Source organism: Oncorhynchus keta, chromosome 25 (assembly GCF_023373465.1).
Source record: "Oncorhynchus keta strain PuntledgeMale-10-30-2019 chromosome 25, Oket_V2, whole genome shotgun sequence".
In the NCBI taxonomy this organism is placed as follows: domain Eukaryota; kingdom Metazoa; phylum Chordata; class Actinopteri; order Salmoniformes; family Salmonidae; genus Oncorhynchus; species Oncorhynchus keta.
Genome location: NC_068445.1, coordinates 11,074,102 through 11,144,781, shown reverse-complemented (window position 1 = coordinate 11,144,781; position 70,680 = coordinate 11,074,102). Strand labels below are relative to the sequence as shown.

Sequence of the window (70,680 nt, the reverse complement as noted above, 5' to 3'; positions counted from 1 at the left end):
GTATGCGGTGACAACATATGTACAGTACAGAAGCCGCTGCAGTGTTACAATTCTAACAAGTTTGGACACGTGGCAAGTGTTTGTCGAAGTAATAAATACTGTATGTAGCAGTTGAAGAGTCCGATGAAGCATGTTGTTATTGTGATGGGAATCACGTTCCCGGTGTGCCCTGTAAGGATGAATGAGATTGCAGTAACTAGGATCAGGGCTATCCAGCAGGTCGCCTATGTGGAGGCGGTGAAAATAGCTGAAGGAGTGAGTAGAGATGAGATGGTAGTGGATGGCCCACAGTCTGCAGTGAATGCCATGCAGGAGACGGATCCCGACACACTAACAGTGAAGAAGGTGGACTTAGTTGCGTTTTATAGCGCAAGTGATAAATTGCACTAGTCAAATGAATACACAAATCTAAGTTAGATATCATTGTGAAGGCGGCAAATATATTTCTGGATCTCCAGGACTATACAGCCGAAATGTTACAGGTCGTACTGAATGAAGAGGTTCAATGAGCCTGTGTAGGGATCTGAAATCCGACCGAAGGAGTAGTATATTTTATTTTATACAGGATAGTAGCGTGAATTTGGTTAGTGTTTTGGGTAATTAGTTATGAATTTGTTTTTGGGGTATTTTTTTACTGCCCCTTACAGTAGGTGGCGGCAATACTCGTTATGAATGTAGTCTGCCAATAAACATCAACGAAGAAGAAAAACCATGTCAGGTGATCATAGAGAAGTGGAAAGTTTGGTTTAGCGTTGGGAGCTAAACTAAAAATAGCTAGCTAGTTAACGTTACCTCTAACGATATATTCTCACAATGTTGTAATGGACGAAACTTGATTTCGCTTTTCCCCAGGTATCTAACGTTGATTAAATGTAGTGTCATGTCTAATGCATTTGTCTTTCCCAGACTGCCATATTCCTAGCGTTCTGTCATAGGTTAGAATATTAGCTAGCAGAGCTAGCGGCTACAACGTTTCACCAGTGCGTTTCTGCTAGCTATCTAGCGATTGTTATATGTGAATTTCAATGCTATATAGCTAACGTTAGCAGCTTACTATGCGCCCTTACTATGCGACCTATCTTTTCTAGCAGCACATGTTTACGATGATGTAGCTAACTAGCTAGCATTATCGCAAACGTGCTAGCTACTTAGCTTTACATGTCATCACAGTAGTTAGCAATTTTAGCATCCAGTTAACATTACTGCAAACTGAGCTGTTAAATATACAGGTAACTACGGTTTATTATTTTGTCTGTGGAGTTTTCTCTTCCAGTAATTTAGCTAGCTAATATGAGCCAACCATATGTGCAGCTAACTTAGTCGGGCTAATCAATTCGCGTCATTGCTTGTGTAAGATAAGTAACATAGCAAGTGTCAAGCTAGCTAGTGTAACAATAATATAATAATATATATGCCATTTAGCTGACGCTTTTATCCAAAGCGACTTACAGTCATACATATAATTAGAAATATTGTCAATCCATTCTCATTAATAGTACAGTAGCTATAATTGTTTTCTAGATGACCTTCTATGCCATGGTACTGACTGACATATGACAGAAGGTGCAGCCTTGCATGAGGATGACTGAGAATGGGGAGGACAGCAGCCCCTCTCAGCCTGATGGAGTGTTACCTCGTGAAGCTCCTGGTGGGAAGGATCCAGGAGTTAGCAGTGACAAGAGGCCAGTGAACCCCTCTACAGAGGACAACAAACCCACCAAGCTCATCGACACCCTGCAATTCCCTCAGGATGTACAAGACCAAAGCAGCAAGACCAGTCTCTACCAGCCGCGACCGCCCCTGCTGCCCAAGCCCCCTGCACTGTCGAAAGGAGGGAAGAGCGGTTCGATGGAGGAGGTGAGAAGCAGAAGACTTAAGCACAGCCAGGAGAGTCTGACTGACCCAGCTGAGACTGGTTCCTCCACAGACTCTCTTAAGGAGGACTCGACAGTTACAGGTGTGTTCACCTTGAGCGGTGCTGCCACCTTAAGGAACGGACAGGGCTCCATCGTTGGACCCCTCTTAACTCCTACAGGGTCCCCTGTCTTCAGAGCCAGGGGCCAGAGCCTCTCCGAGTATGAGAGGAGGCCCCACGACCACCACGGTGACCCAGCGGAGCAGCGGGGGAGGCCCTTTAAGGTACGCCTCTCTCCCTTACAGCCATCGGGTCCACTTCCTGCTCTGGAGCAGACCTCGGCGTCGGAGTCCTTAAGGACGGCTAATCGGATTGACAGGGATTGCGTGGATTATGGCATTGTGCCGGGGAGAGCTGGGCCTGAGAGGCTGCACCTGCACAGGAACCTGAGCGACAGCCGGCTTCTGGATAACATGGTGTTGGACAACACCTCTGTCAACTCCATGAAGTCCACCTTCAGCGTGTTGAACCCCATCAGACCCAGGGACGTCAGGAACAGGTAGGACTACACGCCTCTCACTCATGATATCCTCTCCAGATAACTGACCAGATACGTCCTGCAGAAGCCTTCTCTACCTGTATTGGATACCATACCGGTATCAGAGTGCTATAAGTCTTGATAGCTTTCTAAAGGCATTGAAACTGTAATGGATGATCTAAATACAGTGTATAAAGTATCCGTTGACTGTTTGATGCAGCTCCAAAATGAAGATGGTCTTAAGTGATGCTCCATCTCATTGATAAAATCATGTACTTCCTGCGATGTGGAACATGACATCTCATGGTAAGACTTGAGGTGGGCCTTGAGTTAAATATATTCTGCATGATCTACAGATGGGCATTTGAGCTATTGTAACTTATTGTGAGCAGTCACGTTCACCATCAGTGAATTGTAACCAAGAAGACTGTGCTGTAATTATTACCGTGCCACATCTGCCGCTAGGGCATTAGCATTGGTGTGTGCTCTAGCAACACTGGCTGCTTTAATGAAGGCCTCAGAGGCTTATGGTATGTAAGTGCTCACTCTGACAGAGGTAATTGTCAGGTGGGAGTGTGTGAATCAGCATAGCTTTTGCCACCATTTGGGGTGCAACGATGGGTCTCAATACACATGTTGTGCCTCAGCAAGGAGCTGTTCAAGGAATCGGGGGATTTATCTGAAATGTTTCAGACAACTATCAGCTATGGAAGAAGCCTATGTTTTGAAATGTGCCTCAGCGCCAATAATATCCAGCGTTCTTTGAATTGTGTGTGTATTCTACTTAATTTGTATAATGGAGCCTACCAGACATTTGAAATGGGTTTGGTTCAAAGTAGCGAAGAATACAAACTGTTTGTTAGAGCAAGCAGGGAAAACCGTGCTGCTATACCTCCGGTTATGAAGTGTTCATTTCCTCATTGTGTTCCAGGAGTTTTCTGGAGGGCAGCGTGCTGGGCAGTGGTGCCCTTCTGGGCGCTGAGGAGCTGGACCGCTATTTCCCAGAGAGGAGAGTTGGCATCTACATAGCCACATGGAACATGCATGGAGAGAAGGTGGGACCACTCCTACTGTTCAACATTAGGCCTAGAGCCTGAATATCTGTATGCAAGTTCTACACTCACTCTCTTTGATAAACATTTTTTTTAAATGACCGCTTCCGTATCATTTTCAGGGACTTCCAAACAACCTAGATGATCTGTTGCTCCCGACAGACTCTGAATTTGCACAAGACTTTTACATCATCGGAGTCCAGGAGGGATGTCCAGACCGGTATAGGACTGTGTATGAGAGCAGTTTGCATTATATCAATCGTGTCTTCAGCACTCTATGCTGATATTTTGTGTGTGTGTGTGTCACAGGAGGGAATGGGAGATCCGTCTTCAGGAGACTCTGGGGCCGTACTACGTCATGCTCTACGCAGCCTCCCACGGGGTTCTCTACCTCACTGTGTTCGTCAGGAGGGACCTCATTTGGTTCTGCTCAGGTCCGTCCCAAATGGCACTACTACAAGTTGTCTGTTTTTTTTTCAGAGGAGAGTGAATCAGTTCTTTCCCATCAACAAATCTCAGAAGGTTGTCTCTAATTAAAATGTTGTAAGAGAGGTAACATTGTAAGGTGATCTCTCTGGCTACCCACTGCACGTTTTATGTGTACAGTACGTGATCTGATTTGGCCCCTGTAACCATCGCATCTCCTCCTAACAGAAGTGGAGCATGCCACGGTCACAACACGCATCATGTCTCAGATTAAAACCAAAGGAGCCGTGGGGATCGGCTTCACCTTCTTTGGCACTTCCTTCCTCTTCATCACCTCCCATTTTACCTGTGAGTGACACCTCTGTTGTTCAGGAGGTGATGCTATTGCGTGTGAATGTAAACAGGAAGTGGAAAGCCTTTTGGATACAGTCTCACTGCTAACTAGGCGATTTAATAAATGTCCTTATGTTCCAGCTGGAGATTCCAGAGTGTACGAGAGGATTCTGGACTACAACAAGATCGTTGAAGCACTTGCTCTGCCTAAAGTTCTTCCAGACACCAACCCTTACCGCTCCACATCCTGTAAGTACTCTTAAAGACCAGAGCTGTTTATTGCAGTACTACTACTATATTGAAGTACTGCTGTCACATCTGGAAGAGCATCCTAATTATGTGAGGAGAAATGCTGTAGTTTCCCTCATGCAACAAGTGCTCAATAAGTACATTGTTAATGTTACTGATAATGACTATGTCTTTCAGCGGATGTGACAACACGGTTTGATGAGGTTTTTTGGTTTGGGGACTTTAACTTCCGCCTGAGTAAAGACCGTGTGGAGGTAGAGGCCCTTCTAAACCAGAACCAGGGTGTGGACATGGGTCCTCTTCTCCACCATGACCAACTCTCCAAGGAAATGAAGGATGGTACGTCTACATGGAACGACACCATTCTAACACTAGAGGTTTATGCAAATATTACATGTATTAGATTGTGGATGATATCTTAATGTATTGTTACCACGCTCACTGTGACAGATACTTGGCAATAGAGTACAAATGTGTTATGCTCTGTTCCAGGTTCCATCTTTAAAGGCTTCCAGGAAGCACTGATTCAGTTCCTCCCCACCTACAAATTTGACGTTGGCTGTGACGTGTATGACACCACCTCTAAGCAGAGAACTCCCTCATACACAGTACGTGTCACCGTCAGCGATACCCTGTGTCATTCATACAAGCAGGCCTCTTTGCTTTATTTTATTGGCTTGTTTTAAACACACACACACACAAAAATGAATGTTTTATTTGACTGTTCCTCTGTGTGCTCTAGGACAGAATACTGTTCAGGAACAGGCAGGTGGGTGACATCAAAGTGATAAAGTACACCAGCTGTTCAATGATCAAGACGTCAGACCACCGGCCTGTCATCGGCATGTTCCAGGTCAAACTCCGTCCTGGAAGAGACAAGTGAGTCCCACCCCTGCCTCTCTTAGCTGTTTACAGCAGCTTTCAGCTCCAACACTATTAACCTTTCTCGTAGTAATAGGTGTCCAAAAGTGCGGTCAACGAAAATCTCAAGATTCAGAACAGTTGGTTAACCCTCTTTATGTGTTGTTCACTGTCTGGTGTGTTTCTCAGTATTCCTCTGGGAGCGGGCCAGTTTGACAGGAGTCTGTACCTGGAGGGCATCAGGAGGAGGATCACCAGAGAGCTGAAGAAAAGGGAAGCCACAAAGGACCAGGGCAGCAGCACCATCTGCTCCATCTCCTGAACCTGGACCAGAATCAATCTGACCCAGCCATGAGGGACCAAAGGGAACCAGTCTTGTGTTTCCACTTCCAGCCCAGTCTGTGGGAGAATCTGTTGGTTTTGTCCGAGGCCTTGCATCCTCGCCTGCTTTTGAAAATAGGTCAAAGGTAATCGAGGAGAGGAAACATAGAAACAAATGTGCTTTTATGAAATGACTTTCGTTCTCCACTTGTGTGTCATCAGGCAAATTATGTTGATGGTAGAATCCCCAAATAAATGTGTAAATAGATACACATTTAGCTAGTTGTGCGAGACATTTTCAAGATAAAAGTAGCGTATAGTTTTTAAATGTGTGCATACTTTTCTCCTTTGAGAAAACAACAGCTGATTCAAAAGGGGTGTGGTGGATATTAAAACACTAGCCCAGGATACTATTGTGTAACCTCTGCTGAAGTAAGTAATGAGCAGACTCCTCCGTTCGCCTACTAACGAATTGACACTCTCCTCGACCACTTATCGCTTTCCGGGTCAGGGAGGAGAGGACGGACTTTTTCCCAATTGAGAATCTCCCTGTGAGTCATGGAAGTCACGTAGGCTTATCCATGAGCACCCCCTACAGAGGGCTGTTGGAACTGTCACTCATGTGGTTTGGGGGGGGGGTCTCTGACGGGCTGTTCTCGAAGGCAGGGACCTTGAGTTCAGACAGACTCCAGTCTGCAGACTCGGCAGTAAACTGGTCTATTTATAACAGACCTTCTATAAACAAGACTGAACTGGGGAACCTGACATTGAAGATTGAAAGGTAATCAGTCACCCGTGTGTGCTGGTTGGCTGATGTTGCTCTGAGCATACTGTACTTAATACGTTCTTTTTTTATTTTTTATTTTGTACATTTATTTAACAAGCCATGTTGATATGGTCCATATGTAATGTCACTTTTTACTTGGTGTACCTGTATTCAAAGGCCTTGTCAATGCATTTTCATCAAACAGCTCTTAAGCAGTATAAAGCACTTTCTTTGATATACCAAACTTTTGGGGTGTTCTTGGATTTCCTCCAGTAAAGAAACAACTGACCCATGATTTCACAGAAATGGACTTATCCCTATCAAATTTAAGGGGAATTTCAGTTATTTTGATGTTGCTTGATGAACATACATTTCCTGCAAGTATGGTGCTTATTGAATTAAGGCATGGTGGCTTTTCTGGCATTGTATAAAAAACATGTGTGATTGATATTTGTGAAATCTTGCTTATTAACATATTGTTTAATATCTCGCATAATGGATACAGAACCATCCTTTACAATGGTGATGTGGATCGTGTTGGAGCGGTTGAACTCTGGTTCATTGCCTTAATGTCATCTGTCGTGACTAAATTAAATGCACTCATGTAACTTAATCAAAAAAATATATACTTTCCATGTACTGTATTGTGCTAACGAGGGGAAGAGGATTCATTGCATGGAGATCAATGGTTCTGGTGTAATGGTGAATCATGAGTTGTCATTCACTTTAACGCTCAGGGCAAGTGCCTGTGATCTTGTTTGTGATTTTTCTCAGGACTCCATATCTGTGGGTCTTTTATAACATGATTTGTGATGTAACATCACAAGCTGTTTGGAATGTTATTTCTGTTTTATTTTTGAGATTGTGAAACAAATGTTTTCTTCTGTCATCTGAAGTGGACATTAAATATCCCTCAAAGAAGGGCAGTATAATTGCTTTATAAATGCTAATTCATGGCAATAATTCTTAATTTACCAGAAACAAATCTCCAATTGGGCTGAATACAGATACACATATAGGTCATCACATTCATTATTTTCACTTTCAAGGACGCACAGAAACCTTGGTTTGAAATTAAATGTAAGATTGTGGCAGTATTCTGAAACAAAGTGAAAAAGCTAAATACATGATTACAATGTAGAGAAGACACACCACTATATAGCGATATAGTTTTGGAAATGAGAAATAAATGTAAAGATTTCTCTGGCACCTGAAAGGATATCAGCTCTCACACACACAGTACGATATACATTGAGTGTACAACACATTAGGAACACCTTCCTCTTTCCATGACATACTGCCCAGGTGAAAGCTACTATCACCTGTTAAATCTGCTTCAATCAGTCTGGAGATGAAGGGGACAGGTTGAAGTATTTTTAAGCCTTGAGGCAATTGAGACATGGATTGAGTATGTGTGCCATTCAGAGGGCAAGACAAAATATTTAAGTGCCTTTGAACGGGATATGGTAGTAGGTGCCAGGTGTACCGGTTTGAGTGTGTCAAAAACTGGCATGCTGCTGGGTTTTCCAAGCTCAACAGTTTCCCGTGTATCAAGAATGGTTCACCACGTAAAAGACATCCAGCCAAGTTGACAATTGTGCAAAGCATTGGAGTCAACATGGGGCCAGCATCCCTGTGGAACACTTTCAACACCTTGTAGGGGGGTGAAACTCAATTAGGATGGTGTTCTTAATATTTTAATATTTTGTATGTCAAAACAGTGATATAGTGGGTTGAATGAAAGAATATAGCTTAGAATATTGACAATACTATAACTACACAGCATCATACAGTAGGTCTAATTTCAGTCTGGATAAGTGGAAGTCAATGTGTACATCAATGTGTACCTATCTTCAAGAAACAGCCTCAATGTTGGTGACACTAATCCAAACATCTCATTATCTCTACTGTACACAGGTGACCAACTCAGCCATATGTGTAAGGGACATTTTGACAGAAGTGCTTGCAGTTAGTCAGATACGTCTCTCTTAGTATTGTCACCACCTGCTGAAGATGACAAGGCCTTGGGTGAGACTCCAGCCTCCGAAATGTCATTAAAAAGTGTCTGTCAAATTTAAGGAAGTATCTGTGTTAAATGTGCAAACATCAGTGTAGTAGGACATTGCTAGGACATTCACACATACAATGTAGTCCAGGGCCCAGTTTTCCAAAAGTATCTTAAGGCTAAGTTCCTCTTTAGAGCCTTTGTAGGAGCATTGATAAATCTCTGAGCAGTTTCCCAAAACCCTTGTTACTAAAGTTGTATTTGAAAACGCACATTATTTACCGACTGCCTCGGACCACTCGTAGAACTACTAAGTGCGTCGTTAGATGCTTTTTCTTTGCCCTCCACGTCACTTCATGAACAGAATCAAGATGTTCATTAGTCTGTGACCACCGATGACCTCAGCAGCGCAGCCTTTCTATTGATCCTATCACTATATCGACATGCTCCAACGATGGACTTCGCAAACGTTCTCTCGGTGTGGTGTTTTGGGAAACGCATGTTACATCTTTGGCTGTTACAGGAACGCCGCATCGTTAACAACACTCATACGCTGAAGGTCCATCGCTGTCGGCAACCGGGGCCAGGCCTGTTTGCTATCCAACAGAAGGCCGGGAAACAGAATCACAACCCTTTATTTTCCTTTTTACCATGAAGGTCATTTGTAGGTCTCCCTCTACAGATCCAGCAATGTAACTCTTGAGCCATATTCATTCACACATACTTGGAATTAAACCCAAAAGCATGCAAACCATCCCAGCCAACGTGGGTCAGGTGGGATAGTGAACAGGAAATTAAAACTTCCCTCTGGCAAGAAAGTGTAGACGCTCCAGGTAAGCAAAAAAAAAAAGTAACATTTTGTTTTTAAAAAATCACCTCACTCAAAAATGTTCTTTTACAGTTGGAGATCCAAACATTAATCCTGTCCCAGTGCTTAGCACAGCTCCATTAAGAGAACATTATTGTACCATACCGGTCAAAAGTTTTAGAACACCTCATTCAAGGGTTTTTCTTTTCACTATTTTCTACAATGTAGAATTATAGTGAAGACATCAAAACGATGAAATAACACATATGGAATCACGTAGTAACCCAAAAAATATAGCCACCCTTTGCCTTGACAGCTTTGCATACTCTCAACCAACTTCATGAAGTAGTCACCTGAAATGCATTTCAATTAACAGGTGTGCCTTAAAAAGTACATTTGTGGAATCTTTTCCTTCTTAATGCATTTTAGCTAATCAGTTGTGTTGTGACAAGGTAGGGGGGTATACAGAAGACAGCCCTATTTGGTAAAAGACCAAGTCCATATTATGGCACAAACAGTTCAATTAAGCAAAGAGAAACAACAGTCCATTACTTTAAGACATGAAGGTCAGTCAACGCGGAACATTTGAAGAACTTCAAAAAGTTTATTCAAGTGCAGTCGCAAAAACCTTCAAGCTTCAAGCGTTATGATGAAACTGGCTCTCATGAGGACCGCCACAGGAAAGGAAGACCCAGAGTTACCTCTGCTGCAGAGGTTAAGTTCATTAGTTACCAGCCTCAGAAATTGCAGCCCAAATAAATGCTTCAGAGTTCAAGTAACAGACATCAACTGTTCAGAGAAGACTGCGTGAATCAGGCCCTCATGGTCAAATTGCTTCAAATAAACCACTACTAAAAGGACACCAATAAGAAGAGACTTGCTTGGGCCAAGAAACTCGAGCAATGGACATTAGACCGGTGTAAATTTGTCCTTTGGTCTGGAGTCCAAATTGTAGATTTCTGGTTCCTACTGCCGTGTCTTTGTGACACACCGTGTGGGTGAACGAATGATCTCTGCATGTGTGGTTCCCACCGTGAAGCATGGAGGAGGAGGTGTGATTGTGTGGGGCTGCTTTGCTGGTGACACGGTCTATGATTTATTTAGAATTCAAGGCACACTTAACCAGCACGGCTACCACAGTATTTTGCAGCAATACGCCATCCCATCTGATCTGGGCTTACTGGGCCTATCATTTGTTTTTAAACAGGACAATGACCCAACACACCTTCAGGCTGTGTAAGGGCTATTTTACCAAGGAGAGTGATGAGTGCTGCACCTGGCCTCCACAATCCCCCGACCTCAACCAAATTGAGATGGTTTGGGATGAGTCAGACCGCAGAGTGAAGGAAAAGCAGCCAACAAGTGCTCAGCATATGTGGGAACTCCTTCCAGACTGTTGGAAAAGCATTCCAGGTGAAGCTGGTTGAGAGAATGCCAAGAGTGTGCAAAGACGTCTTCCAGGCAGAGGGTGGCTATTTTTTCTCACACTTTTTGGGTTATTACATGATTCCATATGTTTTATTTCATAGTTTGTCTTCACTATTATTCTGCAATGTTAAAAAATTTTAAATAAAGAAAAACCCTTGAATGAGTAGGTGTTCTAAAACTTTTCACCGGTAGTGTAGGTCAGTGTCCAGTATATATATACATTTATGTCAGGGTAAACACAGGGAGGTCTATCGGAAGAGGCGGTACATGCGAGGCAGGCGTCCGTCCTTGCTGGACAGGGCAGCTTGGATGTGCTCATAGGAGGGCATCTCAGTCAAGTCTCCTAGCGCTGCTACTGCTGGCTTGCTGCGCAGCATCTTCGTTGTGACCCTCTTGATATCACTTGCTGTAATGTTACCTGGAAAGAGAAGTGAGTGAAAAGTCAGCATAAAGAACTACGGATCTATAATAATAATAATATAATAATATATGCCATTTAGCAGACGCTTTTATCCAAAGCGACTTACAGTCATGTGTGCATACATTCTACGTATGGGTGGTCCCGGGGATCGAACCCACTACCCTGGCGTTACAAGCGCCATGCTCTACCAACTGAGCTACAGGACCACTGCCATGACAGTTATGATTTGTCATTTCCCTGCAGGTTGTCGGACACCAATGTTTCATTCTGGGTTTGAGGATATCAATATCCACTATTATGACCCAGGGCACTACTACTCACTGATGAGGTCACACAGCTCGTGTGGCAGCTTCCTCTTCCCTGTGGCTAGAACCTGTCGGCCGACATCTTCAAAGATAACCGGCCGCGACTCCAGGTTCATCATCAGCATGGACTTGAGCTGCGTCTTCGCTCTCGCCAACTCCATCTGAGCACAGGAAGAGAGATGCAACGTTTGGAAGTTCAAAGAGAGAGTTCCAAGTTCAGAAATCTTTGTCATTTTAAAATGGCTTTTGTGACAAGCCTTACCTCTCCTGCTGTCCCAGCCATCTGAATAAACTCTCTGGTTATAATCTCCACCATTTCCCGAACCTTGACAAAGCAAGATGTTATCAACAACTTTGGAATGGCAGCACTTTCACAACGTCAAGAGAACACACGTCATACAAAAGTCAAATGCAGGGGCGCCAGATAACCTTTAGGCTATTGGGCCAGTAACATAAGGATTCTAACTAGCAATCTGAGCCGACAAGGTGCAAAATCTGTCAATGTGCCCTTGAGAAAGGCACTTAACCCTAATTGCGCCAGGGTCGCCATTGATAATGACAGACCCTGGCCCCACTCTCAGAGGGTGTCACAGAGAGTTGGGATATGCAAAAAAAAAAAAAAAAATCAAATTCTCACACCCTCAATGGCCAGTTTATTAGGTACACCACTCCATTCACAAAAATGGGTCGCTCCTACAAACAGTCACGTGGCCATGGGTTGCTATATAAAGCAGTCAGAGCCCAGCATTGAGGAATTCAGTTACTGTTCAATTGAATGCTAGACGGGCAGAACGAGTGACCTAAGACACTGAGTGTGGTATGATTGTTGGTGCCAGCCGCGCCAGTTCAGGAACGCACAACTCGTCAGTCCTTGTCTATTGCAGCAGACAACCACACCAGGTTCTACTCCTAAAGAAGCAGTTCCAGTGGGCACACAATCACCAACACTGGACAATTGAGTGGAAAAATATTGCCTAGGCCAACAAATTTCAGTTGCTTGCTGTTGAGTCATGCTGATGGCAGTCAGGATTTGGCGTAAGCAGTACATGTCCATGGCCCCAGTCTGGTGGCGGTGGTGTAATGTGGGAAATGTTTTCCTGGCACACGTTAGGTCCCTTGATACCAATTGAGCAACTTGTCCATGCCCCGAAGATGGGGGACCGACACAAAACTAGATGGGTATACATTATAAACTGGCCACTAAGTGCATGTAAATGTGTGAAACTTGACAAATATAAGCCACGACCAAATTATTATTTTAAAAGACATAACAAAAATGTTTTATTTTTAACAGATATTATATTCCGAGCATATGGCAGCTTATTATTAGCCCTTTAAACTACAGTGTAAAGTCCTGCCCCTCCTGAATCTCCTCTACCTACCTGTCTGGGGTCTGCACTGGCATGGATACACAGCAGGCCGCTGTCCTCGTAACTGTGATGGTATGAGGTGGCATTGTACATCCAATGATGCCTGTAGATTTAAAAAAAATGCATTTTAAAAATATACAATCGTAATTACTTTCATTACAATTGAGAAGGATGTATCCTGCTTACCTGTTGAGCACGTTCAGGTAAAGCCGAGTGAACATGCCTTTCCCAGGACCCCCCGCTGAGAAGGACCCGCCTCCACCCATCATCATGTTGAGGACGGCAAATGGGATGAAGTCCTCCTCCTGTATCACAAAATATGAATAACATCCAGATACAGGATAGCCTAGATAGAGCCTGAGACAGTTCAAGCAAGTGGGCGGGAGATCCTCCACACCAACCAATCACAGTGAGCACCCACCAGGAACGAGCAGCTCTCCAGGCCAATCATGATGTGGGTGAGCTCAGGGATGGGAGTGGGGCCAAGACTCACATCTGACATATCCTTATCCATCTGAGAGGATCAAAACAGAGATTTACATTCTGATTTAGTAAAATAAACAAGGAAAAAGGAAGGAAGGAAAGGAAAGGGAAAAGATCTTCCTGCTCTTACCCTTACGATTCCACCAGTGTACTGTGCCACAGACAGGTCGACATTGGTAGGCGTACTGGCTCCCCATACTGGCTTCACATCCAGCAGATATTTCCTGGCGCAGGCCACCAGTTGTTCATGTTCGATACCCACACCGGCTAACACCATACGCTCTGGGCAGTAGTAGCTCCGCAGGTACGTATGTAGCAGCTTCTTGTCAATCTTCTCCACGTTGTCTACTGGACAGAAGCGAGGCAACCCAACAGTGTTCCCCCGATATGCTGCCTAGTTCACAGAGTAAGTGTTGTGAAACGTTATGCATCATCATACGAATGTGTCCAAAAATGGCACAATTGATCTAGGCTCACTGCAGAGGTGGGGCCAAAGTAAATTAGTAACGGTGCAACAAGAGACGTCGTGCAGCTCAAGAATAATTTCTGAGTATCAATCAATAGCAAGACTCACTGCGTGGATCATCTCTGTCAGTAAAGGTTCAGGGTCAGGCCTCATGTTCAGATCCTCCAGCTCAAAGCGCACTGCCATCCTAGTCATCTCAATCTCCTCATCTAGTAACCAGAAGCAGAGCCATCCCTGAAGAAAATATACTCCCACAAAAACGTTTACTAGTCTCACTTTCGTAGACAATTCAATTAAGTCAACATTTTCCCCAAATCATTGAAGGAGACGTCAAACATGATGACAGACAGACCTGTCACTCAGAGTGTTGACTCACCTAGCAGGCGTGGCTGCAATACAGCATCAGAGAGCAGGCTGACTACCGTGTCCAGTCCCTTCACCTCGGCAGAGACGGCATACATGGTGGTGTCTCTGTGAATAAAACCTTAGGCGTCACACAAACTGACTGAAAAGCTTCATCCCCTTCCAAAGCAGTACAACTATGAAAGGGATAAAGAGTACCATGACTATAGTTCCTATACCTTTCCGGCAGTCAGAGAGAAAACATACTGTGCCTGGACATTGAAGCCAAAGGAAATGATTCATACCTGGACGTTTGGCAGTCACAGATCCCTCCATGTTTTTCAAGTGTGAGAAGAATTTCGTCTTTACTGCCATACTGGGCTGTGGACTGAAGACGCACATACACGTACATTCATCGTGTCCCATAAACAAAAACATGGCCATCAACTTGCTTATGCTACAACAGTGACAAGACTGAGGTAAAACGGTGGAACATCTCTTGCACAAGCCGTCTCAAAGCAGATGACACTTACAGAAAAGGCCAGTTTCTCCAAAAAGTGTGCAATTCCACTGGGGTATTTTGTCTCATGTCTGGATCCTGAATTCACTAAAACTGGAAGGAGAGAAGAAGCAAATCATCATTCGTTCATACTTTATTGATTATGCAGCAATGGAGACTTTCTGAAATAGAATAAGAAAATATCAATTATATTCAACTTACTTCCAACAGTGCAGAATTGACCAAACTTGTTTTGAGATGCTACTTTAAGGCCATTTTCCAAAGTAGTGATTTTAGTCTCGCATTGCTCATGCCCGTCAACGGACGCAAACACTGGTTTAGGGATCCCTGGTAACGGTGCAGAGAGTGAGATATTTGGATATCTGCTGCCACTGCTGTACTTTCTATATACTGCAATTCCAAACCTGTAAATGCAAAGATATAAGGTTTAAATGTGCCTAAATAAATCAGACTGTAATCTCAGACTTCTGCAATCCAGTCTGAATTAAAGGAGTGCAAAAACATAAATGTCTTTACAAGCCAAAATGATGAACAACATTACATTTGAACTTACTCTTGTAGTTATTTTATTCAGGCAGAAATGTAAGAAAAATATCCACAGGAAAGTATAATTTACCCGATTTTTTAAAACGTCAGGATTGCCGTTGAGATTACGATAACCTGACACATGCGCAAAACCATGTAAACACCTGAACAACTTCAGTTTTGTGCCTTTAACTAGGCATACATTACACAAAAAACAAACATCTTCACATCTTGGGAGCACCAACATTATGTGAATTGTCAGCAAAATTTTATCATCCTGAAGTCTGCGACTGGTGTGCTCATATTACACACATTTGCTCACATTGCCTCCTGTCTAGACCCATCCCGGTTTTATACATTTCCAGATGAGTCGTGGTGCCTGTGGCTTTAAGAAGTGTCATCATTATCCCTTCTTTGTAGTTGTAGCCAAGCAACAGAGGACAAATTGCACAAATCGCATTGTAGAAAAGATACGATGCAAAATATCTAGCATGTCAGAATTAGGTTTATCTGGACCTAAAATGCGGATCGGGAGAGCGAAAGACCCATAATCGCACGTCTTTCTCCCGCTCCCATTCTGCGACCTAAGACGTTTTAGTTGTCGCCTACAATTATACAATTCACCTGCAATCCCAGAAATGTGTTGTGGATCCCAAGTAGTTTTTTTTTTTTTTTAATCATGTAATGTCCAGCTTTAGTTAATAAGCAGACAAATCGGGATAGCCACACACAGAGATCCTCGTTTTAGGTCAGTTAATATTACTTTCCTGTGGATATTGTGTCTCTCATTTCCACCCGAATAAGGACGAAATGGTCAGACAACGGAGTAAATTCAAATGAGATGTATTCAACATTCTGACTTGTAGAGACCGTTTGGCGTTTTAGACCATATATATTAGAGACGAGTGAGAAAACAAATGTCACACCAGGATTAGAAAGAGGCCAGGTTTAGGTTAGTTTATGGATTGCGGCAATCAACAACAGCATGTCTTGACAGTCAGGGGAACTGAAGTCACACCTAAGTACCAGATTCACCTTTCCACGTGTTCTAGGTAGCACCTAGCCCAATATATATATATACTCTTAAGGAGCCTAACGTTACCGTTAGTCCATTAGGTCCAAGGACCTTATGCTATTTTCAGAGGTAGACCGGCTCTGGTAGCCAAAACAGCCGAATACTCTATCTAAACGCGAATCGATTCTCAACTGCGGTACAGTTGTAGAAAGATACAGCCCTTTACTTTCATCACATCAAAACTATATCAAATGTAAAATCTCCACTTACTGTATACTGTTCTAACAGGTTTTAGTACTGTTGTAGCCGGCAGCACAATGTTATGTGTAAATGGTAGGGATGTGCATCATTCCCTTTAAAGACCACTCAAAACGAATATATGCGATTCAGTTTGATTAGAGAACTAATCAATGCGATTTGGTCCGATGATCTAACATTTGTTACATTAAGGCTGTGAAAGGAAGGAAAATCATGACAAACTCCAGCCACTCAAGCCACAGACTACTCTCAGTTTCTGCATGGCAAGCGGTACATCAAGTCTGACACCAACAGGCTCCTGAATAGCTTCTATCACCAAGCCATAAGTCTGCTAAATAGCTAACACGTGACATTAAAGCTTGAAGCTTAAACCATTTTTGCATTCTAAATTAGAATCTGCTGCTCATGAGCTGGGCCTCTGAGCTGAATCTGTCTGCGCAAGTGTAAATGATAATATATACAGTTGAAGTCGGAAGTTTACATACACTTAGGTTGGAGTCAATAAAACTAGTTTTTCAACCACTCCACAAATTTCTTGAAAACAAACTATAGTTTTGGCAAGTTGGTTAGGACATCTACTTTGTGCATGACAAGTCATTTTTCCAACAATTGTTTACAGACAGGTTATTTCACTGCATCACAATTCCAGTGGGTCAGAAGTTTACATACACTAAGTTGACTGTGCCTTTAAACAGCTTGGAAAATACCAGAAAATTATGTCAAGGCTTTAGAAGCTTTTGATACAAACAATAGTACGCAAGTATAAACACCATGGGACCACGCAGTCGGTACACCGCTCAGGAAGGAGACGCGTTCTGTCTCCTAGAAATGAACTCACTTTGTTACGAAAAGTGCAAACCAATCCCAGAACAACAGCAAAGGACCTTGTGAAGATGCTGGAGGAAACAGGTACAAAAGTATCTATATCCACAGTAAAACAAGTCCTATATCAACATAACCTGAAAGACCACTCAGCAAGGAAGAAGCCACTGCTCCAAAACTGCCACAAAAAAGCCAGACTACGGTTTGAAACTGCACATGGGGACAAAGATCGTACATTTTGGAGAAATGTCTTCTGGTCTGATGAAACAAAAATATAACTGTTTCGCAATAATGACCATCGTTATGTTTAGAGGAAAAAGGGGGTGGCTTGTAAGTTGAAGAACACCATCCCAACCGTGAAGCACGGGGGTGGCAGCATCATGTTGTGGGGGTGCTTTGCTGCAGGAGGGACTGGTGCACTTCACAAAATAGACAGCATCATGTGGATATATTGAAGCAACATCTCAAGACATCAGTCAGGAAGTTAAAGCTTGGTCACAAATGGACAATGACCCCAAGCATACTTCCAAAGTTGTGGCAAAATGGCTTAAGGACAACAAAGTCAAGGTATTGGAGTGGCCATCACAAAGCCCTGACCTCAATCCTATGGAGAATTTGTGGGCAGAACTGAAAAAGCGTGTATCGAGCAAGGAGGCCTACAAACCTGACTCGGTTACACCAACTCTGTCTGGAGGAATGGGCCAAAATTCACCCAACTTATTGTAGGAAATTTGTGGAAGGCTACCCAAAACGTGTGACCAAAGTTAAACAGTTTAAAGGCAATGCTACCTAATACTAATTGAGTGTATGTAAACTTCTGACCCACTGGGAATGTGATGAAAGAAATAAAAGCTGAAATAAATAATTCTCTACTATTATTCTGACATTTCACATTCATAAAATAAAGTGGTGATCCGAACTGACCTCAGACAGGGAATTTGTATTCAGATTAAATATCAGGAATTGTGAAAAGCTGAGTTTAAATGTATTTGGCTAAGGTGTATGTAAACTTCTGACTTCAACTGTATATATGATGTACGTATGTGTGTGTGTGAATGTTGCATGTTTATGGTGTATGTACAATGTAGGCACATGGGCCATGAGGGAGACTTGGCATCTACCACCTAACTACCAATATCATATTTGGGGTGGGGGGCGCAATGTAGCCTGTTTTTTGTCCCCCCACTTCAGAAATAACCGTCGCCCACTAATTAACATATCATTTTTGAAGATTAACTGTTTGGGCTAGTAACGTATCATTTTTTTTAGTTTACAAATTAGCTATGACATCTCCAACGAATATAAAGCCCAACTTCGGATTTCACCCCACCTCAAGATCGAATGGTTTTGACCGTTTGGAAGTTTAGGGAGCTCCTTTTCTCCTGCTTTGCCCATGCAGTGTGCCTTGCAAAGTGATTGCTGGCGTACTTATGAAATGATCAACTATATACCCTGTATATCTTTACACTGATTGTTTAAATCAGTGCGCAGTTTGACTAGGATAGTAATATTGCCTGGAGTTGATCTTGTTCAGCATGCAAAACAAATGTCAACAGTTACATGCTTAGTTCTACACTGGAGGTGCCACAAAATATGAGGTGTTTTTGAAAGGTAGAAAGAAAGTAATGAGCTAAATGATTTAGTAGATTTGCTATTCATAAAGTTCGAAAACGATTATCTGACCGATGCATGCTACATTTGGATCGGTTGGGGTCCGTGGACCAGTTGTATCTTAAAGACGCTGCATGGTCAATCCATTGTCTGCATTGGCCGTACAGTGATGTGGCCTCTGCAGAAGTCAGGGCATTCATACTTGTTGTGTTTTGCAGTCTTGCGCTTTGCAGAGCAGCACAGAGCTGTTGTGAAGGAATTTGTCAAGGGAGTTAGTGTTTATACAGGACCTCCCGCCCTCACCTACCGTCAACCAATCAAGTCAATGCAGACCTATACGGAGCTCTCTACATTGTTACAAAAAAAATTGAGAGGCCCACTGCGATGTGGTACGGAGTTCAATTTGGCCTCTGAGGGCCTCTGAAGGCTCCCCAATTGCATCACACCATCCATACGGTGGGCTATTCCTTGGGTGCTGAAATCCATCGTTTTTGATAACTTCCTTTTATGTGATGTCAGAGCTCCAGTCAGCCCACACTAGTCTCCCCTCAACTCCATCATAGAGTTGTGTTGAGATATTTGGAGACTATATGTATGCCCATTTTCCGTAAACATAGAGATGGAATTCTCGGCCTACCGAGTGGCACAGAGGTCTAAGGCACTGCATCACAGTGCTTGAGGTGTCACTACAGACCCGGGTTCGTTCCCAGGCTGTCTCACAACCGGACGTGACCAAGAGTCCCATAGGCCGGCGCACTATTGGCCCAGCATCATCCGGGTTCGGGGAGGTTTTGGCCATCGCACTCTAGCGACTCATGACTTGACCTTCATATATCACAAAACTGGGGGTGATATACACAAAATAATAAACTTAAAAATAAAATGTAACTCTAAAAAGCTGTATATGTTTTGTGTGTGCGATTTCTATGCTTCCTGTTCTTACTTTCGTTTATGCATCTTTTACTATTGGTTTTGTACACCAGCTTCAAACACCTGAAAATACAATATTTTTGGTTATGGAAAATATTTCAGTGGTTTAGATGGTCCAATGATTCTCTACAATATACTTGATTGTTTTGTTAGATTAACTAAACATAGGCGAACTATTAGAATTTTGCAATCAGGAAATAACCGAGTAATTATAGTGGACCTTTAAAACTTCCCCGACCAGAAGATACTATTTTCAATAGACTCTAAAGGTAGTAGTTAGCTTATAAAAAAAAGAGCTAGGTAGCACCATATGCTAACTATTGATGATGCCAAAGTGTGTTTGTCCAGAAATCCAAGTTGCCAGTGACAGTGTACGTCAGCTACCTAGTTTGCTAGCTAAATAGGAAATCACGACTGTACTCGCATGCATATAACGACACTGTCAATAATGCTATTCGTTCGCAGCCGACTGCATATTAAAAATATAGCTTTCCACAACATTGTTTTGTTTGACTTAAATCTATCAGTTACACGGCTTTGCTTGCGCGCTAGCTGATCACGAAAATACATATTTCAGTAAAGTCAATTCAAATGCTTTAGGATACACGTGAATATAAAATATTACGTTATTTTATTTTTGCAAGTACTAAACTGTGAATATTACCTCTGAACACGGCCCCAACTTCTACAATGCGACATGTGCGCCGCCATCTTGAATTCTCTGTGACCACAAATTCAACCGGATGCTATTTCAAAACACTTTTCCTTCTTATTCTGTTTCCTCCTTGTCTTTTTCTTCGATGAGGTTTCACGGCTGTTGGCATCCAATAAATGTTGCTTTACCGCCATCTACTAGACTGGAGTACAAATCCCTTATACTTTGCTTGGAATTTTTTTTTTTTTAAATCATCAAACACAAAACATCAAACACAAAAAACAACACCAATTAATTGACTTGCCTTGTTAATGTAAAACATTTAGTCCTACCTCAGGCCAACAACCTGAAAGGAAGGGACACCACCACACCCTATAACTCACACACCCAAATACCTCTCCCCAAATACCTCTCTGCAGGTGCCACCACAACCTCAATTATCCCTGCAGTACAGTTGATAACCATTGTTATAAATGCTACAAATTCAAACTTACTGAAACATATATCACTAGGATTTTTAGTAGATCTGTACCAGTATGGTGAACCCTTGGATTTAATAACTGGTTGACTCTCCTTTGACAGCAATAACTTCAAACAAATGTGTTCTGTAGTTGAGGATTAGACCTGCACAACAGTCAGGAGGAATTTTGAACCATTCCTCTTTACAAAACTGTTTCAGTTCAGCAATATTCTTGGGATGTCTGGTGTGAACTGTTCTCTTGAGGTCATGCCATGCCATCTCAAACGGGTTGAGGTCAGGACTCTGACTGGGCCACTCTAGAAGGCATATTTTCTTCTGTTGAAGCCATTCTGTTGTTGATTTACTTCTGTGTTTTGTGTCGTTGTCCTGTTGCATCACCCAACTTCTGTTGGCCTTCAATTGGCAGACAGAGAGCCTAACATTCTCTTGCAAAATGTCTTGATAGACTGGGGAATTCATTTTTCCGTCGATGATAGCAAGCTGTCCAGACCCTGAGGCAGCAAAGCAGCCCCAAATCATGATGCTCCACCATACTTTACAGTTGGGATGATGTTTTGATGTTTGTCTGCTGTGCCTTTTTTTCCCACACATAGTGTTGTGTGTTCCTTCCAAACAACTCAGCTGTAGTTTAATCTGTCCACAGAATATTTTTCCAGTCGCGCTGTGGAACATCCAGGTGAACTTTTGCAAACTTCAGATGTGCAGCAAAGTTTTTTTAGACATCAGTGACTTCTTCCGTGGTGTCCTCCCATGAACACCATTCTTGTTTTACTGTTTTACGTATTGTAGACTCGTCAACAGAGATGTCAGCATGTTTCCGAGATTTCTGTAAGTCTTTAGCTGTCACGCTAGGATTCTTCTTAACCTCATTGAGCATTCTGCGCTGTGCTCTTGCAGTCATCTTTGCAGGACGGCCACTCCTAGGGAGAGTAGCAACAGCGCTGAACTTTCTCCATTTATAGACAGTTTGTCTTACCGTGGACTGATGAACATCAAAGCTTTTAGAGATACTTTTGTAACCCTTTCCAGCTTTATGCAAGTCAACAATTCTTAATCTTAGGTCTTCTGAGATCTATTTTGTTCAAGGCATGGTTCACATCAGGCAATGCTTCTTGTGAAGAGCAAACTCATATTTTGTGAGTGTGAGTGTTTTTTATAGGGCAAGATTATACAGTCTTATAAATGCGCTACAACAAAGCTTTCTTAGTGTCCAACAAGCTTTCTCTACCCTTATCCTTGTTCTGAACACCTCCAAAACAAAGGTCATGTGGTTTGGTAGGAAGAATGCCCCTCTAGATACTTCAGTCCCCTCCAGGTTCTGTGGTAAGTCTCGCCAAGTTTAGTTTAGTGGAATTGCTCCTCATCACAAAAATATGTCTCTGGTTAGATCTACCCACATGAAAAAATAGTACAGTGTATACAATGGTAGGAATGTTTTTTCATCGGACTATACTGTAGTACTCACTGTAGTATACTGTAGAATTTACAGTAAAAAATAGTACTATATACTACAGTAATTATTGTAGTGTTTTTGCTGACTGTAGTACGGTATACTGTAGTTTTTACTGTAGGGTTTTTGCAGACTCTAGTACACTGTAGAATTTACTGTAGTGTTTTGGGGGACATTACTGTAGTATTTACTAAAGGGTTTTTGTTTTATTATCTTTGACATAGAAGTGGGGGGCTTTCTCCTTGAGGAAACCTACTGGAGAAATACTAAATGAGCACATTTTCCTTATCCTGTAGGTAGGTAGGTAGGTAGGACTGGGGTTTGAACGGACAGTTCAGAGCTTCTGCTCTTTTCTTCTAACCTGTAGGAAACAAAATATATGGTCTATACTTGGCATGTAGTTTTCTCACTTATGGGTGGCGCAAATTGGGATGTAGTGGAGGGGAATGGGCAGGGTATATGCAAATTAAATACTGTAGTATTTACTATAGTTGAAAAAAATTGAGGACTATTGTTGTTGTGGACTATATTAATAATGTAGTATTTACTATAGTATTCTACAACATTCTTTACAAAGTACTACACACTATCAAGGGATACTACAGTGTGTAGCATAGTACAGTATACAACTGTTTACTCCAGAATTATATAGTAAGTACTGGAATATTTTATAATGAACTAGTATTTTTTATATGTGGGTAACTACTGTCCCAGGCATTGCAGACTTGGGCTGAATCCATCTGGGTTTCTCTGGTTTCCTGGAATGTGATAGGTTCACTGTTCACAGCCGATTGGTTCACCTTTGTGGTGGACTTTATGAAGTCAATGTCATTAGGGAACAGAAAAGCATCTCCCTAGCCTAGATTAGTGATGCAGAACGGTACAATTGATCTCTGAGAGTTGCCAATGGCTGCCCACCACTGCTGGGCCTCAAATAATGGTTTGACCTAGAAATAGGCAATTCTGCCATTTACACATGCTTTTATCACATGTTGGAGCAGCTGAGCCGTTTATCAGAACAGTTGCTTCAGTAAGGGTATTCAGACATTCTTGACAAAGCAATGAAACATTGAGCTGATTTTGCCAGACAGAATTGCTATTAGCCTATCTTTCGCTATTATGGCCTTGAGGGAGACAACACTGCTCACTGTGCAGGTGGCTGTGATGTTCTGGGTGGTCTGTACATTTCCAAGCATTGGCTCTGGCTATGAGCTCCAGGATACCATCCACGCTCTGAAAGAGGAGAATGTCCACCTTCACCACCGTCTGGAGAATCTCACCCGCGCTCTCCGCGAACTGAAGCATCTTCTCTTGGATCACTCAAGAGGTGAGCACTTTAACTTAACAAACGACATGATTGTACAGTAGGTGTGTTGTTCCTACATTTAATATTATGTTCCAATTCAATTCCATTCCACACAGACACTGGAGGACAGCATAAAAGTGATTCACTGCATACCTGGAATGAATGGACACAACATGGTAAGATCATATTTACATGATACAACATTAATTCTATGTATTCACTACTACATCTGTACCAATCTCCTCAATCTTCCTGGTTTTCCAGGTATCAGTCCTGAGACACGTCACACGTTGGAGCAGGCTTTCTGCTGGCCTGATCTCCACGGAGCTGCCAGTCCTATCTTCAAAGTACCTGCGCTCTTCCTTTTTACTCCAATCATTGTCTGGCTGAGCCCTCTGTTTTTCTGACTTCTGAACTCGAGAATACAGAAATCACTATTGTTTAAGCCTGGTCCCAGATCTGTTTGTGCTGTCTCACCAACTCGGCCAACTCCTATGGTCCTTTTCACACGCATGACAATGACCAAAGGAGTATGCAAGACAGCACAAACAGATCTGGGACCAGGTTAACATTGTGTCTTCTAAAATGATAGCAAGGCATAATTGCACGTCCTGTGCATCACAATTCTTGCACCTGACCTATAGCCTGTTTCTTTTGAATGTCATGCTTTTAACAAGGATCTGTTCCATATTACAGTTTATTGTGATTTTCAGTACAAACACTGAATTTAACTGTGTCTGTAAAACTTAACATTACAATAATAATAGCAACAACTGAAGACCTTCATCCCTTGGTACTTAAAAAAAACGTTAAAAACCTGTAAAATCAAAACGTCTAGCTAGTTTGCAGATCTGGCCCCGAGAGACATGGCAGTGAGTAGGTATACTTTGAATTAATTTATTGTTAGACATATTTGAATAAAAAGTCATTTAAAGCTGATGGTTTGTGTACCAATCAATATATTTATGTAGTAATAGTACTGCATGTTTTTTGTAGGGTAAGTTATTGCTCAGTAGTGTCTGCCTGCTGCTCCACATGGCTTGATTAGAGAGCTGAGAGCTGAGGGTTTGAATGACACCACTCGACACACCCACACCCTGTCAATGTCGAGGAAAGTCCGTTCATCGCTCACATTATCATTATCTCACAACAAGCCCTCTCACTGGGAAGGTACATCAATGCATTAAAAAAAACAAGACAAAAAAAGTTCTTATAATATTTGTTTTACTGTGGTTGTTGGTAAATGCATTTACATTACCGTGCAAGAGCTGCAGAAGTTCATTCACAGAATGCATATTCCTAGCTCTGGAGACAATTTGGTCTCAGTAAATCAATGACTCATCTTAGTACATTGCATTTCAATTACATTATTATTGCATTATTGAGGCTTCTGAGAAGAGTTATATTTACAATTAACCAATGACCACATTCCCCCCCATTTACATTTCATATAGTACTTTTTATTCAACTTTATCACATCAGCAACAAATGTAAATGCTTAGCGTCTAGGCAGGTATGGAGTTGCACACCTCCTTTGGTGAATTTCTGTGTTTGATGTCCAGACCTGACAATATCACGTGCCAACTAAATGAGTCTTTGTCCGGTTAATTAAAATCACCCTCCTCGCATAGATTATAAATCGGCCTATTTGTACTTTCATTTCCATTTTATTGCGCTGAATTGATTGGGGGAAATAAGTCCATTTACATTTGCAAAGACTTACTACAGGCCGACTGAGGTGAGGCTATGTGCGGATAATAGCCATGTCTTTGGATGTGCTAAACAGTGCTACTATGGCCTCGGTTCCATGAAGATGAGACCATAGTGTTTAGCCTATCTGCTTTTCTCCCTAACATAAGAAGAAGAAAACTGCTTCTCCGTTTATTCTTACATTGATGTGTCCTAAACCTTAATTGACAACCAGTTTTCATTGGTTCAGTCAAGGCAAATCACAATCACCTTATTTTCTGTGAACAAAGGACATGTGTCTCATCAACATCTTACACGACACAATGGTGTTGTTATCAATTGTTTTATAAAGTGTTCATTTCTGTTTCTCCTTATCTACGACAGCACATTATTTCCAATGACAAAAACTGGCACAATACTGGTTTAGTGTTGCCTTGCAGTCATTCTCATTAGCCTCATTTAAGGCAGAAAAGTCCAGACAGCAATTTCCATGATGCACAGTCCATTAACAGATCCACTTCTATAGATTGAAAGCGATCATAGAACTGCTGGTTTTAGTCACTCAGGCACAGGCAACTCTTTTGAGTTATTACAGTACATTTACAATTTTGTCTTCATACTGTGTGTCCCATATTGTTCATTGATAGTACTTTCAAATTGTGAATTTTGGTATATTAACTAAATCAATCACGTTCATCATTCGTAGTGTTGAAAAGCTACCAGTAGTTTACCAAAGTTACCCGAATCTTCAGTAATTTAGGTAATTAACAGAAAATCTAGGGCAATCTATCGTAACTTTTGTCATTTATCTTTGAATAACTTCACAAAATTGTCCATGAGTTTCTAGTAGAATGAAAAAGCATCTAATCAACAATGGCATTACTTTTTAATTAACTCTACAACTCTTCCAACTATTGACTTTTTTCACAACTGCCACCTGTTTGACGCCGAAACAATAACAATAAAGGATATTTCATTCTGAAACCCTCTTATTAAACACCAATGGTATTCACTAAGTTGATGGTTTGTATTTAAGATAATGTTTTACAGCTTTGTCATTCATTATTTTATTTTTTAAATCATCTTATTTAATGATTTCATATATCGTACATGTGATAAGGCCACATCGAGGGCCAGAGATAATTACAGACACCTGTGGTCATCTGAAGTACCCAAAAGGTCCACTAGATGTCTTGTGATAGGTTACATAAAATCCTTGAGATATTCCTAAATTCTGATCGTTTACTGGAAAATGTCAACAATTGTCAGTAATATACCCTCACTTTGCAACCCTAACCATTAGTGATATTTAATATGAATTTTCATTATCTGTACATACTTTTTTTCACAAAGCAGTGCTCCTTCATCTGGAAAAACAATAGAAACATAATACTTTGTATTGTATTAGGATAATAAGCTTGTTATAGTACTGTTGGAAGTGGCTATGAATGGATTATGCTCTGCTCTGCTCCACTGTGTGTGTGTGTGTATTTGCGTGTGTGCGTGTGGGTGTGTGTGTGTGCGTGCGTGTATGTGTGTGCACGTGTCTGATGCGTGCATGTGAGTGTGGCTTGTCCTTTCCACCTGAAACCTAAGCATATGCAGCGGACGAACGGAGGGTCTGCATGGACCAGAGAGAGCTGGAGAGATCTACTGGCTGAAGGTACAGTGTCTTACTTTATACATCATGATACTGTGTTTCATCATTCTATAACTTGCAAATAAAGAGCCTAAGCAAAGGTTGTCTTGTAATTTTAGCAATTTTGCTACAATAGGAAACATTTACATGCATTCTGCATTTCATGCTGTCATTTGTTTGAATAGTAGTTTTTAGCAATAGTGTTAGTTCCAGTTCCAATAGTGCCCCGATAGTCCTAGTTTGAGTAACAATAGTGCTCCAATAGTGTTAGTTTCACTTACAATAGTGTTCCAATAGTGTCAGTTTCAGTAACAATAGTGCACCAATAGTGCTAGTTCCAGTTCCAAAAGTGCTCCAATAGTGTTAGTTTCAGTTCCAATAATGCTAGTTCCAGTTACAATAGTGCTCCAATAGTGCTCCAATAGTGCTCCAATAGTGCTAGTTTCACTTACAATAGTGTTCCAATAGTGCTACAATAGTGTTAGTTCCAGTTCCAATAATGCTACAATAGTGCTCCAATAGTGCTAGTTCCAGTTCCAATAGTGCTACAATAGTGTTAGTTCCAGTTACAATAGTGCTCCAATAGTGCTCCAATAGTGCTAGTTCCAGTTCCAATAGTGGCCCAATAGTGCTTGTTCCAGTTCCAATAGTGCTCCCATAGTGCTAGTTCCAGTTCCAATAGTGCTCCCATAGTACTAGTTCCAGTTCCAATAGTGTTCCCATAGTGCTAGTTCCAGTTCCAATAGTGCTCCAATGGTGCTAGTTCCAGTTACAATAGTGCTCCAATAGTGCTAGTTCCAGTTACAATAGTGCTCCAATAGTGCTCCAATACTGCTAGTTCCAGTTCCAATAGTGCCCCAATAGTGCTAGTTCCAGTTCCAATAGTGCTCCAATAGTGCTCCAATAGTGCTAGTTCCAGTTCCAATAGTGCCCCAATAGTGCTTGTTCCAGTTCCAATAGTGTTCCCATAGTGCTAGTTCCAGTTCCAATAGTGCTCCAATGGTGCTAGTTCCAGTTCCAATAGTGCTCTAATAGTGCTAGTTCCAGTTACAATAGTGCTCCAATAGTGCTAGTTCCAGTTCCAATAGTGCTCCAATGGTGCTAGTTCCAGTTCCAATAGTGCTCCCATAGTACTAGTTCCAGTTCCAATAGTGCTAGTTCCAGTTCCAATAGTGCTCCAATAGTGCTAGTTCCAGTTCCAATAGTGCTAGTTCCAGTTCCAATAGTGCTCCAATAGTACTAGTTCCAGTTACAATAGTGCTCCAATAGTGCTCCAATAGTGTTAGTTCCAGTTCCAATAGTGCTCCAATAGTGCTAGTTCCAGTTCCAATAGTGCTTGTTCCAGTTCCAATAGTGCTCCAATGTTTTATTTATTTTAGTTTACCTTTATTTAACTAGGCAAGTCAGTTAAGAACAAATTCCTATTTTCAATGATGGCCTAGGAACAGTGGGTTAACTGCCTGTTCAGGGACAGAACGACAGATTTGTACCTTGTCAGCTCGGGAATTTGAACTTGCAACCTTTCGGTTACTAGTCCAACGCTCTAACCACTAGGCTACCCTGCCGCCCTGGCAGTTCCAATAGTGCTCCAATAGTGCTAGCTCCAGTTACAATAGTGCTCCAATAGTGCTAGAATAGTGCTAGTTCCAGTTACAATAGTGCTCCAATAGTGCTAGTTCCAGTTCCAATAGTGTTCCAATAGTGCTCCAATAGTGCTAGTTCCAGTTACAATAGTGCTCCAATAGTGCTCCAATAGTGCTAGTTCCAGTTACAATAGTGCTCCAATAGTGATAGAATAGTGCTAGTTCCAGTTACAATAGTGCTCCAATAGTGTTAGTGTCACTTACAATAGTGCTCCAATAGTGCTAGAATGGTGCTAGTTCCAGTTACAATAGTGCTCCAATAGTGTTAGTTTCACATACAATAGTGCTCCAATAGTGTTAGTTTCACTTACAATAGTGCAAGTTGCAGTTACAATAGTGTTCTAATAGTGTTAGTTTCACTTACAATAGTGCTCCAATAGTGCTCCAATAGTGTTAGTTTCACTTACAATAGTGCTCCAATAGTGCTCCAATAGTGTTAGTTTCACTTACAATAGTGCTCCAATAGTGTTAGTTTCACTTACAATAGTGTTCCAATAGTGTTAGTTTCACTTACAATAGTGCTCCAATAGTGCTAGAATGGTGCTAGTTCCAGTTACAATAGTGCTCCAATAGTGTTAGTTTCACATACAATAGTGCTCCAATAGTGTTAGTTTCACTTACAATAGTGCAAGTTGCAGTTACAATAGTGTTCTAATAGTGTTAGTTTCACTTACAATAGTGCTCCAATAGTGCTCCAATAGTGTTAGTTTCACTTACAATAGTGCTCCAATAGTGCTCCAATAGTGTTAGTTTCACTTACAATAGTGCTCCAATAGTGTTAGTTTCACTTACAATAGTGTTCCAATAGTGTTAGTTTCACTTACAATAGTGCTCCAATAGTGCTAGTTGCAGTTACAATAGTGCTCCAATAGTGCTAGAATAGTGCTAGTTCCAGTTACAATAGTGCTCCAATAGTGCTAGTTCCAGTTCCAATAGTGTTCCAATAGTGCTCCAATAGTGCTAGTTCCAGTTACAATAGTGCTCCAATAGTGCTCCAATAGTGCTAGTTCCAGTTACAATAGTGCTCCAATAGTGATAGAATAGTGCTAGTTCCAGTTACAATAGTGCTCCAATAGTGTTAGTGTCACTTACAATAGTGCTCCAATAGTGCTAGAATGGTGCTAGTTCCAGTTACAATAGTGCTCCAATAGTGTTAGTTTCACATACAATAGTGCTCCAATAGTGTTAGTTTCACTTACAATAGTGCAAGTTGCAGTTACAATAGTGTTCTAATAGTGTTAGTTTCACTTACAATAGTGCTCCAATAGTGCTCCAATAGTGTTAGTTTCACTTACAATAGTGCTCCAATAGTGCTCCAATAGTGTTAGTTTCACTTACAATAGTGCTCCAATAGTGTTAGTTTCACTTACAATAGTGTTCCAATAGTGTTAGTTTCACTTACAATAGTGCTCCAATAGTGCTAGAATGGTGCTAGTTCCAGTTACAATAGTGCTCCAATAGTGTTAGTTTCACATACAATAGTGCTCCAATAGTGTTAGTTTCACTTACAATAGTGCAAGTTGCAGTTACAATAGTGTTCTAATAGTGTTAGTTTCACTTACAATAGTGCTCCAATAGTGCTCCAATAGTGTTAGTTTCACTTACAATAGTGCTCCAATAGTGCTCCAATAGTGTTAGTTTCACTTACAATAGTGCTCCAATAGTGTTAGTTTCACTTACAATAGTGTTCCAATAGTGTTAGTTTCACTTACAATAGTGCTCCAATAGTGTTAGTTTCACTTACAATAGTGCTCCAATAGTGCTAGTTGCAGTTACAATAGTGCTCCAATAGTGTTAGTGTCACTGACAATAGTGCTCCAATAGTGTTAGTTTCACTTACAATAGTGCTCCAATAGTGCTAGTTGCAGTTACAATAGTGCTCCAATAGTGTTAGTGTCACTTACAATAGTGCTCCAATAGTGTTAGTTTCACTTACAATAGTGCTCCAATAGTGCTAGTTGCAGTTACAATAGTGCTCCAATAGTGTTAGTGTCACTTACAATAGTGCTCCAATAGTGTTAGTTTCACTTACAATAGTGCTCCAATAGTGCTAGTTGCAGTTACAATAGTGCTCCAATAGTGTTAGTTTCATTTACAATAGTGCTCCAATAGTGTTAGTGTCACTTACAATAGTGCTCCAATAGTGTTAGTTTCACTTACAATAGTGCTCCAATAGTGCTAGTTGCAGTTACAATAGTGCTCCAATAGTGTTAGTTTCACTTACAATAGTGCTCCAATAGTGTTAGTTGCAGTAACCTTTAAATATATTGTAATATTACAGTGGGTGTGCGTTTCTGGTAATTACGTTTCATATCAATTTGTAAATGTTGCAGTGGCCTTTTACAATAACAAACATTGATTTCATGTATCTTTGTATGTTTACATCATTACACATAAATAATGTAATTTCAGGAACAAATTGATAGCATTTTGATACATTAGGAGGCTGTCTCATTTGAGTATTATTATTTATTTTTTGTACAAAAGCTGCTGAAAAATAACACATGTCTGTAAAGGCAAAATATCTGAAAACAAAAAAAAAACAAAGAAACAGACAGAGAATACACAGATGTAGGATATTATTTTGATCACCCTGTTGCAGAAGAACGTTTAAAACTAGTGGTGTAGTTGAGGTTTAAAAAGCCTTCTGATGTTTGTAATTTCCACTTTGGAATACAAAATATCCATGAACCACATTTTCTGTTGCTGCTGTAGCAAACTGGCTCAATTTAAGATCCTACATCTGTAAGTGCTTGAGTGAGAGATGAAGTAAAATCTTAATGACTTGCTAAACTGCTTGCTAGGTAAATGGCCTGTTGTTAGGTTAAAGAAAACAAACACCCCCAGGCTCTCAGCAGATAGCTGTTAGTGTGCCCACCTGCTGGCTTGCTACCCACGCCAGATACAGATATTCCGTGAAGGAGTAGATGACCATTGATACAATCTGAGGTGAATTTGTCATTCAATTATTGTGATTTGAACTATTTCCACATAGTTTCAATATAGCTGCTCACGCCACTGAGAAAAACATACTTCAGACATCTCCTTACCCCATGCAATATGAACCTATACCCTAACCCTGCATCACAGCAGAGTAAATGCAGTGTCTTTTTTGTTGTTGTCAATTTATCATTATCACGTGTAACTAATCTACTTTTATATGCATGTCCTGCATGAGGATTTGAAAGCTTCTTGAGATAAAATACACTACATTCCCCCTCTTCAATCCTGTAATGTTTACAAGTGTGAAACACACACCTCTATGAGCACAAGCTGTGTCGCATTACATAGTCATTCTATCCTTACATGGCCAAGTTGAGCTTAGCATGAGCATGAAAGCCCATATGATCAGACAGGCAGCTTTCTTCCAGGGGGGCTGATGATAACTGATCTTCACATTACAAAGCTCTGCAGGCCTTTTCATGTCACATAAAATTGAGTGGAGGGGCTGCTGCTGCTGAGCTGGAGGATAAAGTGGCTGGCCCATTGAAGAGAGTAAAGAGGCCAGTAGCAGACAATGCTCCACTGCCATTGCGGTGCCACTGAAATACACAACCAAAATAGGAATTAGAGAGCGAGAGAGAGAGCACAAGAGAGAGAGAGAGAGATCTAAGTGAGAGAGTGCTAGAGAGAGAGATCTAGTGAGAGAGCGAGCTAGAGAAAGAGAGAGATAGAGAGAGATAGAGAGAGAAATAGAGAGAGAGAGAGAGAGAGAGAGAGAGAGAGAGAGAGAGAGAGAGAGAGAGAGAGAGAGAGAGAGAGATGAAGGAGAGAGATGGGGGAGTGGTGCTAAGTGAGCTCTTTCATATATTGCATGGAGCATTTAGAAAATGCATGCACACATGCACATGCACAAGAGAACTGCAACAGTGCAACAAGATTGGCAACCCCCTTTGGATGCAAAATAATACTATGAATGTTATTAGTTACACACTATAATAAATCCACAATCAGACAAATAATTACAAACAACATAGGGAAATTGTAAAATAATCCCCGCTAGGCCCATAATTAAACTGGTCAAACAATCAAGCCACCTTTTTCAAATCTACTCATATAATCTCTGATTCACCGCATAAAATGAATATGATATGTGATTTTTGCACTGTTTTTCAGGACACACGCACTCCTGTTCCCATGGACAAGCCTCTCTGGACTTCCGCGTCAGGTGGAGCCCTGCAGTAGGATGCTGGGGTCTATGTCTGTCTGTGGTCCCCCTGCTGTGGCCTCTCACCTTTGGCTGCTCGTTTTCTCCTGCTCTCTTCACAGTCAACCAGCCCTGTCTGACCTTGGTGAGTGAGAGGCAAACTGAATACAGTGAATACAGTGCACGGTATGTATGCTTTCGCCTTTGTTGCTGTTATTGCAGTTTGATGTCAAAGAGTGGAGCCAAATTTGGTCATGCAAAATGCTGTTGCCAAATTATTGCACACTTATTGTATAGACTGGTTGCTGCACAATGATTGCATAATACTGGTGATTATTTAATTTTTGGGACATATCATTAATCACATTTACAGAACAGACTATACATTTTCACGAGCGATATAGGACCACACTTTATGACCTGCAACACTAATACTACGAGTTATTTGTGTATCAATGAAATGCTGATACTGTCATGATTTCTGCTATGATCGAGACTAGTTTTCTAAATAGTCCCCATGCTAATTTCCAGACCTCATGTATACATGTGACAAAAGGCCTGAAAAAAAACCCTGCTCCAGCTTCATCTGTCTCCTAGCAACACGCAGCTTCACAAACACTGTTATCTGATTATCAAGGTTCTCAGATAAATTGACTGTTTGGGAACCTTCAATCATTAGATCTTTTGTAAATTCATATATGACTGTGAATCATCTTCTGTTGTTTTATTCTGTAGAGTAATAACTCAAAACAATACTCACTTTCACTGGCTACTTCACTGTCAATGATTGCAGCTAATGTTTTGAAGTAAAGTATTCATATTACATACAGTATCTAGCCATTTGGGTGCCTAACTGGTGCATTAATCAGCTCTGTGTCCTTTCACACGACAAGTTACTGACAAGCAGAGACTGACTGGGTCTCATGTGTTACTTAACCTACAGTATAGGATCTTAGCTTTTAGCCGGTTGGTATCTTGAGGAATAGACACTGCCTGGAACACAGTTTTACCAATCAGCATTCAGGATTCAACTCTGATTAGTGAAGCCTCAGAATTAGTATGTCAATTTGCTGTCTGTTCGCTCTCTCTCTCTCTCTCTCTCTGGTTTGTGTCTCACACTTCTGTCTGTGGTCAGTGTTCTCCACCCGTCCAGAGGATAGTGCTGGTGTGCTGGGTGCTCCCCTCACACTACACTGTGCAGTGTCTGACTCCAGCCACCAGGGGGCACTGCCTGTTCGATGGGAAAGGGCCAGCGGAGAGCCAGCAGCACTGAGTCCTGGTCCTGACAAAGGGATCCACCAAGTGGCCAATGGATCTCTGTTCTTCCTCCAGCTGAGAGAGAGGGACCTGGGGAGATATGTCTGTAGTGCAGGCATTGGAGACAAACACATCAGGACTGTTGTCCAAGTGATGGAAGCTGGTTTGTTGGCCTTCTCACCTCTTGTGCATGCCTCTGCTGAAGCAATACAATGCATTTACATTAGTTTTAGTACACAGAACATATTTGTATGTGATGTCTGTTTCAGAAATGAGAAAAGCATAGATACATTTGATCCTTTGTTTGACACTGTGTGTGTAGAGCTGGAGGCAGTGTTCTTTAGTCCTCAGTCTCAGACTGTCAGTGAGGGGCAGGCAGTGTTCCTCCAGTGTGTCTCAGGGAACAGCTCACCCCCTGCACACATCACCTGGCTCAAAGACAACACACTCTTCACCAAAGGCACTCAGATGCAGGTATTGAATGCATTAGTCTGTGCATGGATTTGATTGCATGTCTTTTTTTGTGTCTTTGTATATGTGGATATTTGATTGTGTGTGGCTGTGTGTATGTCTAAATGCACACTATGTTACTCCAGGGCCAATATGGAGGGGGTAACCAGAGGAAGACCTCAGGCACTCTTCACCTCTCTAATGTCTTAATAGAGGACGAAGGGGAATACGTCTGTGTCACACACAACGCCTTAGTGAACAGCAGCCTGGAGAGCAAAGCAGCTACACTCACTGTACAAGGTGAGACAATGCACAGCCTCTTCCCTACTCCCTGCTTACCCCCTCTCTCTGCCCTGTCTTCTTAGAACAGCATGAATGACGGAACTAGAGTTGTTGCCAGTCTTTTTCTGTTTTAGCCAGCTCCTGTATCAATCTACACTGCCTTCAGAAAGTATTCATACCCCTTGACTCATTCCACATTTTATTGTGTTACAGCCTGAATTAAAAATAGATTTTGTTCTCACCCATCTACACTCAATACCCCATAACGACAAAGTGAAAACACGTTTTAATATCTAGTCTACTGAACTATATGGAAATGTTTTAAGAAGGTCATACCTAGGACCATTTAACTATTTGATTCTGAATTCTGAAGTTTAAAAAAATATATATACTTTTTTTGTGGGATAAACAATTGTTTTTGGCCTTACTGCTATTAGCCCATACAAAAGCAAGGAACAACAGATAGTCCCAAAAACAAATCAAAAGGAAGTTTGTTCTGAAGAGGCTGTTCTATATCTTAGAGATATAAGATGTAATTAACCCCGTATTTCTAGCACTGAACAGTCTCCATGTACATATACTTCCATACATTTTTTCAACTGGTACCGGGGGACCTTCAGATGAGTCTTGTGAGGCCTGTGGCAAAACAACCGACATGTACGTGTTTGTGAGTCTCAGAGGGGTCATAGTGTGCAGCCCAAATTGTTCGGACGCTACAGACAGAAGTTGGCAGATCAGCGGTACCGACTTCAGACGAGTCCCGAGACCCTTGTGCGGGTCGGAGAACAAAACAGAGAACCCCATCGTGTTCGGGATAGTCTCGTATTTTCATAGAGTGGTAATTTGTAGACCAGAATACTTTGTAGGCTAAACCGTTTGGAGGCTACAGGGAAATTCTGTGAGAAGACCGATTTTCGGGATGTCTCATGGTCAAATCAAAGTGTATTGGTCACATGCACATATTTAGCAGATGTTATTGCGTGTGTAGTGAAATGCTTGTAATAAAGTATGTAAACATTATTAAAGTGACTAGTGTTCCATTATTAAAATGACCAGCTTTGATGCACCAGGCCGTGGCTCGGTTGGTTGATGTCCTTGATGATCCTTTTGGCCTGCCTGTGACATTGGGTGCTGTAGGTATCCTGGAGGGCAGGCAGTGTGCCCCCAGTAATGGGTTAGGCAGACCGCACCACCCACTGGAGAGCCCTGCGGTTTGCGGGTGGTGCAGTTGCCGTACCAGGCGGTGATGCAGCCATACAGGATACTCTCAATTGTGCATCTGTAAACGTTTGTGAGAGTCTTAGGGGCCAAGCCAAATTTCTTCAGCCTTCTGAGGTTGAAGAGGTGCTGTTGCGCCTTCTTCACCACACTGTCAGTGTGGGTGGGCCATTTCAGATCGTCAGTGATGTGTACGCCGAGGAACTTGAAGCTTTCCACCTTCTCCGCTGCGTTCCCATCAATGTGGATCGGTGCGTGCTCCCTCTGCTTATTCCTGAAGTCCACGATCAGCTGCTTTGTTTTCTTGATGTTGAGGGAGAGGTTATTTCCCTGGCACCACACTCCCAGGTCCCTCACCTCCTCCCTGTAGGCTGTCTCGTCATTGTTGGTAATCAGGCCTACTATGGTTGTGTCGTCTGCAAACTTGATGATTGAGTTGGAGGCGTGTGTGTCCACGCAGTCATGGGTGAACAAAGAGTATAGGAGGGGGCTGAGTACGCACCCTTGTGGGGCCCTGTGTTGTGGATCAGTGAAGTGGAGGTGTTGTTTCCTACCTTTACCACCTGGGGGCGGCCTGTGAGAATGTCCAGGACCCCAGTTGTACAGGGCGGGGTTCAGACCCAGGGCCCTGAGCTTGATGATGAGCTTGGAGGGATACTATGGTGTTGAAGACTGAGCGAAAGTCAAAGAACAGCATTCTTATATAGGTATTCCCCTTGGCCAGGTGGGATAGGGCAGTGTGCAGTGCAATAGTGACTGCATTCTCTGTGGATATATTGGGGCGTAAGCAAATTGAGGTGGGTCTAGGGTATCAGGTAAGGTGTAGGTGATATGATCCTTAACTAGCCTCTCAAAGCACTTCATGATGACATTTAGTTCAGTTACCTTTGCTTTCTTGGGTACAGGAACAATGGTGGACATCAACTATAAATACCTAGGTGTCCGGCTAGACTGTAAACTCTCCTTCCAGACTCATATTAAACATCTACAATCCAAAATCAAATCTAGAATCGGCTTTCTATTTCGCAACAAAGCCTCCTTCACTCACGCCGCCAAACTTACCCTAGTAAAACTGACTATCCTACCAATCCGTCCGTTTTTGTTACCAAATCACCGTATACCACCCACCACTGTGACCTGTATACTCTAGTCGGCTGGTCCTCGCTATATATTCGTCGCCAGACCCACTGGCTCCATGTCCTCTATAAGTCTATGGTAGGTGAAGCTCCGCCTTATCTCAGTTCACTTGTCACGATAACAACACCCACCCTTAGCTGGCGCTCCAGCAGGTGTATCTCACTGATCATCCCCAAACACCTCATTTGGCTGCCTTTCTTTCCAGTTCTCTGATTTCAGTGACTGGAACAAATTGCAAAAATCTCTGAAGTTGGAGACTTTTATTTCCCTCACCAACTTTAAACATCAACTATCTGAGCAGCTAACCGATCACTGCAGCTGTACATAGTCCATCTGTAAATAGCCCACCCAATCTACCTACTTCATCCCCATACTGATTTTATTTTATTTACTTTTCTGCTCTTTTGCACACCAGTATCTCTACTTGCACATCATCATCTGCTCATTTATCACTCCAGTGTTAGTCTGCTAAATTGTAATTATTCGCTCCTATGGCCTATGTATTGCCTACCTCCTCATGCTTTTGCACACACTGTATATAGACTTTCTTTTCTCTACTGTGTCATTGACTTGTTTGTGTTATTGGCTTGTTTATTGTTTACTCCATGTGTAACTCTGTGTTGTTGTGTGTGTCACACTGCTTTGCTTTATCTTGGCCAGGTCGCAGTTGCAAATGAGAACTTGTTCTCAACTAGCCTACCTGGTTAAATAAAGGTGAAATAAAAATCTTGAAGCAAGTGGGGACAGCAGACTGGGATTGGGAGAGATTGAATATGCCCGTAAACAGTCCAGCCCGCTGGTCTGCGCGTGCTCTGAGGACGTGGCTATGGAAACCTTCTGGGGCGGCAGCCTTGCGAGGGTTAACATGCTGGCAAACACCGCTCTTGCTCTGTCACCTTTCCCCGCAGATGGGGAGTGCAATATCGGCAGATGCGGAGGATTGAGTCACATCCAATACAAACATATCTCTAGCTTAAACTGACATGGGGATTGTTTTATTATGCTAATTTGATTTCCATGGGGGCGTGGACATCGACTCTAGTCTTTTTTTCACCATTGGCCTCATGGGGAAATACCTGAGCGTTTTCCTTCCTCTGCGGCAACTGAGTTGGGAAGGACGCCTGTATCTTTGTAGTGACTGGGTGTATTGATGCACCGTCCAAAGTGTAATTGATCATTTTACCATGCTCAAAGCCATATTACATTTTTTACCCATCTACCAATAGGTGCCCTTATTCATATGGCATTCAAAAAACTCCCTGGTTTTTGTGGTTGAATCTGTGATATTCACTGCTTGAGTTGGTTACAGAGATGAAGCAGTAATTCATAAATCACGTTAAAGAGTATTATTGCACACATAGTCCATTCCAATTATTATGTGGCTTGCTAAGCGCATTTTTACTACAGAAGTTATTTAGGCTTGACATAACAAAGGGGTTGAATACTTATTGGCTCAAGACATAACAGCTTTTCATTTTCAATTAATTTGTGAAAATATCTAAATACACAATTCCACGTTGACATTATAGGGTATTGTGTATAGGCTGTAACACAACAACGTGTGGAACAAGTCAAGGTGTTAATAATTTCCAAAGGCACTGTATATCTGCTGTCCTCTGCTGTACTGCTGTACTGCTGTCCTCTGCTGTACTGCTGTACTGCTGTACTCTGCTGTACTGCTGTACTGCTGTACTGCTGTACTCTGCTGTACTGCTGTACTGCTGTCCTCTGCTGTACTGCTGTACTGCTGTACTGCTGTACTCTGCTGTACTGCTGTACTGCTGTCCTCTGCTGTACTGCTGTACTGCTGTCCTGCTGTCCTCTGCTGTACTGCTGTACTGCTGTACTGCTGTACTCTGCTGTACTGCTGTACTGCGTGGCGAAGCACAACACCAACTCCATCTTCAAGTTGACACCACAGTTGTAGTCCTCATCACTGACAAGGAGTCCGCCTACAGGGAGGAGGTCAGAGACCTGACAGTGTGAGGCCAAAACAACAACTTCTGCCTCAATGTCACAGCGAAACGAAGGAGTTGATTGTCGACTTCAGGAAGCAGGGAGGAGGACATGCCTCGATCAACATCGACGAGGCTGTAGTGCAAAGAGTCAGCAGCTTCAGGTTCCTCGCCGTCCTATCACCGAGAAGATCACATGGACTAACAACACCACAGCCCTGGTCAAGAATGCGCAACAGCACCTCTACTTTCTCCGACAGCTCTGCAAATTATACCGCAGCATCATCGAGAGCTTCCTGACAGGCTTCATCACAGGCCTGTTACGGAAACTGCTCTGTTCACAACCACGAAGCCCTTCAGCAGGTGGTAAAGACAGCCCAGTACATCACTGGAGCCGTGCTCCCCACCATACAGGACATCAAAGGACCTCGCTCACCCCAGCCACGGACTATTCACTCTGTTACAGTCTGGCATACGGTACCAGAGCATCGGGTCCTGTACCTCCAGGCTCAGAGACAGTTTTTACCTACAAGCCATCAGACTACTGAACTCTTGAACATGGACTGACCGTCGGCACAACAACAGTCTCTTGCACTGACTCCCTGCACCTTAACCAGTTAAATGCAACTAAATGTAATTTATAATGTCATCTAAGTAATCCCCAAAAGTAATTATTTATCATGAGAGGGCCATAAACAATAACTAGTAATGCTGCATACTCAAAGAAAGATTAAAATCTCACCTTTTTGGAGAAAATGTTTATACATTGAGGTGTAGTCACTTTTTAGGACACTCAAGTATTTTTAGGAAGCTCAAGTACACCGTAGAAATATAATACAAGTATAAAATATTTTGTCAGGACTTCGGAAGTCGGTCCCTCTGCTTGTTCGGGCGGTGTTCGGTGGTCACCAACCTTCTAGCCAACCTTCTTCTTTTGCATTTTCCATGGGTTTTGTCTTGTCTTCCTTCACACCTGGTTCCAATCCCATCAATCACATGTTGTGTATTTAACCCTCTGTTTTCCCCTCATGTCCTTGTCGGAGATTGTTTTATTGTATGTTATGCGCAAGTCATGTGTCGGTGTGCGGCAGGTTTTGTACCCACTTATATTATTTTTTGTATATTTTGGTTTTTGGAGTTTTAGGACTACTTATTAAATAACTCTGTTTATACCAAGTTCGTTTTCCTGTGCCTGACTTCCCTGCCACCGACACGCACCGATTACAGAATCTCCGACCATAACTCTGGAGTCAGCAGGAGAGGGTATTGAGGTGGAGGAGCGCGTCCAGGAGCATGCAGTTATGCTCTACCATCTTGGCGCCGCCATGGATCGCGTTGTCCAGAAAATGGACCGCTGGGAGAGACAGGGAGTTCTTCCAGCGACTCCACCAGCACAACTGGGGTCTCACCTGAGCGCCCCTTTCCCGCCTGAACCCAGTGGGATCCGGAGTACGACGGGAGGGCTACGAACTGCCAGGGGTTCTTGTTGCAGTTAGACCTCGATCTGGCCACCGTCCACCCGACTCCATCGGACCATGAGAGGGTGTCTGCCCTCGTCTCGTGCCTCACCGGGAGAGCCCTGGAGTGGGCCAACGCCGTGTGGAGAGAGGGAGATGCGGCGTTGGACCAGTTTGAGGAGTTCACCCGCCGTTTCTGGGCAGTCTTCGACCACCCGCCAGAGGGTAGAGCGGCGGATGAGCTCCTCTACCATCTGAGGCAGGAGACGAGGAGCACCCAGGAGTTCGCCCTGGAGTTTAGGACCCTGGCTGCACCCGCAGAATGGAACAACAGGGCCCTGATCGACCATTACAGCTGCAGTCTGCGCGAGGACATCCGTCGGGAGCTGGCCTGCAGAGACACCACCCTCAAGTTTGACCAGCTGGTGGACCTGTCCATCCGACTGGACAACCTTCTGGCTACTCGTGGACGTTCAGATCAGGGTCTGGTGGTTCCATCCTCCCGCACTCCTTCTCAGATAACCATGGAGCTGGGAGGGGTGGTGTGCAGGGAGACCGGAGGGGGTTCACGCTCGTGTACCATCTGTGGCAGCAGAGGTCACACTGTCGGTCTGTGCCGGGTTGTTTCCTCTGGGAAGCAAGGCAGCAGGCAGGGCGCTTTGGCGTCACCCCAGGTAAGCCGGCACCACTCTCACCCAGAGCCCACTGTTGTTCATATGTTTGTGTCTGTCACGTTCCCTGAGTTTTCCCCGCATTCCCAGCATAAGGCGCTCGTCGATTTAGGCACAGCTGGGAATTTTATTGATAGAGCTTTAGCCTATAGTTTAGGGATCCCCATATTTCCCGTGGATGTGCCCCTCCCCGTTTCCGCCTTAGATAGTCGACCATTAGGGTCAGGGTTGATTAGGGAGGTCACCGCACATTTGGGCATGGTGACGCAGGGGGGTCATTCCACCATGCGCATCCCCCTTGAATATGCCGTTTTGGCTCTCAATATGCCGTTTTGACTCAATTACCACCTCATCGACGGGGCGATTGTGTGATTGACCTCCTGGTAGATGCTGCAGGAGTCACGTGTATCCCCTCTCACAGGCGAAGACGGAGGCTATGGAAACATATGTCTCCAAATCCCTGCATCAGGGGTACATTCGGTCCTCCACTTCACCCACCTCCTCGAGTTTATTTTTTGTGAAAAAGAAGGAGGGGGGTCTGCGCCATTGTATTGACTATAGGGGTCTGAATCAGATCACTGTGAGGTATAGTTACCCGCTACCTCTCATAGCCACAGCGATTGAGTCAATGCTCGGGGCGCACTTCTTCACCAAACTAGATCTCAGGAGAGCTTACAACCTGGTGCGTAACCGAAAGAGAGACGATTGGAAGACGGCTTTTAGTACCACCTCTGAGCACTATGAGTACCTCGTCATGCCGTACGGGTTGATGAATGCGCCATCAGTCTTCCAAGCCTTTGTAGACAAGATTTTCAGGGACCTGCACTGGCAGGGTGTAGTGGTGTATATTGATGACATTTTGATATACTCCGCTACACGCGCTGAGCATGTGTCCCTGGTGAGCAGAGTGCTTGGATGCCTGTTGGTGCATGACCTGTACACCAAGGCTGAGAAATGCCTGTTTTTCTAATAGTCAATGCCGTGTGTAATTGGCCGACTCCCACCACGGTAAAGGAGGTGCAGCGGTTCTTAGGGTTTGCCAACTACTACCGGAGGTTTATCCGGGATTTTGGTCAGGTGGCGGCTCCCATTACCTCACTGCTGAAGGGGTGCCCGGTGCGCTTGCAGTGGTCAGCTGTGGCGGACAGGGCATTTAGTCACCTGAGGGCTCTGTTTACCTCGGCTCTCGTGTTGGCCCATCCGGATCCCTCTTTGGCGTTCATAGTGGAGGTGGATGCATCCGAGGCTGGGATAGGAGCGGTGCTCTCTCAGCGCTCGGGTACACCACTGAAGCTCCGCCCATGTGACTTCTTCTCGAAGAAGCTCAGCCCGGCGGAGCGAAACTATGATGTTGGGGACCGGGAGCTATTGGCTGTAGTCAAGGCCTTGAAGGCGTGGAGACATTGGCTTGAGGGGGCTAAACACCCTTTTCTCATCTGGACTGATAACCGCAATCTGGAGTACATCCTTGCGGCGAGGAGACTGAACCCTCGCCAGGCAAGGTGGGCCATGTTTTCCACCCGTTTTGTATTTACCCTTTCCTACAGACTAGGCTCCCAGAACGTTAAGGCAGACGCATTGTCCCGGCTGTATGAGAGGAGCGGCCCATGGATCCCACTCCCATACTCTTGCCTGGTGGCACCGGTAGTGTGGAAGCTGGACGCAGAAATTGAGCAAGCGTTGTGTACAGAGGCCGCTCCCCTTGTCTGGCTGGGCGTCTGTACGTTCCGTCTGCTGTCCGCGACCGGCTAATCTATTGGGCCCATACGTCACCCTCCTCTGGTCATCTTGATATCGGATAAGGATGGTGCGCTGTATTAGTGGGAAGTACTGGTGGCCCACTTTAGCTAAGGACGTGAGGGTTTATGTTACCTGTGCACCCAACGAAAGGCTCCTAGACACTTACCCGTTCCACAGAGGCCATGGTCGCACCTGTCGGTGGATTTCCTGTCTGATCTTCCTCCTTCACAGGGTAACACCATGATCCTGGTCGTTGTGGATCATTTTTCTAGTGTCTGATCGGGGTCCCCAGTTCACGTCGAGGGTTTGGAGGTCTCGGGCAGCCTTACCTCAGGTTTTCACCCAGAGAGTAAAGGCAGGTGGAGAGAGTTAACCAGGATGTGGGTAGGTTTCTGAGGTCTTATTGCCAGGACCGGCCAGGGGAGTAGGCAGCATTCGTGCCCTGGGCAGAGATGGCCCAGAACTCGCTCCGCCACTCCTCCACTAACCTTTCTCCCGTCCAGTGTGTATTGGGGTATCAGCAGGTTCTGGCTCCTTGGCATCAGAGTCAGACCGCCGAAGTCGGTCCCTCTCCTTGTTCGGGCGGTGTTCGGCGGTCGACGTCATCGACCTTCTAGCCATCACTGATCCATTTTTAATTTTCCATTGGTTTTGTCTTGTCTTCCTCCACACCTGGTTCCAATCCCATCAATTACATGCTGTGTATTTAACCCTCTGTTTCCCCTCATGTCCTCGTTGGAGATTGTTTTATTGTATGTTATGTGCAAGTCATGTGTCGGTGTGCGACAGGTTTTGTACCCACTTATATTATTTTTGTATATTTTGGTTTTTGGAGTTTTATGAGCGCTTATGAAACAACTCATACATTTATACCAAGTTCGTTTTCCTGCGCCTGACTTCCCTGCCACCGACACGCACCCATTTTTTATTTTTTTTATTTTATTTATCCGTTATTTTACCAAGTAAGTTGACTGAGAACATGTTCTCATTTGCAGCAACGACCTGGGGAATAGTTACAGGGGAGAGGAGGGGGATTAATGAGCCAATTGTAAACTGGGGATTATTAGGTGACCATGATGGTTTGAGGGCCAGATTAGGAATTTAACCAGGACACCGGGGTTAACACCCCTACTCTTACGATAAGTGCCATGGGATCTTTAATGACCTCAGAGAGTCCGGACACCCGTTTAACGTCCCATCCGAAAGACGGCACCCTACACAGGGCAATCACTGCCCTGGGGAATTGGGATATTTTTTAGACCAGAGGAAAGAGAGCCTCCTACTGGCCCTCCAACACCACTTCCAGCAGCATCTGGTCTCCCATCCAGGAACAGACCAGGACCAACTCTGCTTAGCTTCAGAAGCAAGCCAGCAGTGGTATGCAGGGTGGTATACATGAATAAGGCTTGAAATGACTTATATGCTTTCTAAATATAGCATAATCAAATTATTAAATGACTAACAATAAGATTTCACCTTCCTTATAACTGTATAATGCCTATTTGTATGTTTAGTGTTTGAGAAAATGTGCATATTTTCTAAAGGTCTCTCTTGATCAACGTCTCACAGAGCTCTAGCTTGGCTTGCTGAACTCGTTAGGAACTCGTTGTTTTTGTTTAATATTAACATATTAATGGCTAATAAATCCATTTCTGAATGTGCTTCTGTGATGAAACCACTCTCTCCTGCTGAGCTACGAGTTGATGGACATTCAGAAGTGCAAATGAAATGGTAGGAGGGACATCCCAGCTTCAGGTCACACAGGCTCAGAAAAAGTACTCCTGGAACTACACACTACTGCCTAATTCTCACTTGAAACATTGTGTTTGTGTTTAATTGGCTAAATTATACATTCTGTTAACATTATGACACCAAAGTGATCTGTTCATGAATTTTGTAGTCTATGACATTTACATATGATCATTTTTCACTCAGTAGTTGGGTGTAGTGAACTACTTTTTCAAAGTAACTTTAGTTAAGTAAGCTAGATTTTTCTTAAGGGTCGTTTTAGTGTAGCTTAACTTCTTTCAGTGTGGAATAATTGGTAGCTTGGTAAACTATATTTTCAGAGTAGCTTTCCCAACACTGACAGGAAGCCACTGTAGAGTGTTGAGACACACCCCCATGTTTATCTGTTGAACATTACACAGGAAGTGCTCCCCCCCCCCCCCCACACACACACATGTACTGTATCTATTGCTCTGCAGGAGTCCCTACAGGGCTGCAGATCACTCAGGGCCCTGACAACCTCACCATTGCCATGCAGACAGAGGTCTCCATGTGCTGTGCTGCCCGAGGCTTCCCAGCTCCCACAGTGCAATGGTTCAAAGACAGCCATCTCCTGGCGAACAGCTCCTGCTTGAGTTTGCAGAACAAGGGACAGCTGCTTGTGTTCAAGTGAGGCAATCTTGAGGACACTATGACATTACCATTGTTTTTTAATTTATCTATAAATCCAATGTAAAAAGCATCTGTGCTCCTCATTCCCAGGAATGTGTCTGAGGAAGATGAGGGTTCCTACCACTGTGAGGCCAGGAATGAGAGGGAGACTGTCAGATCTCAGCCTGCCTATCTCCTCCCAGCAGGTACTGTATACCATGCTCTGGTTGTTATTATTCCAACCTAAATATCAATACTATCACCTTAATTGACATACAGTACCTCTCTCCCTCTCCGCAGAGATGGAATGGAACTTTGTCCTGCAGCCCACTAACCAGACAGTGAGGATGGGAGACTCTGTTACTCTGGTCTGCAGACCCCCCTACAGCAAGCCTCCAGCCAGGGTGTCCTGGTTCAAGAACAACCGCCTCCTCACTCCCAAGACACACTTCACTGTTGGGCCTAATGGAGACCTCATCTTCCACAGGTGTGTGTGTGTGCGTGTGTGTGCGTGTGTGTGTGTGTGACTATGTTAATGTATCATATGATGGTAGCCATCCAGTAACAGCCAGTGTAAGCCATTTTAACTGCTTGTTTCTCCAGTGCCCATGACACAGACAGGGGAGTGTACTTCTGCAGAGCGTCCAACATCCACCTGTACAGATCTGTGACATCTAGAACAGCCAGACTGACCGTTCTCGGTAAGACATCACACTTGACGTAGGTTTATTATTAACTAGCCTTGCGTCTGTATAGGAGATATTATATTCTGTGTCTGTATAGGAGATATTATATTCTGTGTCTGTATAGGAGGTATTATATTCTGTGTCTTTATTGGAGATATTATATTCTGTGTCTGTATAGGATATATTATATCATGTGTCTGTATAGGAGATATTATATTCTGTTCCTGTATAGGAGATATTATATTTTGTGTCTGTATAGGAGATATTGATAAAGTATGTTTACATTCAGTACGCATATACAATTGCAATCATCATCTGAGACACAGTCCATTGTATGAGATATATTGATACAGAAGTAAGAAGTTCAGCCTACTCCTCCTCCTCCCCCTGATCCCCTATTGTCCTGCCAGCTCCTCCCTCGGTGAGGCTGTGGCCCCCAGTGGTGATGGTCCCTATGGGGGCCCAGGTGGTGTTCCACTGCCAGGTTTGGGGACATCCCCTTCCCTCCATCGTCTGGTCCAAACAGGGACGCTCTATACAGACTGGTGGAAAGATCTCTGTGGGGTATGTTCAGTGTAACAGAAGTGGTTCTGTGAGGTTTCAGCTCAGTGGGCCAACACAGTCTTGTGTTACTGTACACTAGAAAACATTTTTTGATGTCATCAACCAATATTTTGTCAGGAACCTTTAGCTTGACAAGGACAGGAGACCACTTCCCTTTCTGTGATAATGACCGACCACCTGCTCTGTTCTCAGGGTGAGAAACGCTACCCTCTACATCCTGTCTGTCAGGAGCTATGACGAGGGGACTTACACCTGTGCAGCCTCTAACACTGTGGGGCATGACCGGAGCACAGCTACTTTACGTGTCGCTGGTAACTTCCCTCATCCAGTACAGTACACACATTCTGTTTGATGTTAAACTATAGTACTGCATGGCTCATGCATTTCTGGATGCAAAATAGAGCAGACTAATGATAGTTAATCCATGAGGTGCTCTTTGATCATGGTATTAAATACAAATGCATAAACTACGGGCAATGTTCACAGTTGCGTTTTATCAATGACAAATTGAATGCACAAAAATACCGTAATGACCCATTGTGAGGCCCATTTAATTTAAGGTACTGTATTTGTGACCAACAGATGCATATCTGTATTCCCAGTCATGTGAAATCCATAGATTAGGGCCTAATGAATTTATTTAAATTGACCGATTTCCTCATATGAACTGTAACTCAGTAATATCAATAAAATTGTTGCATGTTGCGTTTATATTTTTATTCAGTATGATGAAGTAAAACAAACTTGATCATTGGCCTATATCCGAGGTATGGACAACAAAGTTAACTTGATCAACATTACCTGGAAGTGAAGCTCAGGCATGTGATTAAGGTGTTCATTACCTGAATGAATGTACTAAGACTATGATAAGGATTGTCTGATGTGGTGCTCCCTCCCCCTTCCTCCCCCTCTCTGGCTCAGTGAGCCCCATCATAGTGTCCTTCGTTGGGGCAGTGAGCAGCTCAGAAGGGTCCTCTGTGGTCCTGCCATGCAGAGCAGTGGGGGACCTCCCCATCAGGTACACATGGACCAGAGGACACTCTCAGACCTCTATCACCCCAACCCTGAAGAGGCATGTAGATGGTGAGCCAGTCATATTTAAAACATACACCTGCTAAGAAAGAAAAATAAGCACATTCCCCTATAGAGTAAAAGCCCTTTCTACTTTTATAGAGTAAAAGACCTTTCTACTTTTATAGAGGCAAAGCCCTTTCTACTTTTATAGAGGCAAAGCCCTTTCTACTTTTATAGAGGCAAAGCCCTTTCTACTTTTATAGAGGCAAAGCCCTTTCTACTTCTATGGCGGCAAAGCCCTTTCTACTTAAGTAGAAGAGGTCAGATTAGTGAAAGCAACATGTTGAAGCTCTCTTTAGCTTTTCAGTGGTCTGAACAGCTTCTGCAATATTGGTTAGGGGAATGTGCTATAGGCTAGGGGTTATTTTTGTACCTGGCTATAAAGGCTGTTGTTGCAATGTTCATTAAGTGTTTGGTGAATGTGTGACTTTGTGCTTTCACGTGTGTGCAGATGAGGGGGCTCTGCATATCTCCAGGGTTCAGTTGTCTGATGCAGGGGACTACCACTGTGCAGCTGAGAACAGAGCGGGACAACAGCAAAGAAGATCCACCCTCACCATCTCTGGTATTATCCATCTCTTCATGATATCTACAGTGGAATACACACACACACACACAAACACACACACACACTGTCAACCTATCTATCCTCATCATTAACTCCTCTATCTAAAGCTGAAGATGACCCGGCTGATAGAGACAAGCAGCATAGACAGATTACGTCTGCAGTGAGTAATAATTGAGGTTGATGTGAAAGTCTCTAACGCTTGTTTGCTGATTTGTTTACCATTGCTGAACATCGTGAGTCACAGCTTTGTTGCGATCTCCAGTTGTGTGTTTATTTCTAACGGCTTTCAGTGGTTCAGTTGGTATGCCTTTCTGACAATGTCATATTTAATTAATCTGACAAACATCTTCCCACAAATGGCAGGTTCCAAACACTGAAGCAGAGCAGAGAATTCCTCTGTCCAGTAACGTCCTGAGTCTAGCTCAGCGTTCTGAGATGACCCAATTACAGGCAGGAAGTACAGGTGTGTATAGCCCAAAACTTAAATCACAGCATGCTATGCTTGCGAATCCTTGTACGAACTACCTTTTTCAGTATTTACAAGGCTGAGGCAATATTGTAATGTGTTATGTTATGTAATATGCATGTGTTGGGGTTCGTTTCCTTGTTCATCATAGACTCATTGGTGAAATTAGCATTATGACAATATCTTTAATTAAATCATTCAAAACCCTTTATTAATGCAATTGCAGACAGAAGTTGACAACAGAAAAATAACGCATGTTTCCGAGTGAGTTCTGCATCGAAGAAAAGGTCCCAAGTTATTTGATTAAACCTGAAGTCCAGCCCTAGTGATGTCACTGCCTACGTCATTATCTTCTACTCCTGAGACCAAAACCACGCCTACTCAAAACTAAACACAAAACCTCTTGTTTATATAGCTATCTAAAATCTTAGAAGTAAATGTCCAAGTTGATTTATAGTGGAATGTCTGACTAATCTCTTATCTCTTACACTCCCCTGCAGAGTTCTGTCTTCACAGTCACACATTTCTCAGACAGTTTCTTCATAAGAGGCAGTGAGCCTAGAAAAGTACTGTGAAACAACCTCCTAATGTATATATATATTGTTAATCTGTCACGTTCTGACCTTAGTTCCTTTTTTATGTCTCTATTTTAGTTTGGTCAGGGCGTGAGTTGGGGTGGGCATTCTATGTTTTTGTTCTGTTTTGTTTTGTATTTCTGCTTTTGGCCTAGTATGGTTCCCAATCAGAGGCAGCTGTCAATCGTTGTCTCTGATTGAGAACCATACTTAGTCAGCCTGTTTTCCCACTATGATTTGTGGGTAGTTGTTTTCTGTCTCTATGTCTGCACCAGACAGAACTGTTTTGTTTTCGTTCGTTCTCTTGTTATTTTGTTTTTGTGTTCAGTTTAAATAAATATTAACATGGACACGTACCACGCTGCATATTGGTCCGATCCTTCCTACTCCTCCTCAGAAGAGGAGGAAAACCGTTACAGAACTACCCACCACAACCGGACCAAGCAGCGCGGTAACCAGGAGCAGAGGGTTCTGGGCTCCTGGACTTGGGAGGAGATACTGGAAGGCAGGGGACCCTGGGCACAGGCTGGGGAATATCGCCGCCCCAAGAAAGAGCTGGAGGCAGCGAAAGCTGAGCGGCGGCGATATAAGGTAAGGCAGCGCAACAGGCACGAGAGGCAGCCCCAATTTTTTTTGGGGGGGGGGGGTTGGCACACGGGGAGATTGGCGGAGTCAGGTGATAGACCTGAGCCAACTCCCCGTGCTTACCGGAAGAAGCGCAGTACTGGTCAGGCACCGTGTTATGCGGTTAAGCGCACTGTGTCACCAGTACGCACTCATAGCCCTGTGAGCTATAGGCCAGCCCCCCGCAAGTGCCATGTGAGAGTGGTCGTCCAGCCAGGGCGTATTGTGCCGGCCCAGCATGTTTGGTCTCCGGTACGCCGTTTCGGCCCAGGGTATCCTGCGCCGGCTCTGCTTGCTGTGTCTCCGGGGCGCTGGGAGGGTGCAGTGCGTCCTATGCCTGCACTCCGCCTGTGCCGGGCGAATGTGGGTATTGAGCCTCAGGGAGAGGTGCGAGTGGTATGCACCAGATCTCCGGTGCTCACCCACAGCCCAGTCCATCCAGTGCCTCCTCCACGCACCAGGTCTCCTGTAAGTCTCCCCAGCCTGGTTGGTCCTGTGGCAGCTCCACGCACCAGGCTGTCTCTCCATCTCCTCCCTCCAGGTTCTCCCGTCTGTCCGGAGCTGCCAGAGCCGCCCGTCTGTCCAGAGCCGCCGGGGCCGTCCATCTGCCCGGAGCCACCAGAGCCGCCCGTCTGTCACGAGCTGCCAGAGCCGCCCGTCTGTCCGGAGCCGCCGGGGCCGCCCGTCAGTCAGGAGCCGCCGGAGCCGCCCGTCAGTCAGGAGCCGCCGGAGCCGCCCGTCAGTCAGGAGCCGACCGGAGTCGCCCTTCACTCAGGAGCCGCCGGAGCCGCCCGTCAGTCAGGAGCCGCCGGAGCCGCCCATCACTCCGGCACCGCCAGAGTCGCCCTTCACTCCGGCAGTGCCGGAGTCTCCCATCTATTCGGGGCCCGTTGCAAGGGTCCCCAGTCCGAGGTAGGCGGCGAGGGTCGCCGCTCCAAAGGCGGCACTTAAGTGGGCCAAGACTATGGTGGAGTAGGGTCCACGTCCCGCGCCAGAGCCGCCACCACGGACAGATGCCCACCCAGACCCTCCCCTATGGGTTTATGTTTTGCGGCCAGAGTCCGCACCTTTGGGGGGGAGGGGGGTACTGTCACGTCCACGGAACCTTAGTTCCTTTTTTATGTATCTATTTTAGTTTGGTCAGGGCGTGAGTTGGGGTGGCATTCTATGTTTTTGTTCTATGTTTTGTATTTCTGCTTTTGGCCTGGTATGGTTCCCAATCAGAGGCAGCTGACAATCGATGTCTCTGATTAAGAACCATACTTAGGCAGCCTGATTTCCCACTATGATTTGTGGGTAGTTGTTTTCTGTCTCTGTGTCTGCACCAGACAGAACACTACAATGAATACAATAGTATTCCTACCATAGTATACAGTATAGTACAGTACAGAACAGGGCTCCGGGCAGCCGAGCGGAAATGGAGGAAAACTCGCCTCCCTGCGGACCTGGCATCCTTTCACTCCCTCCTCTCTACATTTTCCTCCTCTGTCTCTGCTGCTAAAGCCACTTTCTACCATTCTAAATTCCAAGCATCTGCCTCTAACCCTAGGAAGCTCTTTGCCACCTTCTCCTCCCTCCTGAATCTTCCCCCCTCCTCCCTCTCTGCAGATGACTTCGTCAACCATTTTGAAAAGAAGGTCGACGACATCCGATCCTCGTTTGCTAAGTCAAACGACACCGCTGGTTCTGCTCACACTGCCCTACCCTATGCTCAGACCTCTTTCTCCCCTCTCTCTCCAGATGAAATCTCGCGTCTTGTGACGGCCGGCCGCCCAACAACCTGCCCGCTTGACCCTATCCCTCCTCTCTTCTCCAGACCATTTCCGGAGACCTTCTCCCTTACCTCACCTCGCTCATCAACTCATCCCTGACCGCTGGCTACGTCCCTCCCGTCTTCAAGAGAGCGAGAGTTGCACCCCTTCTGAAAAAACCTACACTCGATCCCTCCGATGTCAACAACTACAGACCAGTATCCCTTCTCTCTTTTCTCTCCAAAACTCTTGAGCGTGCCGTCCTTGGCCAGCTCTACCGCTATCTCTCTCAGAATGACCTTCTTGATCCAAATCAGTCAGGTTTCAAGACTAGTCATTCAACTGAGACTGCTCTTCTCTGTATCACGGAGGCGCTCCGCACTGCTAAAGCTAACTCTCTCTCCTCTGCTCTCATCCTTCTAGACCTATCGGCTGCCTTCGATACTGTGAACCATCAGATCCTCCTCTCCACCCTCTCCGAGTTGGGCATCTCCGGCGCGGCCCACGCTTGATTGCGTCCTACCTGACAGGTCGCTCCTACCAGGTGGCGTGGCGAGAATCTGTCTCCTCACCACGCGCTCACCACTGGTGTCCCCCAGGGCTCTGTTCTAGGCCCTCTCTTATTCTCGCTATACACCAAGTCACTTGGCTCTGTCATAACCTCACATGGTCTCTCCTATCATTGCTATGCTGACGACACACAATTAATCTTCTCCTTTCCCCCTTCTGATGACCAGGTGGCGAATCGCATCTCTGCATGTCTGGCAGACATATCAGTGTGGATGACGGATCACCACCTCAAGCTGAACCTCAGCAAGACGGAGCTCCTCTTCCTCCCGGGGAAGGACTGCCCGTTCCATGATCTCGCCATCACGGTTGACAACTCCATTGTGTCCTCCTCCCAGAGCGCTAAGAACCTTGGCGTGATCCTGGACAACACCCTGTCGTTCTCAACTAACATCAAGGCGGTGTCCCGTTCCTGTAGGTTCATGCTCTACAACATCCGCAGAGTACGACCCTGCCTCACACAGGAAGCGGCGCAGGTCCTAATCCAGGCACTTGTCATCTCCCGTCTTGATTACTGCAACTCGCTGTTGGCTGGGCTCCCTGCCTGTGCCATTAAACCCCTACAACTCATCCAGAACGCCGCAGCCCGTCTGGTGTTCAACCTTCCCAAGTTCTCTCACGTCACCCCGCTCCTCCGCTCTCTCCACTGGCTTCCAGTTGAAGCTCGCATCCGCTACAAGACCATGGTGCTTGCCTACGGAGCTGTGAGGGGAACGGCACCTCAGTACCTCCAGGCTCTGATCAGGCCCTACACCCAAACAAGGGCACTGCGTTCATCCACCTCTGGCCTGCTCGCCTCCCTACCACTGAGGAAGTACAGTTCCCGCCAGCCCAGTCAAAACTGTTCGCTGCTCTGGCCCCCAATGGTGGAACAAACTCCCTCACGACGCCAGGACAGCGGAGTCAATCACCACCTTCCGGAGACACCTGAAACCCCACCTCTTCAAGGAATACCTAGGATAGGGTAAGTAATCCTTCTCACCCCCTAAAAGATTTAGATGCACTATTGTAAGTGGCTGTTCCACTGGATGTCATAAGGTGTATGCACCAATTTGTAAGTCGCTCTGGATAAGAGCGTCTGCTAAATGACTTAAATGTAAATGTAAATGTATAGTATTTTTCATGTGGGCTTTGGTGCAATTTTTACAAGTATGTGGTACATTGTCACAACACTAAGCACAAAAAATCAAAACAGATCATCAAAATGGCTTGTGTGAATTATAAGTGAAATAATTTGTCTGTAAACAATTGTTGGAAAAATGACTTGTGTCATGCACAAAGTAGTCCTAACCGACTTGCCAAAACTATAGTTTGTTTACAAGAAATCTGTGGAGTGATTGAAAAACTAGTTTTAATGACTCCATCCTTAGTGTATGTAAACTTACGACGATATTTAAGCAATATAGACAATATACCACGGCTAAGAGCTGTTCTTAGGCACGAAGCAACCAGATTGCCAGGATACAACCCGTAGCCATCGTATATTGGCCATATACCACAAACCCGGAGGTGCCTTATTGCTATTATAAGCTGGTTACCAACAAAACATGTTTTGTTATACCTGTGGTACAGTATATGCCCTATTGTACCATTGCTTTCAGACAATCAGCATTCAGGGATTGAACCACCCGGTTTATAAAAACAATATCTTCCCTCATTATCTGAATTTCATTGATATATTGTAAGCTGATGAATCTCAAGCAGAGAGACCGGCGATACTGTATAAGTTGACAAGTCATGAAGAAAAGGTGGTCTTGTACAATGTTGCATGAGGCATAAATTGCATACAGCACTGTATTCTATTTTTTACAGTGGCCAACTGCTTTACAATACCCCATACTGTGTTGGATCTTGTCTAGCCATCTTGTCTGAAGAGGACCACGATGGAAATAAGTCCCAGACTTTATTGTGTGTTATCCTCAATGATTTTTTTCATGTGCATGTATTGGCTTTTAAGTTTTATGTGTGCTTGTTTTTTTTAAATGGTCAAATTAATAAACTAAACTAAACTGATCCACAAGATCTCACGGTTTGACAAATTTGACTTCAGATTCTGACGTTTGTCAACGTTTCTCCGAACGGCAAATTTCGAAGTTGCTCCAAACGTTTCGAGGTGTTTTGGACACCCTGGGTTTTCTCCTCCTGCTGCAGCTGCACCCCACATTGTTTAGACATTCATTCCAAATGGTTCATTTAACAGTTAAGGTTTGGGACATTACAAGTGTTATCAGTTTAGAGCTTTGTACTTAGAGAATATACCACTGACAAATATGATAAAGTGATTGACTATTGTGCCTAGAAACCCACAGGAAGCAGTGGTATTCTTGTTTTTTTGACTAGCATGCATTGTTTTGTTTGACACCACTCTTTTCATTCTTTTCTAGTTTCATTCCAAGCATCTCAAAGAGACTTGAGCAACGACATCACCCACGTGTCTGCCCCTGACACTTTACGACTGCTCTCGTCTCTCAAGAAGACAGCTTTAGGACTAGCAGGTCTCAGCGGAGGACAGACAGGATTGCTGGTACTACCGGACCAGGCCTCGGCCAAACCAACCCAGCCCACAATCACACAGATCCAGCTTCCAGTGCAACAACCCCCACATCCACCTCTATATCAACCCTTAGACCTATTAAGCCAGCCTTCAGCAACTCACAGAGTCGCCTCACTTACCCAGCTTCAAATAATACATACCCAGCCAACATTAGCACATAATCCACCCCCAGAGACACAACGGCAGGTTTTAGTCCCATATAGCCAATCTCAATTAACACAGTCCGTATCCCAAAGCATCCACAACCAGCCATCAGTCATGCATATCCAGCATCAAGTCTCTGACCAACCAATTAAGCCACTAAAGCCCATCACCATTATTACCCAGTCTCTGGACCCACGCCCGCAACCTTCTCCAGACTCTCCCACTCACCTTTCAAACCCCTCTACCCAGAGTCCTGAATGTCTTACCCAGCCCAGAGAACCTGTGACTCAGTCTCTACTCATGCAAACCCTGCATCCTTCTGACTCAATCACTCAAACTCACCATCCTGTAACGCAAAGTTATCCTTCATATTCACATTTACAGCATCCTCGCCCTGTCACCCTGTTTTCAGTCACACAAATCCAGCCTGAACCTACACAAACCCAGCCTGAACCTACACAAACCCAGCCTGAACCTACACAAACTCAGCCTGAACCTACACAAACTCAGCCTGAACCTACAAACCCAAACCTACACAAACTCAGCCTGAAACTACACAAACTCAGCCTGAAACTAACTAACTCAGTCTGAACCTACACAAACCCAGTCTGAACCTACACAAGCCCAACCTGAACCTACACAAGCCCAACCCCAACCTACTCAAACCCAGCCTGAACCTACACAAACTCAGCCTGAACCTACACAAACTCAGCCTGAACCTACACAAACTCAGCCTGAACCTACACAAACCCAGCCTGAACCTACACAAACTCAGCCTGAAACTACACAAACTCAGCCTGAAACTAGACTAACTCAGCCTGAACCGACACAAACCCAGCTTGAACCTACACAAACCCAGTCTGAACCTACACAAGCCCAACCTGAACCTACACAAGCCCAACCTCAAACCCAGCCTGAACCTACACAAGCCCAACCTGAACCTACACAAACCCAACCCCAACCTACTCAAACCCAGCCTGAACCTACACAAACCCAGCCTAAACCTACACAAACCCATCCTCTACCAAAAACTCAGCCTGAAACTACACAAACTCAGCCTGAACCTACACAAACCCAGCCTAAACCTACACAAACCCAGCCTGAACCTACACAAGCCCAACCTGAACCTACACAAACCCAACCTGAACCTACACAAGCCCAACATGAACCTACACAAACCCAGCCTGAACTTACACAAACCCAGCCTAAACCTCAACGAACCCAGCCTACACATCTCCTGTCCAAGCCTTCAGTCTCAATCACACATGCTCCTGACCTGAGCACCATACCCCCCACCCCTGACCCCAAAGGCCCTAGTGCCCCATGGACCTCCACACCAGACCTCCTGCAGCAGAACATGAGTCAGCCCGCTAAGCCAGTTCATCCAGCCAAACCAACCAGGCACAATGACACAGAGCCCACAGAGTGGCTGAAGAGGAACACTTCTCAGTCCCCCATCAGGACCAGTGAGGACCCCAGGTAGGGCACCGTGTGGTACAGTGGCAAGAGGTGGGAGACGGAGTTGACCTTTATTTTGAAATCATCCCAGTTATCTACTTACAGCATAGATAGTTTTTACTCTATCTGCCAGTGATGGAAAAAGTACCCCATTGCCATACTTGAGTACAAGTAAAGATACCTTAATAGAAAAGGGAAAGTCACCCAGTAAAATAATACTTGAATAAAAGTCTAAAAGTATTTGGTTTTAAATATACTTAAGTATCAAAAGTAATGTAATTGCTAAAATATACTTATGTATCAAAAGTAAAAGCATAAATCTTTTCAAATTCCTTATATAAAAGACATAATTTACAGGCAAAGCATGTGTTTAAGTGAGTCCGCCAAATCAGAGACAGTAGGGATGAATTAATATATAATAATAATAATAATTAGACAGTTTATCTGTCCTGCCAACCATTAAAAATGTAACGAGTACTTTTGGGTGTCAGGAAAATAATTGTCTTTACGAATGTAGTGAAGAAAAATAAAAAGTAGTCAAAAATATAAATAGTAAATTACAGATACCCCCAAAAAACTACTTAAGTAGTACTTTCCAGTATTTTTATTTAAGGACTTTATACCACTGGCATCTGCTTACAGTGTGCATGCATTCTTTGCAAAGCAAAATATACAGTAATACTCAATGTTTTGAGTGATTATGTGCTATGTGGACAATGGTGAATAGGGGGAATGCAACAGTAAGGCTTAATCAAGAAATAACTTTCTGTGAATCTGAGGGGTTGTATCAGGATCTACGAGATCATTTACCACTTCATATATGGGGCTCACAGGCTTAAACTGCTGACATGACTCCAGATAAAACTCTGCAACCACCACAGCTGCTATCACACTTGGGGATATTTTCAATTTGCATCGCGGGAGTTCAGCTTTAAGGCGTGACTGAAATTTACAGGCAATTTTCCTGCTTTAGCGGAGACTGCATTCACGGTACATGCTGCATATTTAGGCTCAATCGGAAATTGCCTTTACATTCCTGTTGCGGAATCTGTAACTCTTCAGTAATACAGACTGAATAGAACCTTTGATCTTGCTTAAATATTTGCACAGCTGAGACATACATGTGGGTGTATTATTCTGTTGGCTGTAATTGACTGACGTTTTTACACAACGAGGCCATGAGTTTGTTTTACTCCTAATTCTTTTGATTGGATAATGTTGAAAGAGAAATGTACATCACAACTGAACGTCCTAATATCCAAAGTCTGTCTTTTACCTATTGTATTTGGAGGTACTTCGACTAAATGCTGCATTTGGACATAATTATGATCACCATTAAGAGTGACAACAATGGAACAATATTTCTCTTGCTCTCTGTCTCACTCCCTCTCTCCCCCAGAGTAAAGCCTCCTCCTCCATGGCTCCCAGTGCTGGAGAAACATGACATCCCCATCGTGGTGGGAGTGGGTGTGTCTCTGGCCTTCATATTCATCACCATGGCCTTCTACTCCCTGGTCCAGAAGAAAGAGCCTGCCCCCGCTATTAGAGGTCAGTGGACTGACCAGTTCAATCTCTGCTAGATCTCAACCCTAATGCCTATCTTTTATCATACTGTTTTCATGGTTCAAATTACTCATGGTCAGGACACTTGTAAAAAACCAGGGCACCGCCTATTAAATGTGAGCACCCCTGTAATCATAAAAAATCTTAACAACCAGAAATTGCAAGATTCTGACAGTTATTTGAACCCTGGGCATTGGGTTAGAAAAGGGGAAGTATACTGAGCAAAACTTTAAACGAAACATGCAAACTGTTGTTCCAATGTTTCATGAGCTGAAATAAAAGATCTCCGAAATGTTCCATACTCACAAAAAGCTTATTTCTCTCAAATGTTGTGTGCAAATTTGTTTACATCCATGTTAGTGAGCATTTCTCCTTTTCCAAGATAATGCATCCACCTGACAGGTGTGGCATATCAAGAAGCTGAGTAAACAGCATGATCATTACACAGGTTCAATTGGCATGCTGACTGCTGGAATGTCTACTAGAGCTGTTGCCAGAGAATTAATGTTCATTTCTCTACCATAAGCCGCCTCCAACGTCATTTTAGAGAATTTGGCAGTACGCCCAATCGGCTTCACAACCGCAGATCACATGTAACCAGGACCTCCACATCCAACTTCTTCACCTGCGGGATTGTCTGAGACCAGCCACCTGGACAGCTGATGAAACTGAGGAGTATTTCTGTCTGTAATATAGCCCTTTTAAGGTGAAAACCCCATTCTGATGGGGCTGGGCCTGGCTCCCCTTAGGGTGAGCCTGGCTCCCAAGTGGGTGGGTCAATGCCCTCATGGTTAGTCAAGGTAATTGGGGTAATATGTAGGTAAGAGTTAAGACATGTAGGTAGAGTTATTAAAGTGACTATGCATAGATAATTACAGAGAGTAGCAGTAGTGTAAAGAGGGGGGCAATGCAAATAGTCTGGGTAGCCATTTGATTAGATGTTCAGTAGTCTTATGGTTTGTGGGTAGCAGCTGTTTAGAAGCCTCTTGGACCAAGACTTGGCACTCCGGTACAGCTTGCCATGCGGTAGCAGAGAGAACAATCTATGACTAGGGTGGCTGGAGTCTTTGACACTTTTTTGGGCCTTCCACTGACACCACCCTGTATAGAGTTCCTGGATGGCAGGAAGCTTGGCCCCAGTAATGTACCCTCTGTAGTGCCTTGCGGTCAGAGGCCAAGCAGTTGCAATACCAGGCAGTGTTGCAACCAGTCAGGATGCTCTCGATAGTGCAGCTGTAGAACCTTTAGAGGCTCTGAGGACCCATGCCAAATCTTTTCAGTCTCCTGAGGGGGAATAAGTTTTATTGTGCCCTCTTCACGACTGTCTTGGTGTGCTTGGACCATGTTAGTTTGTTGGTGATGTGGACACCAAGGAACGTAAAGCTCTCAACCTGCTCCACTACAGCACTGTGGATGAGAAAGCGGGTGTGCTCGGTCCACTTTTTCCTATAGTCCAAAATCATCTCCTTTGTCTTGATCACGTTGATGGAGAGGTTGTTGTCCTGGCACCACACGACCAGGTCTCTGACTTCCTCCCTATAGGCTGTCTCGTCGTTGTTGGTGATCAGGCCTAACACTGTTGTGTCATCTGCAAACTTAATGATGGTGTTGGAGTCGTGCCTGGCACTGCAGTCATGAGTGAACAGGGAGTACAGGAGGGGACTGAGCACTCACCCTTGGGTGGCCCCTGTGTTGAGTATCAGCGTGGCCGATGTGTTGTTACCTACCCTTGCCACCTGGGGGCGGCCCGTCAGGAAGTCCAGGATCCATTTGCAGAGGAAGGTGTTTAGTCTCAGGGTCCTTAGCTTAGTGATGAGCTTTGAGGGCACTATGGTGTTGAATGCTGAGCTGTAATCAATGAATATCATTCTCACACAGATGTTCCTCTTGTCCAGGTGGGAAAGGGCAGTGTGGAGTGCATTAGAGATTGCACCATTTGTGGATCTCGCTGGGGCGGTATGCAAATTGAGTGGGCCTAGTGTTTCTGGGATGATGGTATTGATGTGAGCCATGACAAGCCTTTCAAAGCACTTCATGGCTACAGACATGCCTGCTACGGGTCGGTAGTCATTTAGGAGGTTACCTTAGTGTTCTTGGGCACAGGGACTATGGTGGTCTGCTTGAAACATGTTGGTATTACAGACTTAGACAGGGAGAGGATGAAAATGTCAGTGAAGACACTTGCCAGTTGGTCAGCGCATGATCGGAGTACACGTCCTGGTAATCCGTCTCAGCCCTGCGGCCTTGTGAATGTTGACCCGTCGAAAGGTCTCACTCCCATCGGCTGCAGAGAGCGTGATCCCACAGTCGTCCGGAACAGCTGATGCTCTCATGCATGTTTCAGTGTTACTTGCCTCGAAGCGAGCATGGAAGTAATTTAGCTTGTCTGGTAGGTTCGTGTCTCTAGGCAACTCTCTGCTGTGCTTTCCTTTGTAGTCTGTAATAGTTTGCAAGCCCTGCCACATCCGACGAGCGTGGGAGCCGGTGTAGTACGATTCGATCTTAGTCCTGTATTGACGCTTTGCCTGTTTGATGGTTTGGTTACATTTAACTGTAATTCAGTAAAGTTGTGGAAATTGTTGCATGTTGCGTTTATATCTTTGTTCAGTATATTAATTTATCTTATTGAATCCCATTAGCCTTGTCTTCCACAGTTCCCAGGAACCTGGGAGTCCCCTTCAGACATGCTGAACGTCTGGCCACTGGGAGGACTTATGAGAACAGGTGATTGTTGTTGGCACTATTATTATGTTTGTTGTTCTTGTTGTTGTTGAGGATATCTCTATGAAAATAGGAATGTACTTCCCCTAATGGCTAATGTACAGTATATGTATCCTCGGTTCTGGAAGGGCGTTTGAGGATGATGATTTGGTGGCTGTGATTGAACAAAGCCCCGACACGTCAGATACACGTACCAGGCCCCCTGCCCCCAGCCCGGTCACTGTGATGATAGACCCTGCCTTTGATGAGACTCAGGAGACACAGCCTCGCCCCCCGTCCTCTTCAGAACACTCAGTCACAGCAGAGACCTACCCTGAGGCAATCGAAGACACACAGGTCAGTATATATGTGTGTGTGTGGTGTGTGCGTGTGTATGCGCGCGCGCGTGTGTGTGTGTGTGTGTGTGTGTGTGTGTGTGTGTGTGTGTGTGTGTGTGTAAAATCATGTCCAACATTTCCCACACATTGCCATGCCAAGATATTACAAATTCGGGAGTAGCAGCTGTCTGGATCCTTTCCACTTCAGGTTGACCCCTTCCTGGATGAAGAGAAAGGCTGCAGCCTGTCTCACCCCAGCATCCAGCTGCAGTGTGTGGAGGACTGGGGGGGTGGAGGAATATACGGACAATGTCAGGGCCAGGACTTTCTCTCTGAGCCCCCCTCTCTCACTCCTTCACCTTTACGCTCCCTGTCTCCCTCCCCTCCTCCTGTGCGTGAGGAAAGCCTGCGCTCCTCCCTGACACTCCAGACCACTGAGCCCTGTGCCACGCCCATCCACCACAGCGTCAGCATCTCCCACGGTAACGCCCCCCTCCTCCTCTCCCACTGCGTCTCCCACTGCGTCTCCCTAGGCCTCACCACCGTCGCCGTTGATGTTCACTTCTACCCAGCAGCTCTTGCGTCAGCCACCGCTGCCATGGCGACCGTGACAGCCGCCACACAGGTTAATGCTACCGCCGCTGCTGCTCCAGGGCCCCAGCTCAGCTCTCGATTGGCACAAGGTCAGGAGCATGACCAATCGGCTCCCAGCATGTGCCAGAGTAAGTAACTAGATAGAGGGAATGCCGGATGGAGAATTGGTTCCAACACAGATGTTGCCATTAGTCTCCACTTTGGACAGCTTGGCTGGATTGTTGGTTGTCTTCACGTGTCTCTCTGTATTTATCAGCCTGTTTCCTCTGCCTTGATCTGACACTGGTGTGGAGAATGTGTTTGTGTTGGAACCATACACTGAAGACTATAGGACAACATCCTAAATGGTCTACACATCCTAAATGGTCTACACATACTGCACCACAGTCAGCTATAAACACGTCAACTACATAATGTCAATGTATTCTGTTTCTGTCCTTCATAAAGAAGAGTCATATGAGATTTTCATTATTGATCATGTATATTATGGCTTCATTGTGTATTACAAATGTCAGTTACACAATGATGCTTGAGGCCTAAAATAATGCATTTATAGGAAGCAAAAACTAGAATATGTATAACTGCTTTCATAATCTTCTTTTACATGCCAATGTTTCTCTGCCTTGACTGAATATATAGCTCATTATATTTATATATACACTTTATAAACTCATTTGTGTCAAATACATTTTCTCAGTTGAATATTCTACAATGAAAAAGCCAAGGAGAAAACAGCTGTGTACAAAATATTGCAATCTTTGTTACGTTACACTTCCTAATCAGGTAATACACAACCTCTCTCTGTTGCACCATAAACCGACTGTTACTTCTGTGCTGAAACCAAAGGAAGGTGACGACAGGGCTTAATCCCAATTGAAACCCAGCTGACCTGAAATGTCATTTATCTGGATCAGTTCACTTTATGATCAGTGAAATGTCATTTATCTGGATCAGTTCACTTTATGATCAGTGAAATGTCTATAACTTTCATGAATTTCCCTTTCCTTTGCTACTGCCATGAATTCATTACTCTTAAATGAATGTGTTAAACTGAAAATTATATTTTTCCCCCTGTATTTCTCATCTTATTTGTTTCAATAACATGTTCAGTATCAATTGTTGTAATTTATAAATTTTTTATCTTACATATTTATATTTGTGTGTATTAAATCAGTGAACTTATTACCTTTGTATGGGTGATAAAATGCCAACAAAAAAAATATTAAAAGTTATGACACAGATCTAACATTCACATACTGTGATAATTATTTTAAGTACTGTATCAAATGGATTTTTATTTACTCAACAATGGACAGAAATAAACAGGGAAATAATACTGCTGTATTTGATTTTGTTTGGTGGCTTCTGCAAAAATACAGTTACATCAATTATCTTAGCTAGATCACTATAGATGTACTGTAATATAGACCTAAATCAATGTCAAATAAACCTTATTACAGAGTGGATGGTTCCGGATGGATCCCACTTTCTCATACATAGGGCAGTTACTGAGCTAAGCAAGACCACCTTTTCCTATTGTGCACCGGAGGCATGGAACCAGTGGAGGCTCCTCAGAGGAGGAAAGGGAGGACCATCCTCCTCAGTGAATTTCATAAAAATTGAAATGGATAACTTTTTTAAAATGTTGCACTTTTTTTTAGATAAAACTATACTAAATATATTCACATCACCAAATAATTGATTAAAATGTTTTGCAATGAAGGTTTACAGTAGCCTCAACAGCACCCTGTAGGGTAGCACCATGGTGTAGCCGAAGGACAATTTGTTTGGTTGACTTCAATACAAACATTTAGAAGACGCATGGTTCTTACCACCTTCCATAGTCTTACACAGTAATTATGAGAACATCTGGAGGACTACCTCCAACCTATCAGAGATCTTGCAGCATGAACTGACATTAATCTAGTACTGAAAGCATAAGCTACAGCTGGCTAGCACTGCAGTGCATAAAATGTGGTGAGTAGTTGATTCAAAGAGAGAGAAAGACAATAGTTGAACAGTTGGAACAAATTAATTTCTTTAAAAATGGAGACGCGAGAGAGAGAAATATTTTAAAAAATTCACGTTCACTTTCACTTAGCCAGCTCTAGCTATGGCTATCCAACACGGGAGCGCTTCCAAGCCAAGGTAAGCTTTTGGTTTTATTAATTTATTGCCACCGGGGCCCGCTGGTGTAACTGCTAAACTGCTTGCTTATTGTACAATGTACTTCATGATTGTAGCGGGTTAACTGAGTTATTTCTGGTAGCTAGTTTGACTATGGCATTAGCTAATATGGTGACAATGATGTAGGCTGTGTGTAGCATTTAGCGGTTATGATTCAAAGGTTTTTTCGCCTGGTTTTTTCGCCTAGTTGATATACAGAAAAGACCAAGTCCATGTTATGGCAAGAACAGCGCAAGCCTAAAGCTATCGATGTTACATTGAGCTTGGTGAATGGATATGAATCATATTTCTATTACAGTATGCTGGAAGACTAAGGCCACGCTAATTTAAAAAATGCTTGTCCTCCCTCCTCTTAAACGTCACCGACCACCACTGCATGGAACAGTCTGCAAAATACCCTTCACCTAGATGTAAACTCAGCAAAAAAAGAAACGTCCCTTTTTCAGGACCCTGTCTTTCAAAGATAATTTGTAAAAATCCAAATAACTTCACAGATCTTCATTGGAAAGGGTTTAAACACCGTTTCCCATGCTTGTTCAATGAAGCATAAACAATTAATGAACATGCACCTGTGGAACGGTCGTTAAGACACTAAAAGCTTACAGACGGTAGACAATTAAGGTCACAGTTAGGACACTAAAGAGGCCTTTCTACTGACTCTGAAAAACACCAAAAGAAAGATGCCCAGGATCCCTGCTCATCTGTGTGAACGTGCCTTAGGCATGCTGAAAGGAGGCATGAGGACTGCAGATGTGACCAGGGTAATAAATTGCAATGTCTGTACTGTGAGAAGCTTAAGACAGCACTACAGGGAGACAGGATGGACAGCTGATCGTCTTCGCAGTGGCAGACCATGTGTAACAACACTTGCACAGGATCGGTACATCCGAACATCACACGTGCTGGAAAGGTACACGATGGCAACAACAACTGCCCGAGTTACACCAGGAACACACAATCCCATCATCAGTGCTCAGACTGTCCGCAATAGGCTAAGAAAGGCTGGACTGAGGGCTTGTAGGCCTGTTGTAAGGCAGGTCCTCACCAGACATCACTGGCAACAATGTTGCCTATGGGCACAAACCCACCGTCACTGGACCAGACAGTACTGGAAAAAAAGTGCTCTTCACTGACGAGTCACGGTTTTGTCTCACCAGGGGTGATGGTCGGATTCGCGTTTATCGTCGAAGGAATGAGCGTTACACCGAGACCTGTACTCTGGAGCGGGATCGATTTGGAGGTGGAGCATATGTCATGGTCATCAGACTGAGCTTGTTGTCATTGCAGGAAATCTCAACGCTGTGCGTTACAGGGAAGACATCCTCCTCCCTCATGTGGTACCCTTCCTGCAGGCTCATCCTGACATGACCATCCAGCATGACAATGCCACCAGCCATACTGCTCATTCTGTGCGTGATTTCCAGCAAGACAGGAATGTCAGTGTTCTGCCATGGCCAGCAAAGAGCCCGAATCTCAATCCCATTGAGCACGTCTAGAACCTGTTGGATCGGAGGGTGAGGGCTAGGGCCATTCCCCCCAGAAATGTCTGGGTACTTGCAGGTGCCTTGGTGAAAGAGTGTGGTAACATCTCACAGCAAGAACTGTCAAATCTGGTGCAGTCCCTGAGGTAGAGATGCACTGCAGTACTTAATGTAGCTGGTGGCCACACCAGATACTGACTGTTACTTTTGATTTGATTTTGACCCCCCCTTTGTTCAGGGACACATTATTCCATTTATGTTAGTCACGTCTGTGAAACTTGTTCAGTTTATGTCTCAGTTGTTTAATCTTATGTTCATACAAATATTTACTTATGTTAAGTTTGCCAAAAATAAACGCAGTTGACAGTGAGAGGATGTTTCTTTTTTTGCCGAGTTTACTAGTGCCCCTTAGCGAGTTTAAAACTGTGGGCCAAAACTCTGTAGAGGAAGAGGGTAAATGTTTTCTGGAGGCCGGATGTGCGCTTACTGACATGTTGTGGTTTTTGTATTGTAAATTGTGTAATGTATGGACTACTGCTGCTTTCTTGGCCTGTGTCTCAACGGGTTTTTGTTCTCTCATGTAATTGCATAGCCTATAGCAATGTTGCACAACACGAGCTCATGGGATGTCATCGTTCGATTAGATTTGCCATTACCTTTGCATTGATGTTAGCGTGATTAGACAGACAAGAGTACTGAGTACCAGGCAGTTAGCAAGTTTGGTAGGCTAATAATGACCATCAGCAGCATCAGAGCTTGGAGAAGCCTAATTACCGTGACTAATGTGGAATTTGACTGCCTTCATGACTTGTGACGCAGTGTGGCAATAATACAGTCACCGCACAGCACAACATGCAATTACCCATCTTCCATGAGAAATTCCATCATTTGATGTTTTGCTGATGGTGGGACTTCATCCAGCAGAAACCTTTCGGTTCCTATCCCAACGCTCTAACCACTAGGCTGCCTGCCACCCAGGTGGGTTGATATACAGAAAGACCAAGTCCATGTTATGGCAAGAACAGCACAAATAAGCAAAGAGAAACGACAGTCCGTCATTACTTTAAGACATGAAGGTCAGTCAATCCGGAACCTATCAAAAACTTTGAACATTTCCTCAAGTGCAGTCGCAAAAACCATCAAGCGCTATGATGAAACTGGCTCTCATGAGGACCACCACAGGAAAGGAAGACCCAGAGTTACCGCTGCTGCAGAGGATAAGTTCATTAGAGTTAACTGTACCTCAGATTGCAGCCCAAATAAATGCTTCACAGATCAAGTAACAAACATCTCAACATCAACTGTTCAGAGGAGACTGCGTGAATAAGGCCTTTATGGTCAAATTGCTGCAAAGAAAACACTACTAAAGGACACCAATAAGAAGAAGAGACTTGCTTGGGCCAAGAAACACGAGCAATGGACATTAGACCGGTGGAAATCTGTCCTTTGGTCTGATGAGTCCAAATGTAAGATTTTTGGTTCCAACCGTCGTGGCTTTCTGAGAGGCAGAGTAGGTGAACGGATGATCTTCGCATGTGTGGTTCCCACCGTGAAGCATGGAGGAGGTATGATGGTGTGGGGGTGCTTTGCTGGTGACAGTGTTAGTGATTTATTTAGAATTCAAGGCACACTTAACCAGCATGGCTACCACGGCATTCTGCAGCGATACGCCATCCCATCTGGTTGGCACTTAATGGGACAATAATTTGTTTTTCAACAGGACAATGAGCCAAAACACACCTCCAGGTTGTGTTAGGGCTATTTGACCAAGGAGTGATGAGTGCTGCATCAGATAACCTGGCCTCCACAATCACCAGACCTCAACCCAATTGAGATGTATTTTTGTCACTTAACCTTTATTTAACCAGGGAAAGCCAATTTGGGATGAGTTGGACCGCAGAGTGAAGGGAAAGCAGCCATCAAGTGCTCAGTATCCTTCAAGACTGTTGGAAAAGCATTCCAGGTGAAGCTGGTTGAGAGAATGCCAAGAGTGTGCAAAGCTGTCATCAAGGACATGTCATGTGTCATGTGGACCCCAGGAAGAGTAGCTGCTTCTTTTGCAACAGAATGGGGATCCTAATAAAATACAGTGCCTTGCGAAAGTATTCGGCCCCCTTGAACTTTGCGACCTTTTGCCACATTTCAGGCTTCAAACATAAAGATATAAAACTGTATTTTTTTGTGAAGAATCAACAACAAGTGGGGCACAATCATGAAGTGGAACGACATTTATTGGATATTTCAAACTTTTTTAACAAATCAAAAACTGAAAAATTGGGCGTGCAAAATTATTCAGCCCCCTTAAGTTAATACTTTGTAGCGCCACCTTTTGCTGCGATTACAGCTGTAAGTCGCTTGGGGTATGTCTCTATCAGTTTTGCACATCGAGAGACTGAACATTTTTCCCATTCCTCCTTGCAAAACAGCTCGAGCTCAGTGAGGTTGGATGGAGAGCATTTGTGAACCGCAGTTTTCAGTTCTTTCCACAAATTCTCGATTGGATTCAGGTCTGGATTTTGACTTGGCCATTCTAACACCTGGATATGTTTATTTTTGTACCATTCCATTGTAGATTTTGCTTTATGTTTTGGATCATTGTCTTGTTGGAAGACAAAATCTCTGTCCCAGTCTCAGGTCTTTTGCAGACTCCATCAGGTTTTCTTCCAGAATGGTCCTGTATTTGGCTCCATCCATCTTCCCATCAATTTTAACCATCTTCCCTGTCCCTGCTGAAGAAAAGCAGGCCCAAACCATGATGCTGCCACCACCATGTTTGACAGTGGGGATGGTGTGTTCAGTGTGATGAGCTGTGTTGCTTTTATGCCAAACATAACGTTTTGCATTGTTGCCAAAATGTTCAATTTTGGTTTCATCTGACCAGAGCACCTTCTTCCACATGTTTGGTGTGTCTCCCAGGTGGCTTGTGGCAAACTTTAAACAACACTTTTTATGGATATCTTTAAGAAATGGCTTTCTTCTTGCCACTCTTCCATAAAGGCCAGATTTGTGCAATATACGACTGATTGTTGTCCTATGGACAGAGTCTCCCACCTCAGCTGTAGATCTCTGCAGTTCATCCAGAGTGATCATGGGCCTCTTAGCTGCATCTCTGATCAGTCTTCTCCTTGAATGAGCTGAAAGTTTAGAGGGACGGCCAGGTCTTGGTAGATTTGCAGTGGTCTGACACTCCTTCCATTTCAATATTATCGCTTGCACAGTGCACCTTGGGATGTTTAAAGCTTGGGAAATCTTTTTGTATCCAAATCCGGCTTTAAACTTCTTCACAACAGTATCTCGGACCTGCCTGGTGTGTTCCTTGTTCTTCATGATGCTCTCTGCGCTTTTAACGGACCTCTGAGACTATCACAGTGCAGGTGCATTTATACGGAGACTTGATTACACACAGGTGGATTGTATTTATCATCATTAGTCATTTAGGTCAACATTGGATCATTCAGAGATCCTCACTGAACTTCTGGAGAGAGTTTGCTGCACTGAAAGTAAAGGGGCTGAATAATTTTGCACGCCCAATTTTTCAGTTTTTGAATTGTTAAAAAGGTTTGAAATATCCAATAAATGTCGTTCCACTTCATGATTGTGTCCCACTTGTTGTTGATTCTTCACAAAAAAATACAGTTTTATATCTTTATGTTTGAAGCCTGAAATGTGGCAAAAGGTCGCAAAGTTCAAGGGGGCCAAATACTTTCGCAAGGCACTGTACCAATACCAAGGCAAAGGGTGGCTACTTTGAAGAATCTCAAATATAATATACATTTTGAGTTGTTTAAAACTTATTTTGGTTACTACATGATTCCATGTGTTATTTCATAGTTGAGGTCTTCACTATTATTCTACAATGTAGAAAATAGTAAAAATAATGCAAAAGAGTGGGTGAGCCAAACTTTTGGTACTATATACAAATCTTCATTAAAAATAAAAAAGTTTGGCCTTATTGCTATTCGCCAATACAAAAACGCATTGATATAACAAATTCACTTCATGGGGAGGACTCTGTTGTTCCAAGAAATAAAGGGAAAGGGGAGTTTGTTCGGAAGTGTTTGTCCTATATCTGAGAGATAAGAAAGATCAGGAAACATTTGTAAAAAATATTTTACAATTATTCAACCTCTTATTTTTGGCACTATACAGTCTCCATATATACACTTCCGTTAATTTTGTCAACTGGTACCGGGGGACCTTCAGACGAGTCCTGAGGCCTGTGGTCGTCCTAAAGCAAAACGTGAGAGTCTCACCTTTGCATAGAGGGGTCATAATAGTTTGTACAGTAGGTCAAACCCTTTAGACACTACAGAGGACTTTGTGAGAAGACTGATCATGGTTTGACCAACACCGCTCTAGCTCTGTCACAGATGCAGTGGATTGAGACTCATCCAATACAACAAAAAGATATCGGTAGCTTTAATTGACTGATTTTCTGGGAGTTATTTTATTATGGGGATTATATTTCCACTGGGGTGCGGACATTGACCTTAGGGGGTTCATTAACTCCGAAACCACACTGCTTTCAACATACTCGTCTTCCTCATTTATTCAAGCGTTTCCTTTATTTTGTCAGTCACCTGTACATAGGACATAAGCAACATGGGAATGATTCATAAATGCAGCCTATGCATTGTAAATGTAGTATACAGTATAGGCATTGTAGGTGGACATGGGCACTACGGTGAGACCATAAAAAAAAACTACCGTAACCATGGATACAGTAATCACAATGGCTTACAGTTCAGTGGACTGTTTCCTTGGCGGCTCCTCCTGCCCGGCTGGAGGGACATTGAAGGCTACGTATGGACACCAATTAGTGTTCAGACACACCAGTCTCTCCAGCGAGGCCGAGTTGACTATATCAAAGCCTGTCTGGCCTCCAAATGTGCTGGGCTTCCAGTACTCAGGGGAACAGATGGGGTTACCCAGAAGGCCTTTCAGGGAGAACGGAGCCCCCATCTCCACCATGCTCTCACCAAATATGGCATTGGGGCGTGTCTTCTCCAGCATGATGGCGGGGTAGAACTCCAGCGCATCGATGTCACCATAGAGCTCCTCCAGCTCCCTGGCTATCTCCTCCTCACCTGGAGGACAATATAAAATATCATTATTGTCCCAGAAGGGCAATTCGGTTGCAGCAAACTACACAGATAGGGCACATTTAAAGTAAATGAATACAAATACAATATAACATATTTCTATATATGCTCATGGGAAATTACACGGTGACAGAGTGATGCTGAGACTGATTTGTTACTTTAAAATGTATGCCAAGCAAAACTAATCGTTGCAAAGTTAAACAAGCCATACAACTCGATGCACAAGGAGGACTTAATTTCCACTGAACATTTTATAAGGAGACATTTACTTGCAGAACAGTGCAGATACAAAGTTTGGTAACAGAATGAGTGCACAATTCGTCATTCTGGTTTGTTTAACTTTGCAAACCATACAACTCAATGCACAAGAAGAGCACAGATGCAAAGTTTGGTTACAGAATGACGCAGTCATTTGGTT

At 43.8% G+C, this 70,680-nt stretch overlaps 5 protein-coding genes and 1 pseudogene across 10 annotated transcripts in view; 3 read left to right on the top strand and 3 right to left on the bottom strand.

Annotated features, from left to right (window-relative positions):
- LOC118358162 (phosphatidylinositol polyphosphate 5-phosphatase type IV-like) overlaps positions 1–7,333 on the top strand; it is a 7,721-nt gene extending 388 nt beyond the window's left edge. For 2 of the 5 annotated variants that reach the window (XM_035735666.2, XM_035735664.2), the window contains exons 2-11: positions 1,522–2,414; positions 3,325–3,448; positions 3,568–3,665; positions 3,755–3,879; positions 4,100–4,219; positions 4,346–4,453; positions 4,631–4,792; positions 4,946–5,061; positions 5,196–5,332; positions 5,504–7,333. In XM_035735666.2, the coding sequence (XP_035591559.1) occupies positions 1,576–2,414; positions 3,325–3,448; positions 3,568–3,665; positions 3,755–3,879; positions 4,100–4,219; positions 4,346–4,453; positions 4,631–4,792; positions 4,946–5,061; positions 5,196–5,332; positions 5,504–5,636 (1,962 nt within the window). In that variant the 5' untranslated portion in view covers positions 1,522–1,575 and the 3' untranslated portion in view covers positions 5,637–7,333. Of the gene's footprint in view, positions 1–23; positions 346–365; positions 853–1,504; positions 2,415–3,324; positions 3,449–3,567; positions 3,666–3,754; positions 3,880–4,099; positions 4,220–4,345; positions 4,454–4,630; positions 4,793–4,945; positions 5,062–5,195; positions 5,333–5,503 lie in introns of those variants that run through there. The other 3 variants (XM_035735667.2, XM_035735663.2, XM_035735665.2) reach the window with 3 other exon arrangements.
- A 1,692-nt stretch (positions 7,334–9,025) lies between these two features.
- Positions 9,026–20,512, bottom strand: LOC118358161 (mitochondrial-processing peptidase subunit alpha-like). The gene is made up of 13 exons (XM_035735662.2): positions 20,375–20,512; positions 14,751–14,953; positions 14,563–14,642; positions 14,335–14,417; positions 14,064–14,158; positions 13,796–13,896; positions 13,352–13,615; positions 13,160–13,252; positions 12,925–13,043; positions 12,751–12,841; positions 11,631–11,693; positions 11,385–11,529; positions 9,026–11,060 (listed from the first exon to the last, which is right to left on the bottom strand). Exons 1-13 carry the CDS (start codon positions 20,419–20,421, stop codon positions 10,891–10,893), a joined length of 1,554 nt encoding a protein of 517 aa, XP_035591555.1. The 5' UTR covers positions 20,422–20,512; the 3' UTR covers positions 9,026–10,890.
- A 2,013-nt stretch (positions 20,513–22,525) lies between these two features.
- LOC118358597 (uncharacterized) lies at positions 22,526–22,578 on the bottom strand (annotated as a pseudogene).
- A 10,124-nt stretch (positions 22,579–32,702) lies between these two features.
- On the top strand, positions 32,703–54,640 carry LOC118357909 (roundabout homolog 3-like). Its single transcript, XM_035735216.2, has 16 exons — positions 32,703–32,865; positions 33,856–34,140; positions 34,300–34,451; positions 34,574–34,727; positions 45,095–45,284; positions 45,378–45,472; positions 45,567–45,753; positions 45,870–45,967; positions 46,363–46,516; positions 46,709–46,827; positions 47,438–47,599; positions 48,042–48,155; positions 48,266–48,318; positions 48,522–48,621; positions 48,851–49,790; positions 54,526–54,640. Exons 1-15 carry the CDS (start codon positions 32,760–32,762, stop codon positions 48,859–48,861), a joined length of 1,980 nt encoding a protein of 659 aa, XP_035591109.1. The 5' UTR covers positions 32,703–32,759; the 3' UTR covers positions 48,862–49,790; positions 54,526–54,640.
- Positions 54,641–56,175: 1,535 nt separating this feature from the next.
- LOC118358160 (uncharacterized) lies at positions 56,176–64,219 on the top strand. Of its 2 annotated transcripts, none has more exons than XM_035735660.2 (5): positions 56,176–56,318; positions 57,697–57,845; positions 60,515–60,584; positions 60,710–60,917; positions 61,107–64,219. In XM_035735660.2, the coding sequence occupies exons 1-5, from the start codon at positions 56,197–56,199 to the stop codon at positions 61,626–61,628; spliced, it is 1,071 nt and encodes a 356-aa protein (XP_035591553.1). In that variant the 5' UTR covers positions 56,176–56,196; the 3' UTR covers positions 61,629–64,219. The 2 variants fall into 2 exon arrangements, with proteins under 2 accessions (XP_035591553.1, XP_035591552.1); XM_035735659.2 differs by having other exon boundaries at positions 60,500–60,584.
- Positions 64,220–69,581: 5,362 nt separating this feature from the next.
- The window catches only part of LOC118358159 (prostaglandin G/H synthase 1-like), a 20,393-nt gene continuing 19,294 nt past the window's right edge, over positions 69,582–70,680 (bottom strand). Inside the window, exon 11 of the mRNA XM_035735658.2 lies at positions 69,582–70,247. Within this exon, the coding sequence (XP_035591551.1) occupies positions 69,898–70,247 (350 nt within the window). The 3' untranslated portion in view covers positions 69,582–69,897. The remainder of the gene's footprint in view (positions 70,248–70,680) is intronic.

Coding starts and splice junctions, on each gene's coding strand:
- LOC118358161 (XM_035735662.2), bottom strand. CDS start 20,421: ATGGCGGCGCACATGTCGCATTGTAGAAGTTGGGGCCGTGTTCAGAG. Junction 14,159..14,334: donor TGTGACTGCCAAACGTCCAG/GTATGAATCATT, acceptor TTTTATTCACAG/AGACACCACCATGTATGCCG. Junction 11,694..12,750: donor CCAGTGCAGACCCCAGACAG/GTAGGTAGAGGA, acceptor TGCTTTGTCAAG/GTTCGGGAAATGGTGGAGAT.
- LOC118357909 (XM_035735216.2), top strand. CDS start 32,760: ATGCTGGGGTCTATGTCTGTCTGTGGTCCCCCTGCTGTGGCCTCTCAC. Junction 46,828..47,437: donor AGCTACTTTACGTGTCGCTG/GTAACTTCCCTC, acceptor TCTCTGGCTCAG/TGAGCCCCATCATAGTGTCC. Junction 48,156..48,265: donor ATCCACCCTCACCATCTCTG/GTATTATCCATC, acceptor CTCTATCTAAAG/CTGAAGATGACCCGGCTGAT.
- LOC118358160 (XM_035735659.2), top strand. CDS start 56,197: ATGAGTCAGCCCGCTAAGCCAGTTCATCCAGCCAAACCAACCAGGCAC. Junction 60,585..60,709: donor GGGAGGACTTATGAGAACAG/GTGATTGTTGTT, acceptor CGGTTCTGGAAG/GGCGTTTGAGGATGATGATT. Junction 60,918..61,106: donor AGGCAATCGAAGACACACAG/GTCAGTATATAT, acceptor TTTCCACTTCAG/GTTGACCCCTTCCTGGATGA.